This window comes from Hypanus sabinus, chromosome 7 (assembly GCF_030144855.1).
Source record: "Hypanus sabinus isolate sHypSab1 chromosome 7, sHypSab1.hap1, whole genome shotgun sequence".
NCBI lineage: Eukaryota > Metazoa > Chordata > Chondrichthyes > Myliobatiformes > Dasyatidae > Hypanus > Hypanus sabinus.
In genome coordinates, this window is record NC_082712.1 from 89,485,561 (window position 1) to 89,557,649 (window position 72,089).

Sequence of the window (72,089 nt, forward strand, 5' to 3'; positions counted from 1 at the left end):
TTACTCTCACCTAGTCCCACCAACCTGCACTCAGCCCATAACCTTCCATTCCTTTCCTGTCCATATACCTATCCAATTTTACCTTAAATGACAATATCGAACCTGCCTCTACCACTTCTACTGGAAGCTCGTTCCACACAGCAACCACTCCCTGAGTAAAGAAGTTTCCCCTCGTGTTACTCCTAAACTTTTGCCCCCTAACTCTCAACTCATGTTGTTTGAATCTCCCCTATTCTCAATGGAAAAAGCCTATTCATGTCAACACTATCTATCCCCTCATAATTTTAAATACCTCTATCAAGTCCCCCCTCAACCTTCTACGCTCCAAAGAAGAAAGACCCAACTTGTTCAACCTTTCTCTGTAACTTGAGTGCTGAAACCCAGGTAACATTCTAGTAAATCTTCTCTATACTCTCTCTACTTTTCCCCCACTGTACCCATGTGATGAGAATAAACTAATTACCGATCTTGTAGTTAAAGGTCAACACATCACTTACCTTCTTTAAACATTATCAAGTTCTCTATTTTTAATTCAGTTTTGCCTGCTCTTGATGCTGGGTGGAGCAGCAGTGACATCTGCTGGCAAGAGGTGGCATAGCTGCTGGAATACACTGGGAACGGGGCAAGCGAGTACCATCATACAAAGCCAACCAACCAATCAAAATCTGCCCTCTGCCATCTTGCCAAACCTAGGGAAGAGCCTCAGTGAGGTGGCTTGTCTCCCCACCCTCTGTGCAGCCTGACTGGCCTCTGAAAGGCCCACATTCCTGCCACTCTGCACTGTGCCTACCTCCACCGAAGAGGAAAGGGTTGGAATAGGGGTTCTAGATGTGGGGCTGGAGAGGGAGCCCTCATGCCTCTGGGTGTGAGAGACACGAGACGCTGACTGATGTGTCCTCCTCTAGCAGGGCTAGGAAGCTTTTTCGTGCTGACTGATTTGCAGCCCAAGGTATTTCTCTGCAGAAACTTTGCCAAAAGGACAGATAGCACAGGAAAATCCAAAGTAATGCAACATTACTCATAAATGAGACCAGACCCATCCATCCACACTCCCTTCTGTCCTCTCCCTTTGAGTAGAAGATGCAAACATTTGAAAACACATTCCAACAGGCTCAAGGACAGCTTCCACCCCAGTTGCAGATTCTTCAACTCACCTCCTGTGTTGCAACTCTTTCATCGTATTGTCTGCCTGCACTGTGCTTTTTTGTTCTGCATTTTGATCATTTTTCCCTTGAAGTACTTATGTTTTAGAACAATCTATCTGGTTAGAATGCAGAAACTTTTTGCAGCATCCGGATACACAGAGAGTGGCGGTTGTCTGGAATGCTCTACCTGGGGAGGTGGTTGTAGCAGATACATTAGGGACTTTCTAAGAGACGTTTTGATAGGCAAAGCAATGTGAGGGAAATTGAAAAATATGGACATGGTGCAGGCAGAAGGGATTAATTTTGTTGGCTATTTGATTACTAATTTGGCTCGGCATAATTGTGGGCCAGAAGGTCCTGTTCCCTTGCTGTCCCATTCTTCCAAGGATTCTTCATCTCATGTTCTTGATATTTATTGCTAATTTATTATTATTTCTTCCTTTTGCAGTTGCACAGTTTGTTGCCTTCAGCACTCTGGTTGAACACCTTATCTGGGTGTAGTTATTATCCTATAGATTTGCTGAGTATGCCCAAAGGAAAATGAATCTCAAGGTTGTATATCATAACACAAACATACTATGATAATAAAATTTACTTTACCTTGAACTATGTTCTACTTGACAATAATAAACCAATTCTATTCTCTGCACATCATGACCCTGAGTGCCAGTACATTTTGGTTCTGCAAGACACAGTGGTGGGCAACAGGATACGGGCAAATCATAAACACGTGAAGGTCAGGCGGCATCTATGGAAATGAATGAAGTCGACATTTTGGGCCAAGACCCTTCATCAGGACTGTTAAAGAAGGGGGAAGAATAAGGTGGTTAGGGGTGGGTGGGCATAAGGAGTACAATTTGATAGGAGAGTACAGTGGAGCATAGGAGAAATGGAAGGAGGGGACCCAGGGGAGGTGACAGGCAGTTGAGAAGAGGTAAAAGGCCAGAATGGCGAAATAGAAGAGGGGCGGGGTGGGAAATAGTCATGCCATCAGTTTGGAGGCTACCTAGACGGAATACGAGGTGCTGCTCCTTCACCCTGAGGGTGGCTTCATCTTGGCGCAATGTTGTAATGGGAATTAAAACATTTGGCCCCAGGAAGTTCCACTTTTGTTGGATGTTGCGGAAGTGTTCAACAAAAGCGGAACACTTGCGGAAGTGGACCCCCAATTTATGACAGGTCTTAACAAGGTAGAGGAGGCTGCATCAGGAGTACCGGACACAATAGACAACCCCAGCAGACTCACAGATAAAGTGTTGCCTCACCTGGAAGGACTGTTTGAGGCCCTGAATGGAAGTGGGGGAGGAGGTGAATGGCCAGGTGCAGCACTTTGATAAGGACAATGATGAGTATATACCTCTTCCTCTCCTACCACACTCCCTACTTTAATTTGAAATTAAATGTAGACTCAACTTCAGACCTGGCAAGAGAGACAGTGTCAGATCCAACTACAGGTGGCCCCCATTTTTTGAACAAAAATTTTTACGAAGAAAAAGACGCCCGCTTTATATGTATGTTTACCCTGAGAAAGACTACCATGACCATGAAGCCTTGTGTGGGCCGTTGTGTGCGCATGCATGTATGTGCTGATTTTTTCCCTCCAAATTGGCTCGCTCTTCCTGATTCTGATAAGTAAAACTACACCGTACATACAATATTTCTACTTAATATAGGCCGCATATTTATCATGTCATTCCTGCTTTTACTATATGTTCGTGTTATTTTAGGTTTTACACGCTATTTGGTTTGATTTGGTAGGTTATTTTTTGGGTCTGGGAACGCTCAAGAATTTTTCCCATATAAATTAATGGTAATTGCCTTTTCGTTTTACGACATTTCGGCTTACAAACAGTTTCATAGGAACATTCTACTGTCAGGTAGCGGGGGAAGCCAGTACCACAGGCAGAGCGCAGAGTTCAGACCAACATGGTTTTCACTTCAAAAGACCTTCACACTCACTCATTGCCTGGAGGTGCCTTCCCAAAATAAAGAACCTTGGTTTGGTAACAGTTCTACTGTGAAACACAGGCTGGGCAGAAAGTGGTAATGAATTGTACATTCTTTATTAATACATGCACTAGACTCAAGTTCAGGCACGTTAACAATTTATTTTTAAAAAGTCATAGAAAACACAGACATACACATACACATGTATTTTTGAGTTACCTTAGCCTTAATCCCTTGTACCCAGAGCAAGGCATCATGGTAGCAGTCCGGAGTATAACTAGACAGCCAGCTTACCCACCCCAGCCTATAACAAGCAGTGTTCCCACATCAACACGGCCAACCTGGGCTCCAAGTCTGTTTGCTGTGGTCGTCTCTGGTCCTCTGCACACCAGGACGCAATCAACTGCTTGATCCCGGGACCTCAGCCACATCCTCTTCATCCGGTGGACAGTCTATGAAGTCAGCTAACATGGCTGCCGTCTCGTCCTTGGGGGCCTGACAGATAGAAGCAGCAAGGGAAAACACACTGAGTAAGTGACCCAGTGGAGGAGGGTCGCGCTGGGGAGCTGTGCAGAGATGATAGGCTGCAACAGCGCCTGAGTAGAGCAGAACTGCCTCAGCACCTTGCAGAATGCTCTTTGTACGTACTGACACAGCCTGATCAGGCCTGGGAGTTATAGAAAACCTGGGCTAATCCAGTAAGACACAAGGGATGTCAGATGCTGAAGTTTGGAACAACACACAATCTGCTGGAGGAACTCAGCGAGTTGGGCAGCAACTGTAGGGAGGAAAGCACTTGCTGACATTTCAAGTCGAAACAATGAGCCTGAAGGCGATACTCAAATACTCTGATTTATGAAGGCAAATATGCCAAAAGCTCCCTTTACAATACTATCTATCTGTCACACCACTTTCAAGGAATTATGGATCTTCATTCCCAGATTCCTCTGTTCTACCAAACACCTCAGTGCCCTACCATATAAGCTTTGAAGCCATCCTGGTTCTTCCCACTAAGCAGTTATAAATCCACTGGTCACTTTATTAGGTACAACTTAGAAATGTGTGGTTCCAAGTTGTCAGCTGTTGTAGCCCATCTACTTCAAGGTTCAACATGCTGTGCGTTCAGAGACGTTCTTCTGCACATCACTGTTGGAACGTGTGGTTGTTTGAATTGCTGTCTCCTTCCTGTCAGTTTGCACCAGTCTGGCCATTCTCCCTTGACCTCTCTCATTAACAAGGTGCTTTTACCCTTAGAACTGTTGCACACTGGGTTTGTTTTTGTTTTTTTTGTACCATTCTCTGTAAACTCTACAGAGACTGTTGTGTGTGAAAATCCCAGATCATCAGCAGATTCTGAGATCCTCAAACCACCCCACCTGGCAACACAGTCTAAATCACTTAGGTCACATTCTGACACAACTGAACAACTGAACCTTCTGACCATGTCTGCATGCTTTTATGCATCAAGTTGCTGCCTCATGATTGATTAAATATTTGCATTAATGAGCAGGTGACCTAATAAAGTGGCCACTGAGTTACGTTCTATGTACCTAGCCATGAAGACAAGGATGTTGCGCATCTCAGTTGCCACTCTACCTATAGTTGCTGTAGCATGTGCTCTCTAATCCAGGAAGCATCCTGGTGAACCTCTTCTGCATCCTCTCCAAAACATCCACCTGGGAATACAGGTCCATAATTCACTGAAAGTGGCATCATCACAGGTTGATAGGGTCATTACATAAAGACAGCTTCTGGCACATTGGCCTTCATAAATCAAAGTACTGAGTACAGGAGTTGGGATGTTAGTTGAAGCTGTGTAAGACACTGGTGAGGCTTATTGCATCATCTACCTACAGGAAAGATGTAAATAAGGTTAAAAGAATACAGAAAAAATTTACAAGGATGTTGCCAGGTCTGGAGGACCTGAGTTATAAGGAAAGATTGGATAGGTTAGGACTTTAATCATTGGAAGATTGAGAACAGATCAATCTTTACCTAGAGTAAATGCAAGCAGGCATTTTTCTACTAAGGATGAGTGAGGCTACATGTAGAGATCATGGGTTAAGGGGGATCTATGAAAAGTTTAAGAGGAACATGAGAAGAAACTTCTTTACTCGAGGGTCATGAGAGTTTGGAACGAGTTGCCAGCTCAAGTGGTGCATGTAAGCTCAACTTCTATGTTGCAGAGAAGTTTGGATAGCTACATGGAGCGTAGGGATATGAAGTTATAGTCCTGGTGCAGGCTGATGAGAATAGGCAGTTTAAAAGGGCCTGTTTCTGTGCTGTATTTTTTAATGACTCCTTCCTGTAACAGTACAAGTGATTGTATCAAAGACTAGGTCTCACCTTGACTTCAGCAGGTTCTTCAGACATTTCCATCTCCTCTGGCTGGTCGCTGGTGCTCCCCTCCACAGCTGCTGTTGTAACTTCTGGGACTTCTGCTGGGGACCCACCCTCTGGTTTCCTCTCGGGCTCCTGGATGGGTCCTCCATCCTCTACGTCGGCTTCCTCCGGCTCTCCCTCCTCTCTGCTCTCAGTAACTGGCGTCTGCTTGCTCTCCTCATCTGGCACGGGCTCCTCCTTCGACTCTGCTGTATCATCCGGGGTAGTCTGGGCCTCAGCTGTTACCTCCTCTGTGGGCTGGGAGCTCTGCTCTGGTAGGGTGTCAGTCTTCCCCGTAGGACTTTGCTCCTCGGTCCCTGGCTCTGGGGGTGCCACCACCTCTGCCACCGGTTCCTCCTGCCCGCCATCCCTCTGGGAAGCGGCCTCTTGTGTCCCGTTCTCGGCTGGTGGAGTGGTTTCAGGCTCTGGCTGGCCTGCCTCTGTGAGCTGCATGCTCATTCCCGTTAGGAGCCCCTCATCCTCAGACACCGGACCTTGGCCCCGATTGAATATCTCCTCTTCCTCTTCCTCTAGCTCCTCGAACCCCTTGTAGTCCATCTCATCATCCTCCTCCTCCTCATCCTCCCCTTCCTCTTCCTCCTCTTCTTCCTCCTCCTCCAGCTCCCCCTCCTCAAAGTCCTCCTCATCCTCATAGTCCTCCTCGTCCTCTTCCTCCTCATAGTAATCCTCCTCATCCTCAGGGTATTCCCCTTCCTCGTCCTCGCTGCTGTTAATGTTGATGACAGTCAGGTCCTCATCCAGAGGTTGGGCCTCTGGCCTGGGTTCTTCCGCTATGGGAGGCTGAGCTGGGGGGGCAGCCAGGGGTGGGGCAGGTGCCTGGGGCTGATTGGGGGGTGGCGAGGCCACAACTATCTTTTCCACTTCCTCTGCCTCCTCCTTCTTGGCCTCGGGAGATGCCCGCTCGAGAGTGAGGCCGCCGGGCACAATGACCACACTGTCATCAGAGTCGCTCTCCAGTGAGATCTCAACATCAGACTCTTCCTCCTTGTCGTAGCGGATGAAAACTGGCCGTCGACCGCCGTCTCCCAGGAGGGCGTCTTCGTCCCCAGGGACTCCTGCTTCGGCCTCGCCCTCAGCCGCAGAGACCGGGGTTGGGCCCAGGCTAAGCTGCGGGGGGAAGCCCAAGACTGGTGGGGCAGGGGGGCCAGAGAAGCGGGACTGCAGGGAGGGGAGCCCAGAAGGCTGGAGGCGGGCAGCCGAGAAGGAGGGCGGTGGGGGCTGCTCGATGAGGGGCTGTGTGTCCGTTGGTTGTGGCTTGAAAGGGGTCCCTACTCCCGCCACTGCCCCCGGCCCTGTCCCGGCAAGAGACACCCTAAGCGGGGGCACCCGCGGGTGGATGACGCAGTTGCAGATCACCAGGGCCTCAGCGCAGAAAGCTGCCACCTACAGACACAAACGGAACGACAATTTTAGTTGGGGGGGGGCCACTGGAAGGATTCTATAGGCTTCGGTGACTATGTCCCCACTTCCCTCTAAAAACATGGATTTTGTTGGAAAAATCCAGGGAGAGTTGACAGGACTGTGGGATGGGCAGGGATAAGAGGAAGGGTTAAATCAGTCATACTGAACTCTTTCCCCCTTGACATAGTGGGTCTCAGTGGAAGATCTGGGGAGAACTAACAGGAATGATTAAGTTGGCCATAATGAACCCCCCCCACACCACCATCAACTCAAATGAGCTTCAACAGAAGAACTCTGGCAGCTGCAGGAATGCAGGAGTGGAGTGGGGAGAGTTTCAATTAACCAAACACCCGCATCACCCCAACCCCGACTTTTCGATGCATGTTGGTTTTGCTGGAAGATTCCAGGGAGGGCCGACAGAGATGCAGGGATTATATCAGCTTTTTAAGTTGAGGAAGGCTAGAGATTTGTCCTGGGTTTAGAGGACTGAGTGCGTGTATTAGGAGGGAAGGAGGAACGGAGGCCTGCTTTGCCTCTGTTGTTTTGTTGCTCGGGTGTGCCGTCTGCTGATGTAAATGCCCCATTTCACTGTTTTTATGTACATGTGATAAATAAATCTGAATCTGGGGAGAGCTGACAGGAATGCAGAGGGACAGGGAAGGGTGGGGAAGTGTTAAAATGGCCATAGTGAACACGAGTGGGTTTCGGTGGAAAATTCAGGTGGGTGGTAGCAGAAGAGTTAAACTTGCTGCAGCCCTCCCCACTTTGATGAGTGTGGGTTTCAGTGGAAAAGTCCGGGAAGAGCTGATGGGAATGCAGAACAGGGAGGGTCAGTGGGTGAGTAAAATGTCATTTCTGTAAATGAGTACACATGACCCACCCACCTACTCATTGTTACATGCCTGTCACAGGAGACTGTAGATGAGCCGGTATCTGAGGCAATGGGCAAACTACTGAGGAACTCAGCAGCGGTGGGGGCAATAGGCTATTGGGTCCATCAGGCAGCTTTTTACACCAATCTGCCTGTCTTTAATCTCTCCACAATCTCATCAATTCCTCCTAGATTCTAACCCTCACCCACACACTAGGGGAGGGGCTCCCAACATGGGGTCCACTGGACCCCTTGCTTAATGGTACTGGTCCATAGCATAAAAAATTTTGGAACCCTTGCACTAGGAGGTCAAAATACAGTGGCCAGTTAACCCCACAGGTTGCTGGGATGTGCAAAAGAACTGGAGCACATGGGGTAGCCCTACATGGTCACAGGGAGATTGTGCGTACTCTGCACAGCCTGAGACACAGTGGCAGAAGTCAGGGTTGAACCTGGGTCTCCAGAGTTGTGAAACAGCAGATCTATACCCTACGCCATGGAATCAATTAAGGCAAAGGCGATGGACGGAGGGAAAGCAAACACAAACTAGAGATGCAAAACACATGGTTAAGGGAATGCCCAGCCCCATTTTCACCTCAGTATTCCCGTCGTTCTGTCCCTGGCTGAAGGCTCGAACAGCGCAGTGCAAGGGGGGTGGCCACCTGGGGCTGGGCACCAGGAGCAGGAAGAGCAGCAGCCGGTAGAGTTCCTTGCGGCAGTCCGCCCGCAGATAGGGGCTGGGGGAGGTCGAGCCCTGATGCATGCGGAGGAGCAGGGGCAGCACCAGCTCGTGGAACTTCTGCAGCGGGAGAGAGGAAATACGTTAAATCAAATCATCAAGGTTAATGTCACTTGCACAGGTACAATGAAAAACTTACTTGCCTCAGCATCACAGGTACTGACACACAATACTCTGTTAAGTTATACATGAACAACGAAGTAAGAGAATCAAAGAAAGAAAGAAAGAAAGGCAAGACTCAATCAGAAACAAGAGATTCTGTAGATGCTGGAAATCCAGAGCAAAACTCACAAACTGCCGGAGGGACTCGGCAGGTCAGGTATTGAGGGGGGCTAAGACTCTTCATTGGGACTGAAAAGATCACAAGATCCAGGAGCAGCATTAGGCTATTTGGCCCCTTGAGTCTGCTCCACCATTTCATTATGACTGATCCATTTTCCATCTCCGGCCTTCTCCCTGTATCTATTCATGCCCTGACTAATCAAGAATGCCATAAATATACCCAATGACTTAGCCTCCAAAGCCACCTGCAACAACAAATTCCACCACTCCGTTCCAAAGGATGCTGCTCTATTGTGAGGCTGTGTCCTCCGGTCTTAGACCTACCCGCCACAGGAGACATCCTCTCCACATCCATTCTATCGAGACCTTCCAACATTCAATAGGTTTCAATATAGAAACCCCCTCATTAGCTTCTGGCTTCTTCTCCCCTTCCTTTCCAGACACAATCAGAGATGTTCATGGTAGTGCACGAGGTGGTCAGTATGTTCAGTTGCCAAGGTAGAGTTAGAGTTGTGCAGGTTGGTTCAAGAACTTGATGGCTGTAGGAAAGTAACTGTTCCTGGACATGGTGGTGTGAAACCTCAGGCTTCTGCACCTCCTGCCTGACAGTAGCAATGAGAAGGCTTGCCTGGATACATGATAGATGCTGCCTTTTGAAGCAACACCTCCTATGAATGCTGTCAGCGGTAGGGAGGGCTGTTACTGTGACAGACCAGGCTATTTCCACTACCCTGTGCAACTTATTACTTTCCTGTGCATTTGGAAGAATACTGATAATGGCTGGGGTCATCTACTTGTAAAGACACTGCCCAGAAGGCGGCAATGGCAAACCATTTCTGTAGACCATGACTGCCCACGTTATGCCACATAATGGTGATGATGATAATGAGGATGAGCATAAAGATCAGCATTGTTGTGTGAGGCAAAAGGCCCGTTCCTAAGCTGTGAGACTCTGTGGTACTTGACCAGTAACTTCCCATGCGTCAACAATGTAAGTACTTGGCTCGAATATTGAACACAAAGAGTGGTACAGCACAGAATGAAGCCCTTCAGCCCACTGCCTGTGATGAACATGATGCCAAATTAAATCAAATCTCTTCAGTCTGTACAGAATCCATTTCTTGACCTGCACATCTCCTTTAATCTTTTGCCCTCTTACCGTAGAGCATTATGTGTCATGTTGTATGACATGGATGATCACGGTCTTTCCATGAAAGAGGGCCTTACACTCCTTTAGCAGAGACATATCTCCACCCTACCACCTGCTATACCTTCTTAGAAATGGACAGTCCAGGTAGTTCTTAAATGCTGTGACTGCCCATGCCTCCTCCACCGGCAGTGCACTCCAGATTCCCTATCCCCAGTCGCCAGGCTCCTCACTGTTTTATAAACCCCTAACAGTACACTATCAGCTGTTATTTATTTACTGTTTTGAACTTAGAACATTACAGTACAGGCCCTCTGACCCATGACATTGTGCTGATCTCTTGGATCAATCTAACCTTTCCATCTCCATTCCCCTACCATCCATCTCAGAGCCTCTTAAATGCCCCTAATGCCTCTACAATCACACCTGGCAGTGCATTCCATGCACCCACCAGTATCTGTGTTAAAAAAAAGTTACCTCTGACATTCCCCACCATGCTTTCCTAAATCACTTTAAATTTACACTCCCTGGTATTAGTATTTCCACCCTGGAAAGTCTCTGGCTGTCCACTCGATCTGTGCCTCATCATCAAGTCATCTCCCATCCTCGTATGTTCCAAAGAGAAAAGGCCTAGCTTGCTCAACCTTTCCTCATTAGACAAGTCACACCTGAACTGGAGGGAGAATAACATCTTTTATTATAAGTTTGTTAGTGGTGCATTGGGGGGGGTGAGGGGGCTTAAACTAGAGTTACAGGGGGATGGGAACAAAAGTGCCAGAACAGACAGTAGAGTGGCTGTGGAGAAAGATGTTGTAAAGCCTACATACAAAGTCAGGATGGTGGAACTAATGTTCTGAGCTGCGTATATTTCACTGCAGACAAGCTTAGGGAATTATGAGGCTTGGTTGCAGGAGGGGAAGTTACCATTAAAGTTGATAAAGGCAAGGCAGTGAATATTGTCCATATGGACTTTAACAAGGTTTTTGACAAGGTCTGCATGGGAGGGTGGTCAAGAAGCTTCAGTTGCTGGGCATTCAAGATGAGGTAGTAAATTGGATTAGACATCAGATTCATGGAAGAAGCTAGAGATTGGTAGTAGATGGTTGCCTCTGACAGGAGGCCTGAGACTAGTGGAGTACTGCAGGGATCAGTGCTGGGTCCATTGTGGTTTGTCATCTATATGATCAATGACCTGGATAATAAAGTGGCAAACTCTATCAGCAAATATGTGGCTGACACCAAGACTATGGGTGCAGTGGACCACGGGGAAGACTATCAAAGCTTACTGCGGGATCTGGACCAACTGGAAAAAGCTGAAAAATGACAAGACGGAGACAATTGTGAGGTGTTGCACTTTAGGAGGGACAACCAGGGCAGGTCTAACAGTGAGCATTAGGGCACTGAAGAGTGAGGTAGAACAGAGGGATCTGGGAATATAGATCCATAATTCCTATGGCATCACAGGTATATAGGGTTGCAAAAAACTTGGCACACTGGACTTCATAAATCGATGTACTGAGTGCAGGAGTTGGGATGTTATATTGAAGTTGTAAAAGATGCTGGTGAGGTCTGATTTGGAGTATTGTGTTCAACATTGGTCACTTACCTACAAGAAAACCATAAGATTGAAAGAGTGCAAAGAAAATTTACAAGGATATTGCTGGGACTTGAGGACCTGAATATAGGGAATGTTTAAATAGGTTAGCACTTTATTCCCTAGAACATGGAAGGGTCTCAGCCCAAAATGTTGATTGTACTCTTTTCTATAGATGCTGCCTGGCCTGCTGAGTTGCTCCAACATTTTGTGTGTGTTGCTCAGATTTCCAGCACCTGCAGATTTTCTTCTTTGTGACGGGTTGGCTGAATGCCCATTTCTGTATTGTGGTGTTCTAGGACTCCATGGCATGCTTTCTAGACTAGGCAAAGCATGCCCAACAGAAAGGTCATGCTCAAGTCCCTCTCAAGTAAATGGAACAAACATTCCTGGCTCCTAGACAAGTCAACTGACAGCCTACTTGCCTCTCAAAGGGGTGGAGAATGTCCCAGGATCCTCACAAAGAGACCTGCAGCCCTGGGCACTGCTTAGTTGGAGGCTGGAGGACCATCCGTGGATATCAGTAGGTCGGTGAGTGAAATGGGGTGGGGGAGAAGGGGAGGGCATGGTTTAGTGCTATTGTTCTACTGCACAACGTGGGCATGCTATGCTGATGTCCTTAAGTCAAAGGAGCAGAATTAGGCCATTCAGTCCATTTATTCTTCACCACAATTCAATAATGGCTTATTTATTTCCCTTCTCAACACCATTCTTCTGCCTTCTTCCCATAACCTTTGACTCCCTTACTAATCAAGAACCTATCAACCTCCTCTTTAAATACATCTCGTGAATTGACCTCCATAGCCACCTGTGCAATATATTCCATAAATTCACCACCATCTGGCTAAAGAAATTCCTACTCAATTCTGTTCTAAAAGGATTCCTTCTATTCTGTGGCTGTGTCATTTGGTCCTGGGCTCTGCAACTATGAGTCATCCTCTCTACGTCTACCCTATCTAGGCTTACAATATTCTGTAGGTTTCAATGAGATCCCCCTCATTCTACTAAACTCCAATCTTACTGACCCAGAACCATATGCTCCCCAGTTTCATTCCCAGGATCATTCTTGTAAACCTCCTCTGGGGGGGGGGTGGTGTCTCCAGTGCCAACCCATCCTTATTTAGATATGGTCCCAAAACTACTCACAATACTCCAAGTGCAGTCTGACCAATGCCTTACAAAGCATCAGCAATACATACATGTTCTTATATTCTAGTCCTCTCAAAATGTATCCTTAACAGCAAATTTTCCTTTGTTACCAATGATTCAACTTGCAAGTTAACCTTTAGGGAATTCTGCACTAAGAGTCCAATGTCTCCTTGCACTGATTTCTGAACTTTCTCCCCATTTAGAAAATAGTCGATGTCTTTATTCTATCGACCAAAATGCATGACCATACACTGTATTCCATTTGCCACATCTTTGCCCACTCTCCTAATCTGTCCAAGTCTTTCTGCCTGCCCAGATATGTGGTGATGCTTACCAGCTGCTCCCAGCCCATCCTTGGGTTCTGTTGGTTGTTAACAAAAACAACACATTTCACTATATATTTCGATGTATGGGTGATAAATAAATGAATCTGAACTGACAGATGAAAAGAGCTAGCCGGGACCTGTCGTTTCCATTAAAAGGTTCCTCGAATGCTACAACTGAATCAGCCCAGTACACTAACCTGATCAGGCGCTTATCTCAAGGAGTGTGAAGTTGGTCTAATGGGATTTCCCTGCCACCCACCCCACCTTCAGCCCCTTTGACCAAGTGTCTGGTCACCTTCTCCAATAACTTCTCTAAAGTAAACTCCTTTTCAATATCTCAACCAACTCAGCCAAGGTCAGAACCCTGAAGGAACTAAAACTGCTCCTTTATTTGTTGTCACAAGTTGCTGAAGGAACTGGAAACAAAAATGGAAAGTAGAACACATGCCTGGCTGAATCAAACCCAGCAAAAGGAAAAGACCAAAAGAGTGATTCCTTCTAAGGATTCAATTTAATGAACTGTGTGATACTTCCTCCTTTGCACCCACTTTCTTTTCCATGCCAATTATCTATTTACCAGAGCAACATTGCCACTACCTCACTATTTTCCTCGATTTCTGCACTATTTATTTACATTAAATATATGTCAGTTATATTAAACTTGATTCATTAGTAGCCCCATTTGAAGGGACTCCAGTCAGCTAGAGGTCAGAATTAACACCAGTGCACTAACCTTGTCTGCAGGAGTGTGAAGTGTGTCTAATGCGATATCACAAAAAAAAGGTTTGTTGTTTCCTGTTCTCCAGTTCCTGCATGCCACCAGAGGCAGAAAGGAATTGCAATGCACCCCCCACCCCAGCCTCATACCCTCCCTCTTAAGAATGTAAATGAGAAAAGGAGTGGCAACCTTCACGCACCTTATGGGTCTCCTCCTTCAGGAAACTTCCGCTGGACAGGATCACACTGCTGCAGACTGTGGGAGAGGGTGGAAACACAGTGATGAACCAGGGGGTGACATAATTCTGTCGCCAAGCCGGCAGCGTGGGAGGGTGGGTGGGGTGCAGAGTCAGACCCCACTGGCTTCTGCCAAACTCCAGGTGGGGTCTACCTGCACAGTCGCTAGTGCAAGGCTACATGCTGCCCAGCGCGGCCACCGGGAGCCAGGGACACAGACGTTGTGGTCACTGGGATTGCAACATAGTCTCAGCAAAGCAACAAAACAAGCCAGGAGCTAAGAGTGGACCTTCCCCAGTCCAGTGACCAGGAGCGACAACCACCCTCACTCCATTGGGAGTGACTGAGGGGCTGCGTCTGATGAGAATGATGCCATAGAGCCCTGAACTCTGCACACACTCCCATACACTTTGACCTCATCAAGTAAGGGCAACAAAGCGGGTGGGGAACAGGTAAAACTCAGCAAGCCTCAATGCAGACTCGTCAGGCAGTCCTTCACCATGGTGAGGCGAGGGTTAACCTCTCAGGTACCTCTTAGTGCCGCCAAGCAGACATCACTATTGGCGCTCAGGTCCCTCTTCTTCTGCCCTTGCATGGTGGACCCCTCGCTCAGGTCCATCAGCTTCTGCTTCTTATGGGCGTGCTTGCCATAGCTCTGTGACTGGGTCCCATTGCCCACCGGTCTCTCCCCCTGCAGCTGGAAGGGCAAAGGTCAAAAGCCATCAGCACAACATCAGTCAGGGCAGCTGGAGTTGCAGCCAGAATTTGGGGGAGTTCAAACTTTCAGCTCCAGAGATCTAGGTTCAATCCCAATCTCTCCCACACCTCCCCTCTGCCTCGTCTCTTTCTTGCCCAGCCCACCATCACCGTGTCTCCCCCACCCCCTACCTCCAGTTCCTTCCCCACCCCTCTGACCCAGTCCCTCCTCCCCCACTCCATCCTGCTATCCGCCTCTCTCATATCTTTCAATCAACCCCTCTAACTCTTCCCCTTCCCCCTCCCTGCCCTCTCTGTGCCCACCTCCCTCTGTATGAATTTTGCACATTCTCCCTCTAGCCACATGGGTTTCCCCTTGGGTGCTCTAGTCCCCTCCCTCATCCCAAGGTCATGCGGGTTGGTAGATTAATTGGCCTCTGTGAATTACCCTTACTGTGTGAGTGAGGGCAAGAATTTGGGGGTGAGTTCATTGGAATGCGGGGAGAGGGGAGTGGGACTGATGGGAATGCTCCCCAAAGTAGCCTGTACTTGAAGGGCTCAATGGCATTCAGATGGTGGGTGGGTGTTGGAGAGGAAATACACCACACACATTCTCTGAGAGGTTTTAGTTTGATTTCAAGTCAACACTACACTCCTCAGGGTGCTCTACCATTTTGTAGAGGTGTACAGAATCATGAGGAGCATACAAAAGGTGAATGTCTTTTCTCCCCCCAAAACTGGGGAAATCAAGGGTATAGGTTTGGGTTCAGAGTGGAAAGATTTGATAGGAACTTGAAGGGGTAACTTTTTTTTTATAACCACAGGCACGGACCATTTGGGCTGATGGGCCTGTTTCTGTACTTCCTGATTCTATACTGTCTGGAGCCTCTCCCCCATTCACAATACAAGTTGTTGGTTTACCATGCTGAGCAAAGATACTCCTGCCACCTCTCCTACCCTCGCTCTGTGGATCTCCTCACCTTCAGTGTGTCCATCACGGGAGTGATATCGCTGAGTAGGTTAGCCAACAGGACATCAGAATGGTGGAACGTGCCCTGGAGAACGCCTGAGGAAGCCCCACAGACCTTCACCCAAGTTTCCAGCACCTCGTACACCTTCACTCTCACAGAGCTGCAAGAACAATTGAGTGATGTTAGTTTTCTCTCGTCCTGTCCACCCTCAGGACCCAAACCAAACCAGTACTTAGTACTCATCTGCAGTTAACAGAGGAAGATCGCAATCTTTTTCCCTCCAACTATGCTTTAACATTGCAATCATGTAGGAGCAGCTTGATCAAATACAATCCTTTCCAAGAACATGAATGATCAAGTTAAATAAATATTCCAGGTTTGACTCAGATTTGGCCAAAACCCAACCAGATCTGAGCACCAAGCTCTAAGCTGATTTTGCAGTATGGGACTGAAGTGAACACTGTCAGTAAACTAGGATCAATGAGGAGGTCACAACTCCAGAGACCCTAGTTCGATTTGGCGCTATATATATGCTTGTATGTCTGTGCGTGTCTGGAATTTGCACATTCCCCATGATGACTTGGGATTTTCACCAGGCGTTTGTCTTCCCTCCAACATCCCAACAGTGCATGGGTTTATAACTGGCCACTGCAAATTGCCCCCTAGCATGTGAGAGAGGTTGATTCTGGGGGGTAGCTTGTAGGGAAGTGCAAAGAATAAAACAGAATTAACGTAAATGTCTTGTTGATAGTACGGACTCGAGTGAGGAATCAGTCAGGAAAAGGAGGCAGTTAATGGGCGTGGAAGAGAGATAGGCTAATGGGACAGATAGGATAGCTCTGACCACTTGATGGGTGAAATTTGGGGCAGAATTTATTAAGTCTGTCCAGGAAGGATTCCTAGTCCACAATGTTGTATTCTCATTCTGTGGACTAGAGGAGAGGCCATACTGAGGGGACAAAAGGCATAGATTAAAGAACAGCCAGGGCCTTTATCCCAGGACAAAAATGGCTAATATGAAAAGACTTATTTTTAAAGTAATTGGAGGAAGATATAAGGGGGATTTCATAGGTATGCTTTATTTTTAAATAGAGTGTTAAGTGCACAGAATCCACTGTCAGACAGTAGGGACTGAATACCGAGCCTCTGGACTGCTCCTGCTATTTGGATCAATTTCGTTCAGAATGCTGTTGTTGCTGCTCACTGCTATTGTTTGCCAGATTTGGGTTTTTTTCCCCTCTTTCTCTACTCATTGGGGGTTGGTCTTTTTTTTAAAATTGGGTTCTTTCAGGTTTCTTGCTTTGCGGTTGCCTGTAAGCAGACAAATCTGAAGGTTTCAGATATGTCCATACATGCCTCCTCTACTGCAATGATGAGGCTAAACTCAGGTTGGAGCAGCAACACCTCATATACCGTCTGGGTAGTCTCCAACCCCTTGGCATGAACATTGAATTCTCCAACTTCCAGTAATTCCCGCCCTCTCCCTTCCACCATCCCACTTTCACTCTGCCTCCTCCTCCAGCTGCCTATCACCTCTCTCATTATTCTGCCTTCTTCTACTACCCATACTGCTTTCCCCTTACATTTCTTCTTCACCTTTCCTGCCCATCCCCTCCCCACCCCTTGATCTTTCCTCTGATTGGTTTTTCACCTGGCACCTCCCACCCTCCCCCCACCTTCTTTATGGGGCCCCTGCCCTCTCCTTCAGTCCTGACAAAGGATCTTGGCCCGAAACGTTGACTGCTCGTTTCCACGGATGCTGCCTGACCTGCTCAGTTCCTCCAACTTGTTTGCACATGTGTAATTTATACATTTTTTTTTATCATGAATGTACTTTAATTCATTAGAGACTCATATAAGTAGGCTATTGGATGAAAGAAAATGTAAGTTATGTAAGAGGGAAGGGTTAGATTGACCTTAAAGTAACATTTAAAGTTTGGTTCAACACCGTGGACCAATGGGTCTGTACTGTGCTGTAGTGCTCTGAACTCTAAATGGCCTCACTGGCAGAAAAACCGAACATGAGAAGGCTCAGCAGAACCTTATGGTGAGTGAAATTCAGAGCACAGCAGTTACATCAGCACTGACTCAGTGAGCTGAATGGTCTTCTTCTGTAGTCTCTATGACCCTGCAGTTTTCGCCAGGTATGGTTCTGTTCCTGGAAAATGCTCAAGCTGGAATTACAGTCATTAACTGAGTTCTTGGGCAGCAGACAATACTTGTAGCCCCACATTGGCTGAAAAATCCAACCTACCAGGCTCCCCAGTGCTTGTGTATATGAACTATACAAACAGCATCTGGGGAGGACATGTATTGTAGCACTTTTAGAGTAATATCCACAAAAGATATGCCTCTACCAAAGGAAGTGCAAAGAGCTCCTTCCCTTTACTAGCCTGCAGGTCACCCTTGGTCAAGATGTAGAAACTGCTTAGCCCCAGACCCCACAACACCTCCCCTCCCCACCACCGGATGAGGGTCACATGAAGCCATGGCAGCAGGTGGTGGATGGTTGTATGAACAGCTGGTGTATTTCCTAAGTCCTGGTGTGTGCCCACTGACACCAGGCAGACAATCTCTGTAGAGTATTGATAATGGCTGGGGGTCACCCGTCTTGTAAAGACACTGCCCGGAAGCAGGGTATGGCAAACCACTTCAATAGAAAAATTTGCCAAGAACAGTCACGGTTATGATCATCCACATCATAAGAGATAATGATTGACAAAAGATACGGGAGAAATGCAAGTTCTTTTTCCCCCACAGACTGATTGCCACTCGTCAGTTTCTTGCCGTTTGTCAAACTCTATGGCTCATTTTTCACAATCCCTCCCACTGGACATGGATATTTGTTTATTCATTTGGAGACGCAGCATGCTAACAGGCCCTTCTGGTCCAACGAGCCCGCACCATCTAATTACACCCATGTGACCAATTAGCCTACTAACCCGTACATCTTTGGAAGGTGGAGGAAACAGGGGCACCCAGAGGAAAACCTTGCGGACACGGGGAGAATGTGATCACGCTGTGTGCACTGTTACGCAGGGGAGCAGTCTAAGTTGTCCAAAGCTGACCTTCGGGGTAGTATAGTAGTGTAGTGATTAGCACACGCCTTACAGTACAGGTTACCCCGGTTCAATTCCCGCCTATGCCTGTAAGGACCTAGTACGCACTCCCCACGTGTGGGTTTCGTCCAGGTGCTCTGGCTTCCTCTCACAGCCCAAAGACGTACCAGTTAGGTTAATTGGTCATTGTAAATTGCCTCATGATTAGGCTAGATTTAAATCGGGAGTTGCAGGGCTGCATGGCTCGAAGGACCAGAAGGGCCTATTCCATGTGGTATCTCAATCATAAATAAAACCATGTTGAGCATTGCCCATCAACACCCACAACCCCTCTCCCCAACTCCCACAAACCAGTCTCTCAGCATGGAACCTAACCTGTACGCTTTCTCCTGGCCGGGCACGGCCGTGTCGCGGGGAGACCCCCATGCCGTCAGGACTTGAGGGAAGAGCCTACAGATGACATCAGCAAAACGCAGCAGACGCTTCTTGCACCTGATGGACAGAAAACAACAGATTCACATTCTGGTACGTCGCAGGAGGAGGGGAGGGAGAAAGACTGAAGAGCACTAAGTATACCCGGGGTGTTATCTACTATGAGAGCAATAACCAACTCGTCAAATGGGAAACATGGTATTTGAGGTTTAGTGTTGTACTGAAATAAAAGTGCCACTGCAGAGCTGGGGTTGGGGAGGGGGAGATGTAGAAGAAGTGAACAGGTGAAGGCGCTGTTAAACCGAGAAAGTCTGGAGATGCTGGAAATCTAAAGCAACACACACAGAGCGCTGGAGGAACTCAGCATGTCAGGCAACTTCTATGGACCGAGATCCTTCTTCAGGATTGAAAAGGAAGGGGGAAGACATCAGAATAAAAAGGCGGGAGGGATGCGGGGGAGGAAGGCTGGGCAGTGATAGGTGAAGCCAGGTGAGTGGGAAAGGTCAAGGGCAAGTGTCAGCCCAAAAAAAATGTTTACACTTTTCCATCGATGCTGAATGACCTGCTGAGTTTCTCCACCGTTCTGTGAGTGTTATTATGTACGTAATTTATTAAATAAATGAATGTAGTTCATCTTAAACTCTTCCCCTTGCCTTGTGATAAATTGGGCACGTCAAAATGATTTAAGTGTCGGGTATCTTGTCTCAAGAAAAGAGATGGGAAACAAAAGACTAATCTGTTGGAATTCATTGAGAAAATAAGATAAAACTTTATTTATCCCAAAGGAAAATATTGTTGCAAGGCTGCTCAGTCAGAAATATATACTTTAAAATACAAAATTTAAGCATTGAGGCATGAAAAAGAACACAAACTGTGCATTAAAAAGTAATAGTAGGACTTGTAGAGTCTTGTAGCCACATGGAGAAAGGATCTCCTGTGGCGTTCAGTGGTACACCTCGGTGGAATCAGTCTGTTACTAAAGGTCTCCTCTGTTTGTCCAGTATGTCATGGAGGGGATGAGAGGGATTGTCCATAATGCTCTGCAGCTTCTGCAGTATCCTCCTCAGACACAACCACTAGGGAATCCAGTTCCACCCCCAGAACAGAACCAGCCTTCCCGATGAGCTAATCGATCTTCTTGGCGTCATGCTGGTCACCACGGAGTCATAGAACATCTGCAGCATAGTACTGCAGACGTTGAATGACCGGAGCCTACTCAGGAAGTACAGTCGGCTCCGTCCCTTCTTGTACAGAGCCCCTGTAATTTTAGTCAAGTACAGTTTATTGTCCAGGTGAGCTTCCAGATATTTGGAGCCCCGGACAACTTCCACATCCGTTCGCTTGACGGAGATGGGAATGCAAGGTGTTTCCACCTTCATGAAGTCCACCACCAACTCCTTTGTCTTACTGATGTTGAGCTGCAGGTGATTCAGCCCACACCATTCAACAGAATTGTCCACCACACTTCTGTACTCAGACTCTTGAGCTCACCTATTCTAGCTCACAACTGCCGAATCGTCCAAAAACCTCTGCAGGTGGCATGACTTCGACTTGTATCTGAAGTCCGAGGTGTAGACAGTGAACAGGAAGGGGGACGGGACAGTCCTCTCCTTTGAGCTACCCCTGTGCTGCTAACCGCAGTATCTGATACACAGCTCTGTAATCTCACATACTGTAGCTGTCTGGACAAGTAATCTGTAATCCAGGACACTAATGGAGCCTCCAAATGCATCTCCATGAGCTTACTCCCTAATAAAGCAGGTCGCACGGTGTTAAAAGCTCTGGGAAATCAGAGAACATGGTTCTCACAGTGTGCCTGGCTCATCCAGATGGATGTAAGCCCATTGAAGCAGGATGATAATGGTGTCCTTGGCTCCAATGTGTGGTTGGAAAGCAAACCGCAAGGGGCCCAGTGATGGATTTACAATAGTCCAAAGGTGTGCCAAGACCAGTCTTACAGGCAAAATAGCCAAAGGAGAGTCAGTGGGCATTGTTTACTCGGATTTTTAGAAGGCCTTTGACAAGGCTGTGTAGCAGTATAAACATGCATCCCTTCCAAAGGAGATGCAAGGCACTCCTTCCCTCTGCTAGCGTACAAGTGAACCTTGGGCAAGCTGTAACACTTGATTAGCCACACCTCCCCCCCCCCACCCCCCACCCCCCACTGGATCAGGGTCACATGAAGCCATGGGAGCAGGTGGTGGATGGTCACATGAGCAACTGGTGCATATCACGAGTCCTGGTTATGTGACCATTGACACCAGGCAATCTCTGAGGAGTATTAATAATGTCTGAGGTCACCCGTCTTATAAAGACTCTACCCAGAAGAAGGCAATGGCAAACCACTTCTGTAGAGAAATTTGCCAAGAACAAATGTGGTCATGGAGACCATGATCGCCTACGTCATATGACACGGCACACGGCGATGACGACGATTTGACAAGGTGACACACATTAGGTTTCCTAACAAGAGCCCGTGGTATTAAAGGAAAGATACTAGCCTATGGCTGATTGGCAGGAGGCAAAGAGTGGGAATAGAGGGGACTTTTTAAGGTAGTCTGCAGGTGATTAATGGTGTTCCACAGGGGTTGGTGTTGGGACCATTTCTTTTCACCTTGTATGCCAATGATTTGGATGATGGAATTGATGGCTTTGTGGCCAAGTTTAAGGATGATACAACGATAGGTGGAGGGGAAGGTGGTGTGGAAGAAGCAGGGAGTCTGCAGAAGGACTTAGATTGGGAGAACCTAAACTAAGAATTAGCAGATGGAATACAGTGTTGGGAAGTGTACAGTCATGCACTTTGATAGAAAAAAAATAAACGCATAGTCTATTTTCTAAATGTGGAGAAAATTCAGATATCAGAGGTGCAGAAAGACTGGAGAGTCCTCGTACAGGATTCCCTACAGGTTGAGCTGGTGATAAGGAAGGCAAATGCCATGTTAGCATTCAAGAGAGCTGGACTATGAATACAAGGTCATAATGCTGAGGCTTTATAAGGAATTGGTCAGACCACACTTAAGAGAGGCACACACAGAGTTAATATTTTAAGTCATCAGAACCAGATTTTGGTTTTGACAACCTGTGATGCAAGCTGTTTCTCTCTTCACAACGCTGTGCAGCCTGCTAAATGTTTCCAATTTCCTACTTTTTTTTATATAAAATTCTCTTGTTTAGTTTTATCTGTGTCTCTCACCATGGAGGCTGCTAAACCTTTCCAATTTTTTAAAATTTCATATTTCCAGCACTGTGTGTGTTTTTTAAAAATTTTCAGTTATAAGCAAATTAGATTATAAAGGAGAAGTACTTGCAGGATTATTGGGAGGGAAGAAGTGCTCAGCAAGTGCTAGCGCTGATACAATGGCCAAATAGCCTTCAGCTACCTTGTGGGATGCTAAGGGACCAGTCTTAACAATTGTGCATAGTCAATGGCGGAGGCAGGGGTGGGGGTGGGGTTGAGGGAGAGGGAGTTGATACACAATCGACTGACTGGACAGGTAACATTATCAAGCACACTTACACAGAGATGAGAGCAGAGAGGATCTCAAGGGCGTCACAGTGGACTGTCGGCAGGACTAGCAGCTTCAGTGGTCCCTCGCCTATCCAGCTCTGCCAAGGAAGATGTCAAAAGCAAGAGGTCTGAGAGGACAAATGAGGACAAACCCAAAGACGGCGTCAAGCTCAGCAATACTTCCACCTTTGCAGTTGGTATCTTTATTCTCCACGTTCAAAATATCTAAATATAGCTGGTAGCTTGTTCCCAAGATGGATATATTTAACTAATTATCACGGCACAGATACTTTGCTTGACATAGGGCACTTCTCCAATATTTAACAAAATGGGGAGTAAATTATATAGGAATAGGAGAGTATAGCACTGGAGCAGATCCTTTGGACTATGATGTCTGTAACAATCTTGGTGCCAACCTAAACTAATCTTATCAATCTGTACTGTCCCTCCATTTCCTGTCTTGTATAGATGCCTGTCCCAATGCCTCTTAAACACTGTTATTATCTTTGGAGAACTGTGTGCAGTTTTGCGCACCCACTCACAGGAAAGATGTAAACAAGGTTGAAAGAACAGAGAAAATTTACAAGGTTGTTGCCAAGACTGGGGGCCTGAGTTATAAGGAAAAATAGGTTATAACTATTCCTTGGAATGTAAAAGATTGAGGGGAGATTTAATATATAAAGCTAGGGCACCTAAGACTTTTGCATAATATTGTAGTAATTTTAAGTTTCGTACTGTACTGCTGTCGCAAAACAGAAAGCATTACATGAGTTATGATAAACCTGATTCTGATATGGGTCTCTATTGTGGACTGAGAGTGGGAAGGGGGCAGGGAGAGGGGGATCACGGTTGGGAAATGGGTAAGGAAGAGGGGAGGGAGCGAGAAGCACTTTTGGGACATTAAACCAATTGTTTGGTATCAAGTTATCTTGCCTGGTGTGTCAGGGTTGTGAGTGTCTTCACCCACACCACCCCCCTGGCTCGGGGCATTCCTCCTCTGCCACCTGTCTATGACTCTACAACACTACATCTGCTTCCATCACCATCCCCGGTCATCTACACTCTTTGTGTAAAATACAGAACAAACATACCACCACATGCTTTCATTACCTGTCTACAGTGTTACCACTTAGGGAGCAATGCACAACATTCTAATATTCTTTGCCCATATTGGTTAAGAATGTGAAACTCTTTAGAAGAAGGGCTAGATGTGGTGAACATTACTGGTGCATACAAGGGAAAATTAGTTCTCCTGCTTCCCTGTAAGACATGTGGCCCATCAACTCGATACTAGCTCTCAAAAAATGATGTTGCCCACTTACTCCTATGCAACAGTCTCTCATGCACCCTTCAGCATCCCCAATTTTCCCACTTACCATACTGTACAAATCTTAGGATCACAAGACATAGGAGGTTTAGGCCATTCAGCCCATCGAGTCTGCTCTGTCATCCCATCATGGCTGATCCCAGATCCCACTCAACCCCATACACCTGCCTTCTTGCCATATCCTTTAATGCTCTGACCAATCAGGAAACTATCAACTTCCACTTTAAATATACCCATGGACATGGCCTCCACCACAGTCTGTGGCAGAGCATTTACAAATTCATCACTCTCTGGCTAAAATAATTCCTCCTTACCTCTGTTCTAAAAGGTCACCTGTCCATTTTGAGGCTGCACCCTCTAGTTCTGGATACTACTACCGTAGGAAACATCCTCTCCACATTTACCTCATCTAGTCCTTTCAACATTTGTTATATCCTTCCCAAGATATGGGGCCTAAGCTATAGCTAAGTGCCTAAGACTTTTGCACAGTTCTGCAGTAATTTTATGCATTGCACTGTAATACTGCCACAGAAATAAAAAAGACATATGTGACTGATGATAAACCTGATCCCGATATGGGTATCTATTGTGGACTGAGAGTGGGAAGGGAGCAGGAAGCACCAGAGCAACATTCTGTAATGATCAATATCTGCTATTTACGAAGGGTGGGAGGCAGCAGAAAGGAAACTATAAACTTGTTAGCCTAACATCAGTGGTTAGGAAGTTGTTGGAATCGATTGCTAGTGATGAGATTACGGAGAACCTGGAGGCACATGACACGATAGGCCAAAGCCAGCATGGTTTCCTGAAAGGAAGATCCTGCCTGACAAACCTACTGCAACTCTTTGAGGAAATTACAAGCAGGGTAGACAAAGGAGATGCAGTAGACGAGGTGCTCTTGGATTTTGAGAAGGCCTTCAACAAGGTGACGCACATGAGGCTGCTTAGCAAGATAAGAGTTACAGGGATGTTACTAGTGTGGGTGGAGCATTAGCTGGTTGGCAGAAAACAGAGAGTGGGAATAAAGAGATCCTATTCTGGCTGGCTGCCAGTTACCAGTGGAGTTCCACAGGGGATGGTATTGGGACCACTACAATGTATGTCAATGATGTGGACTACGGTATTAAGGGATCTGTGGCTAAATTTGCTGATGATACAAAGATAGATTGAGGAGCGGGTACTGTTGAGGAAACAGAGAGCCTGCGGAGAGACTTAGATAGTTTAGCAGAACAGGCAAAGTGGCAAATGAAATACAATGTTGGAAAGTGTATGGTCATGCACTTTGGTGGAAGAAATAAACAGGCAGACTATTATTTAGATGGAGAGAGAATTCAAAATGCAGAGATGCAAAGAGACTTGGGAGTCCTTGTGCAAGATACCCTAAAGGTTAACCTACAGGTTGAGTCGGTTGTGAACAAGGTGAATTCAATGCTGGCATTCATTTCTAGAGGTATAGAATATAAGGGCCAGGACGTGATGTTGAGGTTCTATATGGCACTTGTGAGACCACACGGAGTATTGTGTGCAGTTTTGGGCTCCTTATTTTAGAAAGGATATACTGACATTGGAGAAGGTTCAGAGAAGATTCACGAGAATGATGCCAGGAATGAGAGGGTTACCATATGAGGAACGTCTGGCAGCTCTTGGGCTGTATTCCCTGGAGTTCAGGAGAATGAGGGGGGATCTCATAGAAACATTCCAAATGTTAAAGGCCTGAACAGATTAGATATGGCAAAGTTATTTCCCATGGTAGGGGATTCTAGGACAAGAGGGCACGACTTCAGGATTGAAGGATGTCCTTTTAGAACTGAGATGAGGAGAAATTACTTTAGTCAGAGGGTGGTAAATCTGTGGAATTTGTTGCCATTAGCGGCTGTGGAGGCCAAGTCATGGGTGATTTAAGGCAGAGATAGACAGGTTCTTGATTAGCCAAGGCATCAAAGGGTACGGGGTGAAAGCAGGGGAGCAAGAATGACTGGATGAAGTAGATCAGCCCATGATTGAATGGCGGAGCAGACTCAATGGGCCGAATGGGCTACTTCTACTCTTGTATCTTATAGTCTTATAATAAATCAACTGTCTGGAACTAAATGAACCTTGCCTGACGTCTCAGAGCTGGGTGTGCCTGGACCGCCCCCCTCAGGCTGTCACTCCTCTATCACCTGACCCACAACCATTCTCCCCCAACAGCGCAATCCTTCACCACTCACAACATATCTTTGTTCCCATCAGATTTACAAACTCTCTCTCAGCTGCACGTGGACAAATACAGTACTGTGCAAAAGTCTTAGGCAACCTAGCTAGGGCCTAGAACTTCAGCATTGTACTGTACATTAAAAGTTATTTCCAGCGATTAATAACGAACCCAACAGCAGGTCTTTGGGTTGTGGGGTGGGAACCAGAGTACTCAGGGAAACCCATATGGTCACAAGGTGAATGTGCAAACTCCACAGTGTCTGACATCAGGATCAAACTCAGAATGCTGGAGCCGATAGGCAGGAAAGCCAATTGCTTCTTTGTTAGAGCAGGGTTAACACGATGAGATGTGGGAGAAGTTCATGTTCAGCGTTAACTCCAGCTCAGATGAGTTAAGCTGAAGGCCCTTTGTGTAATCAGTTCCAAACATTAGAGACACAGAATCAGAGTCATACAGTACCCTTTGGCCGAGCTCATCCATGTCAATTAAAGACCCTATCTGAGCTTAATGTATTTGCCCATTCTGGCCCATATTCCTTTAAACCAGGAATTCCCAACCTGGGGTCCTTGGACCTCTTGCTTGATGGTATTGGGTCAAAGGCAACTTCTTCACCACTCTATCTGTGTTTCTACTTCAGAGAACTACACTCTGTGGCCACTTTATTAGGCACACCTGCTCATTAATGTAAACATCTAATCAGCAGTAAGCAGTATCACATAGCAGTAACTCAATGCATAAAAGCATAGAAACATAGAAAATCTACTGCACAATACAGGCTCTTCAGCCCAGAATGCTGTGCTGAACATGTATTTACTTTAGAAATTACATTGTGTCACCCACAGCCCTCTATTTTTCTAAGCTCCATGTACCTACCAGGAGCCTCTTAAAAGACCCTATTGTATCTGCCTCCACCACAATCACCGGCAGCCTGTTCCACACACTCACCACTCTCTGCGCAAAAAACTTAGCCCTGACATCTCCTCTGTACCTACTTCCAAGCACCTTAAAGCCGTGTCCTCTCGTGTTAGCCATTTCAGAGCTGGGAAAAAGTCTCTGACTATCCACACGATCGGTGCCTTTCATCATCTTATACACCTCTATCAAGTCACCTCTCATCCTAAATCACTCCAAGGAGAAAAGGCGAAGTTCACTCAACCTATTCTCATGAGGCATGCTCGTCAATCCAGGCAACATCCTTGTAAATCTCCTCTGCACCCTTTCTATGGTTTCCACATCCTTCCTGTAGTGAGGTGACCAGAACTGAGCACAGTACTCCAAGTGGGGTCTGACCAGGGTCCAATAAAGCTCTCGGCTCTTAAACTCAATTCCACGATTGATGAAGGCCAATACACCATATACCTTCTTAACCACACAGTCAACCTGCACAGCAGCTTTAAGTGTCCTATGAATTTGGACCCCAAGATCCCTCTGATCCCACTACCAAGAGTCTTACCATTATATTCTGCTATCATATTTGACCTACCAAAATGAACCACTTCACACTTATCTGGGTTGAACTCCATCTGCCACTTCTCAGCCCAATTTTGCAACCTATCGATGCCCCGCTGTAACTCTGACAGCCCTCCATACTATCTACAACACCTCCAACCTTTGTGTCATCAGCAAATTTACTAACCCATCCCTCCACCTCCTCATCCAGCTCATTTATAAAAATCACGATGAGAAGTCCCAGAGCAGATCCCTGAGGCACACCACTGGTCACTGGTCTCCATGCAAAATTTGACCCGTCTACAACCACTCTTTGCTCAAGCCAGTTCTGGATCCAAAAAACAATGTCCCCTTGGATCCCATGCCTCCTTACTTTCTCAATAAGCCTTGCATGGGGTATCTATCAAATGTCTTGTTAAAATCCACATACTCTACATCTACTACTCTACCTTCATCAATGTGTTTAGTTACATCCTCAAAAAATTCAATCAGGCTTGTAAGACATGACCTTCCTTTCAAAAAGCCATGCTGACTATTCCTAATCATATTATGCCTTTCCAAATGTTCATAAATCCTGCCTCTCAGGACCTTCTCCATCGACTTAACAACCACTGAAGTAAGACTCACTGGTCTATAATTTCTTGGGCTAGCTCTACTCCCTTTCTTGAATAAAGGAACAATACCTGCAAGCCTCCAATCCTCCGCAACCTCTCCTGTCCCCATTGATGATGCAAAGATCACTGCCAGAGGCTCAGCAATCCCCTCCCTCGCTTCCCACAGTAGCCTGAGGTATATCTCATCCAATTTCAGTGACTTAGCCAACTTGATGCTTTCCAGAAGCTCCATCACACCCTCTTTCTTAATGTCTATATGCGCAAGTTTTTGAGTCTGCTGTAAGTCAACCCTACAATCACCAAGGTCATTTTCCATAGCGAATACTGAAGCAAAGTACTCATTAAGTACCTCTGCTAATTCCTCCGGTTCCATACACACTTTTCCACCGTCACACTTGATTGGTCCTTTTCTCTCATGTCTTATTCTCTTGCTCTTCACATACCTGCAGAATGCCTTGGGGTTTTTCTTAATCCTGCTTGACAAGGCCTTCTCATGTTCCCATCTGGCTCTCCTAATTTCATTCTTAAGCTCCTTACCGCTAACTTTATTATTTTCTAGATCTCTATCATTACCTAGTTTTTTGAAGCTTTTGCAAGCTTTTCTTTTCTTCTTGATTAGATTTTCAACTGCCTTTGTACACCAAGGTTCCTGCACCCTACCATCCTTTCCCTGTCTCATTAGAATGTAACTGTGCAGAACGCCACGCAACATTTGCCACATTTCTGCTGTACATTTTGCTGAAAACATCTGTTCCCAATTTACGCTTCAAAGTTCCTGCCTGATAGCCTCATATTTCCCCTTACTCCAATTAAACACTTTCCTAACTTGTCTGTTCCTATCCCTCTCCAATGCTTTGGTAAAGGAGATAGAATTATGATCACTATCTCCAAAATGCTCTCCCATTGAGAGACTTGAAACCAGACCAGGTTCAAGTCCCAATACCAGATCAAGTACAGCCTCTCCTCTTATGTCAGGAAACCTTCCCAAACACACCTAACAAACTTCACCCTATCTAAACCCCTCATTCTAGGGAGATGCCAATCAATATTGGGGAAATTAAAATCCCCCATCATGACAACCCTGTTTTTACTACACCGTTCCAGAATCCGTCTCCCTATCTGCTCCCCGATGTCCCTGTTATTATTGGGTGGTCTATAAAAAAAACACCAAGCAGAGTTACTGACTACTTCCTGTTTCTAACTTCCACCCACAGAGACTCAGTGGACAATCCCTCCATGACTTCCTCCTTTTCTGCAGACATGACACTATCCCTGACCAGCAGTGCCACACCCACCTCTTTTGCCACCCTCCCTGTCCTTTCTGAAACAATTAAAACCTGGCAGACGTTCCTGCCCTTGAGCCATCCAAGTTTCTGTAATGGCCACAATATCATAGCTCCAAGTACTGATCCACACTCTCTCATCCACTTTGTTCATGACGCATCTTGCATTAAAAGAGACACATCACAAATCACTGGGCAGAGCACATCCTTTCTTTATCACCTACCTATCCACCCTCTCACACTGCCTACAAGCTTTCTCTATCTGTGAGCCAACCACCCCTTCCTCCATCTCTTCAGTTTGGTTCCCACATCCCCCCCCCCCACCCAGCAATTCTAGTTTAAACTCTCCTCAATAGCATAAGTAAACCTCCCTGCCAGGATATTGGTTCGCCCTTTGTTTCACTGGCAACCAGTGCTTTTTTACAGGTCACACCTCCCCCAAAAGAGATCCCAATGATCCAGACATCTGAATCCCTGCCCCCTCTCCAATCCCTCAGCCACTCATTTATCCTCCACCTCACTCTATTCCTATACTCACTGTCGCATGGCACAGGCAGTAGTTCTGAGATTACTACCTTTGAGGTCCTGATTCTCAGCTTTTTTCCTAACTCCCTGTAGTCTGTTTTCAGGACCTCCTCCCTTTTCCTGCCTGTGTTGTTGGTACCAGTATGTACCACAACCTCTGGCTGTTCACCTTCCCACTTCAGGATATCATGGTGCAATCAGAAAATCCCGGACCCTGGCACCTGAGAGGCAAACTACTATCTGTGCTTCTTTCCTGTGTCCACAGAATAGCCTGTCTGACCTCCTAACTATAGCCTGTCTGCCCCCCTATCACTGCTGCCATCCTCTTCCTTTCCCTACCCTTCCGAGCCATAGGACCAGACTCTGTGCCAGAGGCACAGCCACTGTTGCTTCACCCAAGAAGGCTGAAGCCCCCCCCCCCCCCACCGACAGTATTCAAACAGGAGTACTTATTGTTAAGGGGGACAGTCTCTAGTACCTGATTCACCCTTCCCTCTCCATCTCCACTTATCTGTCTCCCGAGGCCCCAGTGTGACTATTTGCCTATAGCTCCTCTCTATCATCTCCTCACATTCCCTGACCAGACGAAATTCATTGAGCTGCATCCCCAGTTCCCTAACCTGGTCCCTAAGGAGCTGCAGCTCAACACACCCGACACAGATATGGCCATCCGGGAGGCTGGGAGTTTTCTGGGCTTCCCACATCTGACAGCCAGTAGAGAATACAAACATACTTCTTATTCTTCACCTCTACCCGTAATTGCTGAAGCCCCGTTGAGCCAAAGCCCTCCTACTCTGACTCCGTCTACTGTAACACACTATCTATAAAGATCTTCTTTCTAAATCCTTCCCGCCGCTCTAACCCGTTGACTTGCTTGCGCAGTTGTGCCTTGAGCATGCAGACATGCTCAAGAAGTTCAGCTGGTCAGACAAAACATCATAATAAGGAAGACATATGATCTAAGTGATGTTGACTAAGGAATCATTGTTGTCAGACAAGGTGGTTTGAGTACCTCAGAAACTGCTGATCTCCTGCGAGTTTTACTCACAACAGTCTCTAGACTTTACAGAAAATGATGCGAAAACAAAAAAAACTTCCTGTGAACAGCAGTTCTGTGGGCAAAAGTTCCTTATTAATGAGAGGGGTCAGAGGAGAATGGCCAAACTGGTTCAAGCTGACAGAAAGGTGTCAGTAACTCAAATAACCATGTGTTACTACAGTGGTGTGCAGAAGAGCACCTCTAAATGCACAACATGTCATACCTAGAAGTGGCTGGGCCACAACAGCAGAAGATCATGAACATGCACTCAGTGGTCACTTTACTAGGCACAGAAGATACCTAATAAAGTGGCCAATGAGCGTCTACGCTTGGACCCCTAGGTCTCTGCTCTTCATATATAGTACCGAAGTCCTGCTCTAGTTTCATTCACCAAAATGTAACACCTTGCACTTGTCCAAGTTAAATTCTATCTACTGTTCCTTGGGCCAATTCATTGACAGGCAATTCAGAAACAGTGGCAGTCCATGAACCCAGAGTCTAGCGATTCAACCAGCTACCAGCTGAAGGAGGAATGGGAAATGCCATGGAAGGAGCACTCGCTATGTGGAGTACTACAGCAGATGGAATAACATTAGTGCTGTAATCAGGAGTTAGGAAGGGATGAGAGGCATCACCTGTCATTCGCCAGCTCAGGTCGACCTTGGGCCAGCTCAGTGGCACAGTGGTTAGCACAATGCTTTACAATACAAGCTGCTCTCTTTCTGCCACAGCCTTAAGGAATTTGTATGTTCTTCTTGTGACTGTATGCATTTCCTCCGTTTCCCCCCAATGTCCAAAGACGTATTGGCTGGCAGGTTGATTGGTCATAGTAAATTGTCCTGTGATTAGGCTGGGGTTATATCAGGGGATAGCAGGGTGGCACAATTCAAAGGGCCTCTACCATGCTGTATCTTAATAAATAATAAATGAGACCAACCCTGGACCAGACTGGAGTATCTGTCTCCTTACCATGCTCCTGGGGGAGATGTTCAAGACTCGGCAGATGAAGCTGAGCACATCCTGGACCGGGATCTTCACGGGCACTGGGAAATCCGAACTAGGCCAGATGGGAGAAAGGTGAGTCAGTTGCATCTTGGAGAGAGGCTGGGGTAAAACGTCCAGAGAGCAGAGATGACTTACCAAGCAAAGCACACAAATTTCTGCGATGCTACTTCTTTAAGAGAGACCTGATTGTAGACTCCAGAGCTATTAATCACTGCCTTTTTCCACTTTCACCCTCAAATCTGTACACATCCCACCACCCCCTCAATTACACTCCACTCTATCCATTATTAACTGGGTCTTCCCCCACACATTCCTCACAGTTCCTCTAAACTTAACAGGTTTAGAATTCTGAACGGAACCTTCAAAAAAAAAGAAGCAAGTTTTGAAGTATGGCACGTAGTGGTTATCACAACGCTTTACAGAGCAGGTCTCCTAGGCTCAATTCCCATTGTTTGTAAGGAGCTTGCACGTTCTCCACATGATTGAGTGGGTTTCCTCCCACAGTCCAAAAATGGTACTGATTGGTCAGTGTAAATTGTCCTGTGATTAGGCTCAGATTTAATTGAGGGGTGCTAGTGGCTTGGCTTGAAGGCCCAGAAGGGCCTAGTCTGCAATGTATCTCAATAAAATAAAAAGATATTCTGCCTGGGCTGTGTACAACCTAACAGTAAGTTCACAAAAATTTTTGATTTCAGATAACCCTGACCTCTTGTGTTTCCCCCGCTCTTCTGATCCACCTCTGGTCCTCCTGCTTTGTTGTCTTTCCCATACATTCCCTCAGACCCCAATCGCCCATTTCCAAACCCCTCCTCCTCCTGAATCCAACACATTTCACTCACTGGATCTCCCTTCTTGCAACTGGCTCCATCTGTCCCTCACCTCTTCTCTAATGGTCCCCAATATCACCTTTTGTATGAATGAGTTTCCAGTACTAGTCATCAGGACACGCAAGAGAGAATACAGATGTTGGAACGCTGGAGCGACACAAAATGCTGGAGGAACTTAGAAGGTCAAATAGCACCCCTTTACAACTCACGTTGTCAGGATTATCATTTTGTATTTGCATAGTTTGTCATCTTTTGCATTTTCAAGGACTCTTCATCTCATGTTCTCAATATTATTTATTGTTATCATTTCTTTTTTTTAATTTGTACAGTTCACTGTCTTCTACAGTCTGAACACTCTGGTTGGTGCAGTCTTTCACTGATTCTGTTATGGTTATTATTCTATAGATTTGTTGAGTGTGCCCACAAGAAAATGAATCTCAGGGTTGTGTTTGGTGACATATACATACTTAGATAATAAAATTTACTTTGAACTTTGGTTACTTGTTCGTCCATATATAGAGTTGAATTGTCAGGGAGCACGTCAACACAGCAATAGGCCCTACGGTCCATCTAGTTTGTGCTGAGTTGTTATTCCACCCAGTCCCTTCAACCCCCACCTGGACCATGGACCTCCATACCCCTCATGTCCATCTTTTTATTCAAACTTCTCTTATCATAACTACTTTCTTTTCTGTAAATGCACACAAGGAAATGAATCTCAATATATGGTAACACATATGTACTCTGATAATAAATTTGCTTTGAACTTTTCTACTGAGGGAGAATGAGCGGTCAACATTTCAGTCAAGATCTGAAACTTCCACTGCCCATTTCCTCCCATAAATGCTCTTGACCTACCAAGATCTTCCAGCATGCATTGCTCCAGCATCGTTAACCTTTATGTTCCTACTCATTGCCCTCCAGTCTCTGTCTCCACCTTTACCTCACCCACCTGCCTCCATTTTCCCATCATCCTTCTCCTCCCCCTCCCCATTCCACCTGTCACTTGCTGACCTCTTTCTCGCCACCTCCCTCTCCACTCTCAGTCCTGATATGGACTCTCACCCCAAAACATTGACCATCCTCCACCAACACAGAGATGCTGCTCAACCTACTAAGTTCCTTCAGCAGTTTTTGTTTCGCTTTCAGAGTACGTTTGGCTTATTAAGAATATCCAGTCAGATAATCCAATATCAAAAGTCACAAGCGTTTTACTGTACCTGGTTATCAGATCACTGTCAGCAGATCATTCAGTGCACAGATTATTTCCGTTACTGGATGTGAACACTTTACAGGTGCCTAACGCTTGAGCAAGCCACCGCACACTGGCATACATACGATGGTGGCAGAGTGCAGCAACTCAATGCAAGCTGCTCTCAGCCAATCTATTCATTGTGCTTATTATAATTCCTACTCTTTTAAATTGCGATCAAAATATCAGTTACTAACAAGGTTATCAAATCTGCTTACAGTCTGGTAAGTGACTTCCTGACACAAATGCACCCACCTAGCAAGGCTTAGGACACTCCCAACCTCCTGAAGACTCACGAATTGCCAATCTACCTCACTATAGCTCTTCTTTTTTGTCCATCTGGACTGCACTTTTTTGTAGCTGTAACACTTAAATTTGCATTAATTTTTAGTTATCTTTCTTCCCTTCCCTTCCTCTGTCGATCAGTCTTCTATCGATAGAGTATGATACAATGCCCTTCTGGCCCAACAAGCCCACACCACCCAAATACACCTGTGTGATTAATTAACCTACTAACCCCTGCTTCTTTGGAATGTGGGAGGGAATTTGAGCACCCGGAGGAAAGCCACGTGGTCACGGGGAGAACATACCACTTCCTAGATAGCTGGTGCAGTTTATAGCATTAAGCATCCTTGATGCACTTACCAGTGCAAAGCTTAGCTTTGCATGCCATCCAAACTTATCAGGCATGTATTCCAGTGCATGTGACAATAATAAACCAATTATCAGTTCAATTCCAAACACAGACCCTGCTTACGCCACCACACGCTGGCATAAGGAGCGCAGAGACTTACCAGAGAAACAGAGAGAGGCACTTGCTCAGGGCCGAGAAGCGTTGTCTCACCCGCAGCACGTGGAAGGGGTCAGTGTCACAGAGCAGGGACAGGGGCAGGTCAACTCCAGGTCCCTCATAGCAAACAGGGTCTGCAGCAGAGGAGAGAATGCACCAGGGTCAGCGTCACCCAGTGACTAAAAAATCAAAGCAAAACCTGCAGATGCTGAAAGTCAGAGAGAGCTAGGAACATTCAGCCTTTGTGGAGAGAGACACCAAGTCTCAGACCAGAGACCTTCAGTAAAACTTCAAATGACCTGAAATATTGTGTTCCACCAGCATTTTGTGTGTGTTGCTGTTCGAAATATTAAGTGCTCTGTCTCCAAAGATGCTGCTTGACCTGCTGAATGTTTTTAGGATTTTCCCTTTTACCTCAACCCCTATGTGTCAATGTTGGCTCACAGTTCAATCCCATTCTCCCGTATATCTCCATAACCTATTATCTCTCCCACGTCCCTGCAATTCCAATTCCTGGGTCACCCATTCACAGTAGGGGCAATTTTGGCAGACAATTAACAAAGGGACCTGCACATCTTTGGGATGTGGGAGGAAACCCACACAATGACATGCAAACTTCTCAGCATTAGAGATCAGAATTGAACCGGATCTCAGGAGATGTGAGGTCATTAGGTGCATAGTCTAGAGGGGCTGAAATCCCCTAACCTGCTCTTAATCTCAATGCTCATATGATTTTAAATCTGAGTATTGTTATTTTATTTAGATACATCTCAATAACAGCCCTCTCCCAACGAGCCCACACCACCCAATTATACCCATGGGATCAAACTACTAACCCGCATGTCTTTGGGAGGTGGGAGGAAACCAGAGCACACTGAGGAAACTCACAGGTTACAGGAAGAACGTACAAACTTCTTAAAAGGACTGGTGGACATTGAACCTGGGTTGCTAGCAATATAATAGTGTTACGCTAACCACTATGCTTAATTAAATTTTCCATTAGCAGAGAGAAATCCCGAGGGAAAAGTAGTCCCCAAGGACTACATCGAGTTCAGTGTTGACGGGCAACTCCTGCAATGCTGCCAGTGCCAAACTGTATCGGTGTCTGCTGTTCCTTTGGGTTCATCAGATGTGTAGAGAGGGGTTTAGTTTGCTACATGGGCATCAGATTGCTCTCCATATTGTACTGCCCACACTTGTGTATCTAGAGAGCTAGGATGCAACATCTATGACCAACAGAAGCTCACATTGTCTTGCAAAAGTACATATACTGCTCTTACAAGAAAAAAAATTCAGTTCTACCACCCCTCCACAGAGCACAACTTTCCAGTTAAACTGTAACTGTGTGAAGGGACTTGGGTTGGGTGAACATATTTACCAACTACACCCAAACCAAGCTTTGACTGAAAGTCAAACTTATCTCTTAGCAATCCCTCAAGCAAAACCTGCTCTCATCAAGGCCGAGAATTTTAGCTTCCAGTTCAAGTTTAATTATCATTCAACCATACATGAATACAGCCAAATGAAACAGCATTCCTCCAGGATCAAGGTGGAGCAACAGTACCAACAAGCACACAGAAGACTGAACCTAATACATAGCACATATGGTTACAATTTCATTACAAAATAGTCACAAAGAGAAAAAAAGTATTTTAATAATACAGCCCAAGTCCCTTGGTCCTAGTTTTATTTCCACAGTTGGAATTACAGGTGTCCCCCGTTTTTCAAACGTTCATTTTATGACAGCTTGTTGTTACGAAAGACCTACATTAGTACCTGTTTTCGCAAACCCAAGAGGATTTTCGCTTTTACGATAAAAAGACGCCCGCTTTAAACAAAGTTTGTACGTATGTTTACCCTGAGAAAGACTACCATGACTGTGAAGCATTGTGCAGGCAGTTGTTTGCGCATGTGTGTACCTGCATATGCATGTGCGTATGTATGTGTATATGTGCCGATTTTTTCCTCCAAATCAATTTTGGCTTGCTGTCTTCCCAAGTTTGATAAGTGAAACTACACCGTACATACAATATTTCTACTTTATATAGGCTGTATATTTATCAAATCATTCCTGCTTTTACTGTATGTTACTGCTATTTTAGGTTTTATGTGTTATTTGGTTTGATTTGGTAGGTTTTTTTTGGGTCTGGGAACACTCAAATAATTTTCCCATATAAACTAATGGTAATTGCTGCTTCAACTTATGACATTTCAGCTTACAAGCAATTTCATAGGAACGCTCTACCTTCGGATAGCAGGGGAAACCTGTATATAGAACACTACATTGCAGAAACAGGCTCTTCAGCCCATCGTCCATGCAAAACTATCATTCTACCTCATTCCATCGATCTGCCCCTGAACCATAGCCCTCCATATCCTCCCCATCCAGATTTCTCTAAAATGCTAAAACTGAACCCACATCTACCACGTCCACTGGCAGCTTGCCACACAGGTACACCACCCTCTGAGTGAAGATGTTTCCCTCAGGTTCCCCTCAAAAATTTCACCTTTCATCCTTAACCCATGATCTCTAGTTCTCAATGAAATAAGCCTGCTTGCATTTACCCTACCTACTCCTCCTAGTTCTTTCTCTCTCCGCACACTGGGTATTAGTCTCTTTAATGGGTTCTTTTGGGGTTTGGGTTGTGGCTGTCAGGAGACGAATCTCAAGGCTGTGTAAAGTAGATGTACTTTGATAATAAATATACCTTGAACTTTACACTTTTATCAAATCTCCCCTCATTCTTTTAGGCTCCAGGGAATGAAGTCCTAACCCATTCATTCTTTCCCTATGATTCAGGTTCTCAAGTCCCGGCACTGCTCTTGTAAATTTTTTTGTATACTCTTTCAGTCTCATTGATACATTTCCTAAAGGTAGGCTTCATTTTCAGCCTTTGCTGCCATTGTCTTTCTTCCCTTCAGCATCATCAGCGTGCTGTAGCAACTGATCAATTCATGCATAGTCATACAGTGTGCAAACCGGCCTTCAGCTCACCTCACCGGATGTGATGCTCAAGGAACTAGCCCCACCTACCTGAGTTTGATCCACAGCCTCTACATGTCTTCAATTCATTTATGCATCTAGATGGCTTTTAAATATTGCTAATGTTCAAAGTAAATTTATTATCAAAGTACACAACCCTGAGATTCATTTTCCTGTGGGCATACTCAATAAATCCAATCACCATAATCAAATCAATGAAAGACCACACCAACTCGGGCATTCAACCAGTGTGCAAAAGAGAGCAATATGGAAAAGAAATAACAATAAATATTGAGAATATGAGACGAAGAGGCTGTAAAAGCTAGTCCATTATTTGTGGGAATATTTCAATGATGGGGCAAGTGAAGTTAACCTCACTGGTTCTAGAGCCTGATGGTTGAGTAGTAGTAACTGTTCCTGAACCTGGTGGTGTGGGTCCAAACTACCCCCTCCCCACCCCATTCTTTACCACCTGTCCCACACCACTCCTGTGGTACTCTACCCTCATCATTCCCAACAACCTTTGCTCCTGCCAGATTTACAAACTCACTCTCCACTCAACATTGGCAAGTACAGTACTGTGCGAAAAATAAATAAATGGGCCTAAGACATTGGGTAGTACTGTGGCGACCCATTTCCTGGCACATCCGAACCGACTCACAATTAGATAGCCTACGGGGGTTTGGAGCCTCTGCGCCATGGGGGGCAGGTTGAGGGAGGCTTAAAAGTGAGGCTGAAGATTTCGAATAAAGTTTTTTCCTTCGACTGCAGTTACCGACTCCGTGTAGTAATTTTAGCGCTGCGTGTAGCACACCGCTACAATTGGTGACCCCGACGGTCCAAACGATTTTTGGACCAGTAATGACCGACGCCGCCTCTGGCGGGTTTCTGGACACAGCGCCCGAACCTATGGTTCCAGCAAGCCGAAGCCCAATTCCACTTTCGCCAGATCACCTCAGAAGACACCCGCTACTACTACGTGGTGAGCTCCCTCGACCAGGACACAGCGGCCCAGGTCGCGGAGTTCGTACAGTCGCCCCCGGCAGACGGCAAGTACACGGAATTCAAAGCCCTGCTCCTCAGGACTTTCGGACTCTCACGGCGCGAGCGGGCTGCCCGTTTACTGCACCTGGATGGCTTGGGCGACAGACCTCCATCGGCTTTAATGAATGAGATGTTGTCTCTCGCCGACGGACACACATCCTGCCTCATGTTTGAGCAGGCATTCCTGGAGCAGCTGCCCGAGGACATACGCCTGCCACTGTCCGACGCGGATTTCAGTGATCCCCGGAAGGTGGCAGCCCGGGCGGACTTGCTGTGGAACGCCAAAAAGGTGAGCGGGGCGTCCATCGCACAGATCTCCCAGCCACGCTCCCGGCAGCAAACCAGTCCAGGCCTGGCCGCAGAGCCCGCCAACCCCCGGCCCAATGAACACTGGTGCTTCTACCACCAGCGGTGGGGCGCAGAAGCCCGCCGTTGTCGCCCGCCCTGCAAGTTCCCGGGAAACGCCAGGGCCAGCCGCCGCTGATGGCTACGGCGGCTGGCCATCGGGATAGCCTCCTGTATGTGTGGGATAGAAGGTCGGGACGCCAGTTTTTGGTCGATACTGGGGCTGAGATCAGCGTTTTACCTCCGACGAGTTACGACACCCGCAGCAGGGCACCGGGTCCCCCCCCTGAGGGCCGTGAATGGCAGCACAGTAAGGACCTATGGCACCCGTCAGGTGCAGCTACAGTTCGGCACCAGCCAGTTCACGTGGGACTTCACACTGGCCGCCGTAGCCCAACCGCTTCTGGGTGCGGATTTTTTGCGGGCTCACAGCCTACTGGTCGACCTGCCCAGGAAGAGACTGGTACACGCCGAGACCTTTCAGACGTTCTCCCTGGGTGCAGCCCAGTTGCCAGCCCCTCACCTCGGCTCCATCACGCTGTCCAACAACGACTTCACCAGGGTCCTGGCGGATTTCCCATCGGTTCTGGCACCGCAGTTCACAGCGGCCATGCCCAGGCACGGCGTACAGCACCACATCCCGACCCAGGCCCGCGCTCGGCGGCTTCCCCCGGACAAGCTCCGACTGGCGAAGGAGGAGTTCCAGAGAATGGAGGAATTGGGGATCATCCGGCGGTCCGACAGCCCATGGGCCTCCCCCCTGCACATGGTGCCCAAAGCGACGGGGGGCTGGAGACCGTGCGGCAACTACCGCAGGCTGAACAAGGCTACCACACCGGACCGCTACCCTGTGCCGCACATTCAGGACTTTGCAGCAAACCTGCACGGCGCACGGATCTTCTCCAAGGTAGACCTCGTCCGAGGGTACCATCAAATCCCGATGCATCCTGACGACGTCCCAAAACGGCTCTCATCACCCCGTTTGGCCTTTTCGAGTTCCTCCGCATGCCATTCGGCCTGAAGAATGCCGCACAGACGTTTCAGCGGTTAATGGACGCGGTGGGACGGGACCTGGACTTCGCGTTCATCTATTTGGATGATATCCTCATAGCCAGCAGCAGTCGTCAGGAGCATCTGTCCCACCTCCGTCAACTCTGCGCCCGACTGAGTGAGTACGGTCTTACAATCAACCCCGCCAAATGCCAGTTTGGACTCGATACCATTGACTTCCTGGGCCACAGGATTACTAAAGACAGGGCAACCCCTCTGCCCGCTAAGATAGATGCGGTCCGCCTCTTTCCCCGACCCACCACGATCAAAGGCCTTCAGGAATTCGTAGGTATGGTCAATTTCTACCGCCGCTTCCTCCCTTCAGCTGCCTGGATCATGCGCCCCCTGTTCGCCCTGATGTCGGGTCCGAGCAAGGACATTACCTGGGACGAGGAGTCCGCCGCCGCTTTCATTCAAACGAAGGAAGCTTTGGCGGACGCCGCAATGCTAGTACATCCCAGAATGGACGCCCCTACCGCCCTCACAGTGGACGCATCAAACACGGCAGTCGGTGGGGTGCTGGAGCAACTCATCGCAGGTCGCTGGCAACCCCTGGCGTTTTTCAGCAAACACCTGCGGCCACCTGAGCTCAAGTACAGTGCTTTCGACCGGGAACTGTTGGCGGTCTACCTGGCAATCCGGCATTTCCGGTACTTCCTAGAAGGTCGGCCCTTCACCGCGTTAACGGACCACAAACCGCTTACCTTTGCATTTACGGAAGCGTCCGACCCCTGGCCAGCAACGCCACCTGTCCTACATCTCTGAATACACGACGGATGTCCGGCACGTCTCGGGTAAGGACAATGTCGTGGCGGATGCACTCTTTCGCCCTACCGTTCATGCCCTTTCCCAAGGGGTAGACTTTGAGGCACTGGCAGAGGCGCAGCAGGCGGATGAGGAGATTCCGAGTTACAGAACCGCAGTCTCCGGTTTGCAGCTCCAGGACCTCCCCGTGGGCCCGGGTGAGAGGACCCTACTCTGTGACGTCGCCACCGGCCAGCCCCGTCCCGTCATCCCAACAGCCTGGTGGCGCCGCGTTTTCAAATCCATTCATAACTTGGCGCATCCCTCCATCCGGACAACTGTCCGAATGGTTTCCAGCAGGTTCGTTTGGCACGGACTCCGCAAACAGGTCAGTGAATGGGCCAAAACGTGCATGCACTGCCAGTTGGCCAAGGTGCAACGGCACACCAAAGCCCCACCGCAGCAGTTCCATCCCGCCCACCGGCGTTTCGACCACATTCATGTGGATATTGTGGGCCCCCTGCCAGTGTCGCGCAGAGCGCGGCACCTCCTGACTATTGTGGACCGGTTCACAAGATGGCCAGAGGCGGTCCCGCTCACCGACACCACCTCCGAATCTTGCGCCCGAGCCCTGATCGCCACCTGGATATCTCGCTTTGGTGTACCAGCCCACATTACCTCCGACAGAGGCGCCCAGTTCACCTCCAGCCTGTGGTCAGCTATGGCCAGCCTTTTGGGGACTCAGCTGCACCACACCACTGCCTACCACCCACAGTCGAACGGGCTAGTGGAGCGTTTCCACCGTCACCTGAAGTCGGCCCTCATGGCCCGCCTGCGAGGAGCCAACTGGGCGGACGAGCTTCCCTGGGTCCTACTCGGCATCCGCACAGCGCCCAAGGACGACCTGCACGCCTCGTCGGCCGAGTTGGTATACGGCGCGCCCCTGGTCGTCCCCGGGGAGTTCCTACCAGCCCCAAGGGGGCAAGAGGAAGATCCCGCAGCAGTCCTGGGCAGACTACGCGAGAAGCTCGGTAACCTGGCCCCCATACCCACTTCACAGCACGGGCGGCACCCGACCTGCGTACCCAAAGACCTACAGAACTGTAAATTTGTGTTTGTACGAAGGGGCGGGCATCGGCCACCGCTGCAGCGGCCATACGAGGGGCCGTTTATGGTGCTCCGGAACAACGGGTCCACGTTCGTGCTGGACGTTGGGGGGAAAGAGGAGGTTTTCACGGTGGACCGCCTCAAACCGGCCCATGTGGACCTGGCGCAACCGGCCGAGTTTCTGGCATCTCGGCGCAGAGGCCGACCTCCCAAGCAGGTTCTGGCCCAGACTGTGGACATTGGGGGGTGTATCGCCGGTTCTGGGGGGGGGGTTATGTGGCGACCCATTTCCTGGCACATCCGAACCGACTCACAATTAGATAGCCTACGGGGGTTTGCGAGCACAGAGCTTTGGAGCCTCTGCGCCATGGGGGGCAGGTTGAGGGAGGCTTAAAAGTGAGGCTGAAGATTTCGAATAAAGTTTTTTCCTTCGACTGCAGTTACCGACTCCGTGTCGTAATTTTAGCGCTGCGTGTAGCACACCGCTACAGTACCATTGGTTGGAACTTTTAGAGCATGAGAGAATGAGAGGAGATCTTACAGAGACATAACGATTATAAGGGGTATAAATAGGATAAATGCATGCAGGCTTTTTTCCTCCCTTGGTTGAGTGCGACTAGAACTAGAGATCAGAGGTGAAAGGTAAAATATTTAAGGGGAATCTGAGGGGGAGATACTTCACTCAGAGTGTGCCGCGAGTGTAGAACGAGATGCCAGCGGAAGTGGTGGATGCAGGTTCAAGTGCAACATTTAAAATAGGTAGGTAGATTGAAGGGTATGGGTAGATGGGACTAGGCAGAAAAACAGATAGGTGTTTCTAGATGGGCCGAAGAGCCTCTTTCTGCGCTCTAATGCTCTACGGCTAATTTCACAAGCCCACCACTCTCTGCGAGAAAATATGTATCTTCATTTTCACTGAGGGAAAATTTAATTTACTTCACCTATTATCTGTAATACAACCTTGCTGTTTGTCTACAATGCTAGTTTCTGGCCAACACAAATCCTTCCCAGTTTAAAAACACCTGATTGGTCTGATCTATATGCATAGAACAAGCATTTGGGTGACCAATGAGATGGCCAACCCAAGAATTGTCTACCTTGTGGGAACTCAGGTCGTGGATATATCTGAGCGGTCGAATCAAATGCCACGGTACTACATGCTGCCCTAGGCTGGACTCAATTTTTTATTTAAATATATTGCCGGGCAGATAGTTCTGATTTGCAGACTGCTTGGGTTATGAACGGTGTACAGGAATGGAGCAGTTGGATTTGGGTGTAGAATTGTTACTTTTCTTAACTTAATTTAAAATCAGACTTGCAGCATGGTAACAGGCCCATGCCGCTCAATTATACCCGTCACCAATTAACCTACTAACTGGTATGTCTTTGCAATGAGGGAGCACCTGGAGGAAACCCACATGGTTGTGGGGAAAGCGTACAAACTTCCTAGACAGTGGCAGGACTTGAACCCCAGTCGCTGGTGCTGCAAAGCAATGCACTAACTGCTATGCTACTGTGCTGTCGCTTGTAGACAAACAGCAGAAAGGAATCCTTACCGACTATCAAACATCCATCTGTATCAGCAACACATACAAAAAGCTGGAGGAACTCAGCAGGTCAGACACTCTTTAACACTCAATAAAATGATTGTGAGCAACAACTTTTATGCCTCATTCTTAACTCCGAAGAACCCTTAGAATCACAAAAGCAACAGGATCAAACAGAACCCTGGGCCAACCCAGGGAAGAGATGTAATAAGATATGACAATAATGATAACCTTAACCCCTTGCAAAGTCAGCAGGGATCATTCCCCTTACCAGCAAATGTTAGGTTCGCTTTCAAAGACGCAAGTGACGACGCAGTCCTTACCTGTTTCCATCTCCGCATACATCTCCCCCACCAGGCTATGTAGCGTGGCCAGAAGGCAGTGCAACTGCTGACTCCAGGACTCTGTGTACTTCATGCCCTGAGCGAAACCGGTGCCAAGACCCGGCAACAAAACATAACATTGGCAGGCCAGCTGGGGGGAGGAGGAGGAGGAGGAGGAGGAGGAAAGGAGGGGGGGAGAGAGAGAGAGAGAGAGAGAGAGAGAGAGACCAGTCAGAAATACTTGATTTGCCAAAGAGACCAGGGTTTAAGCAAATTATGCGGTGCGAAATACTGACAGTCAACCCAACCACCGTGGTTGTGCTTTGGTTCTGGAAGCATGGGGGCATTTGTGGGCTGCCCAGCACAACCCTCACTGACTTGATTGATTTGATGCAAAAAATTGCAGTTCACCATGTTTCAATACTTTGATGTACATGTGACAGATAAAGCTAATCCTATTTTCCCCTCCCACTGTGAGTTCCTCCAGTAAGACATTTATTTATTTAGAGATAAAGCACAGTAACAGGACCTTCTAGCTTTAACAAGCCAGCACCACCCAATTACACCCACGGGACAAACTAACTGGGTGACAGAATGGAGATATGTCTCTACCAAAGGAGGTGTAAGGAGCTCCTTCCCTACATTAGCCTGCAGGAGGTCACCCTTGGGCAAGGTGTAGCACCTGCTTAGTGGCCGCAACACCCCCCTCATCCCTCGATCAGGGTCACATGAAGCAGGCAGTGGATGGTCGTATGAGCAGTTGATATGTATCACAAGTCCTGGTTATGCAACCACTGAGGCCAGGTAGACAAACTCTGAAGAGTATTGATAATGGTTGGGATCAAGTGACTTGTAAAGACACTGACCAGAAGGCAGCAATGGCAAACCACCTCTGCAGAAAAATTTGCCAAAACAATCATGGTCAAAAGACCATGATCGCCCAACTTCATGGTCACTGAAAGATCACTGAGCATACATCTCAACAGAATTTCCCCACGGTGGGCTTGAAGGGGAAGCCTTTAATACTTGTACGTCGACTGCAGGCTGCTTAAGGATGATTATCAGCCAGCACCTCTTTAATAACAATACTGAGTTATTAATAACTCAGATAAGCAGAGGTGATCGGACCTCTAGAATTTCACACCTGTCCCACCAGCCATGCACCCCTCCCATGCCAAAGTACTGACTAGTTGGGGATCAATGAAAAGGAGTTTACAGAACACACAGAGGATACAAGCCAGCGAGTCACACATTGAAATATGGGGATTTGACACTGGACTAAAGTCATGCAGCATGGAAACAGGCCTTACAGCCAGGGCAAGTGTTCGGAATGCACCACCGGAGGTGGAAACAGAGGCTAGTACATTAAGGACATTCAAGAGACTCTTAGATAGGCACATGGAAAGAAAAATGGAGGATTGTGGGCTGTGTAGGAGGGAGAGGGCGAGATCGATTGTGACTTGAAGAAGGTCATAAGGTTGGCACATTGTGGGCTGTGTTGTGTTCTACATCGCCCATGCTGTGTTGCCCAGCAAGCTATCTTAGCTGCCTGCAAACCTCTCTTATGTTTTGTACCTTCAAAACATTAAACTAATCCAAAGGAAGACAGGGAGGTCTGTAATACAGGTCTAACTTTTGAGTTTACTTTAAGAGAAGTGTTCACATATCACGTGGTAATGTGATGACATAGGCCATATGCACACACACACACACACGCACATACATAAATAACAAGTAATGAATCATTTAAAGGAACAAGAATGCTTAATGAACCAATACACAAAAGATTACACAAATATTCTTGAAATATACACAACATTCCTCTGTTCACGTATTGATCTTGATAGCTTTTAAATGCCAATTACAATCACTATTTCTGGCAGCTCATTCCAAACACACATCACCCCTTGCATGAAGAAGCTGCCTCTGATGTCTCTTTTAAATCCATCACCGCTAATTTTAAACCTACGCTCTCTTGTTTTTACAACTGCTCCCTGGGAAGAACACTACATGTGAAAGGGAAGAACACCCTTCACAATCCTTTGCATCTCTAACAGGTCATTTCTGAATTTCGTGTCCCAGGGAATAAAAGTCCACACAACCTCCTCCTGTGCCTCTGGCCGCCTAAGTCCAGGCAATATCTGGGTGAACCTTTTCTGCACTCTTTCTGGTCTGATAACATCTTTCTAAAACCATATGCAATACTCAAAGTCCTACTGCATCTGGTTTCACTGGGAACTCTCTGCCTGTAAGTTAGCTGCTGCGTTTCCTATAGGACAAGTGACCACACCTTAATGCTTCAGTGGCAGTGAATGCTGACCCAGGACCGTGAATAAACGCAAGCCACTTTACTCTTCTTCCCAGCGGGATCGGAGCTGCAATCCCTTTCCCACACCAACATGCCTGTTCGTGGTCTCCTCTACTGCCGTGATGAAGCCAGTCTCAGGTTGGAGTAGCAACACCTCATATTCCATCAGGGTAGCTTCCCAATTAATGGCATGAACAGCAATTTTTCTAACTTCCTGTGATTGCTCCTCTTTTTAGTCTCTCCCCCATCCCGCTCTATTCCCCATCTCTCATCCTTTCTCTTTTCCTCCTGCTGGCCTTATGACCTGCCCAACAGCTTTTTTCCCTTTCCCACCTTAATTTATGTCCATGGTCCATTCTCCCCTGCTATCAGATTCCTTTTTCTTCAGTCCTTTATCTTTTCAGCCTATCACCTCATAGTTTCTCGCTTCATCCGCCCTCTCCCACCCATCTACCTTCCCCCTCATCTGGTCTCACCTATCAACTACCGGCTTGCACTCCCCCTCTTTGTTTCTTATTCTGGCTTCTGCCCCCTCCTTCACAGACCTGATCAAGGGTCTCAGCCCAAAACGTCAACTGAATATTTCTTTCCATAGATGAGGCCTGACTTGCTGAGTTCCTACAGCATTTTATGTGTGCTGCTCAAGATTCCCAGCATCTGCAGAATCTTGTTTCCAAACTAAATTAAACTGGTCAGCAGTTTAATGGAAGAAGTTATGCAGGGGCAGGCTGAAAAGAGCATGAGAAAATCATTCACTCACATCCATCCAGATAAATAATGTTTAGTACATCATTCCAGTGAAATGCAGGCCAAAACTCACTCAGAGATGTGCCCACTCACCTCTTGTACGTGTGGACTTGCAGAATCCAGCTTACTGAGAAAATAAGCAGCCAACTTGCCCTGTGAGAAAAGGGATGCACAGGGTTACAGACTGAACATCATTGTGTTAGTGACAGTCCTGTCCCTCTCGGTATTGTACCCCAGTGTTACAGTGACAGACTCATCCCTACCAGTACTGTACCCATATTACAGTCACAAACCCGTCCCCACTAGTACTACACTTACGTTACAATGTCAGACCAGCATCCTGCAGTACTATACCCCAGTATTATAATAATAGACCTGTCCCTACCAGTACTGTACCGACGTTGGTTACAAACTCGTCCCCACCAGTACTATACCATCAAGTTACAGTGATAGACCAGACACCAGCAGTACTCTACCCCAGCCCAGTGTTAAACAGTGATAAACCCATCCCTAATGGTACTGTGCCCCAGTGTTATACAGTGACAGACCCATCCTCACCAGTACTGTACCCCAGTGTTACGCATTGACAAATCTGTCCCCAGCGGTAAGGTACCCCAGTATTAGTGACAGACCCGTCCCCACCAGTACAGTACCCCAGTATTAGTAACAGACCCATTCCCACCAGTCCTGCACCAGTGTTATTAACTGACAGACCAATCGCTACCACTACTGTATCCGGTGTTATGCAGTGACGCGCAACCTCACCAGTTCTGTAACCCAGTATCATACTGTGACCATTTTAAACATCACGTGTCCTGTACCCATACGTCATACTACTCAAAACTTCTCCATTCAGCCTGTGGGGAAAATTTCAACTTTGTACAGAGATTTAAACCCAAATACCTCCCAAGAGACACTACCCAAGGGAATGAAGTTATAAATGTGCTGTTAATTTTTTTTTGTTTTGAATATTCATTCAAACTTTACAGGCGGAGCCAAGGTTTTATTGCCTACTCTTAGCTGCCTTTGAGAAGGTGGTGGCAAGCTGCAACCTTGAACTGCTACAGTCTTTGTGGTGTGGGTACACCCGAAAAAAGCGTTAGATGGGAAGAGTTCAAAGATTCTGACCCAGCGAAGACCTTGTAAAACTAAATAGAGATGCATTTCACCTTCAAACAAAACCATCTGACAACCGACTCCAGCACCAACAGATCAGGATGTTCCTTACCCTCAGCGATCCACAGGCCCGAGAGTAGAAGGTCATGCAGGTCTTTATCCCGTCCATGGCAGCAACATGGCACTAGCGAGGACACAGAGGGTTAGGCACAAACAGAACAGTCACACTTAACAGAGGCACAAACAGATATCACACTTACAGCATCCTGGCCACTTACAAAAGGTCAGGACACTTATGGCGTGGTTAAACAATTCCCACTGGATGGCAGAGCGGATAACGTCCAAAAACTGGAGCTGGAGTTCACAAAACGTTTCCAACAGACATAGAATCCGGAACACCACCATGCACCAACACAGCTAAAATACATCTTCCGCAACCTGAGGAGAATGTAAATGAGTCTGTGATGGAAAGCTTGTGCACTTCATGATTTGACAGCTCAACTATGGGACTTGTTATACAGTGTCTTCTGCTGTTATGAAATATAGCAAATAGTAATTTCAACAGCAACCAGTCCTCAGATCAGAACTCAGACTGCAGATTTAATTTAAAATGCAGCTCAGAACAATGTAGCTACAGGCTGGGGTTGACTGCAAAACAGGAACATCCCATTAATCCGTGATGTCTGCATATGCATGAATGTAGCTCAGAGGCAGGGGAGATTAAGGCTACATCCACAGTAGACTGGATAATTTTGAAAATGCCGGTTTCGCATAAAAACGATAGGCGTCCACACTGAGCATTTTTGAAAATATCTCTATCCACAGTGAAACGGATATTTCAGCAAATCTCCTCCTACTGCGCATGCGCAGGACACATCTACCGAAAACAAGCAACATGTTTGGTGCCGAATCTCGCCGTGAAAAAGTTGGTGCGCGTTTGTCCAGTTACAGACTAGAAAAACTTAAATGACAAACAACTGTTGGCTTTCACGCAGGAGGACTTGAAACTAAAAAAAAACAAATGCTGGAGCGTGTGGAGGCAACCGACAGGGAGTCCAAGGACAGTATGACCCAGCTGACAACGAACATTGAAAAACTGACAAACTCTGTTGCATTGATAAAGCCCCTTGTTAAATGTATAAAACATGTCTCCATCAGTATTATTTTGTATTTCCATACAATGTTACAATAGGCTGTTACACATCTATTGTCAGAGAAGTACTTGCATAAATAGGTAAACCACCTTCATACGAGCAAGGACAGAAAACAGGGCAAAGTGAGTATACTTATTCATTCAGTAAGTTATGGGTCAAAGTATTTGGTGAGTACATTTCTAACTCTTCCAGCTTCAGTCTCGTTACCGTCTGTTCTGAAATTGTTAGGTTGCATTCAAGAAAACAATGAAATGGTGCGTTGCCGTCAACATCTGTTCTGGCATGTCATGACAGCGTTTTTAGATTTCCCCGGTTACCCCGTTCACACTGCTCTAGCCAATCCAGCATTTTCAAATTTACACACTCTGGAGGGCGTTTCTGAAAAGCTCCATTTTCGGGGGATGAAAACGCCGTTTTAGTGTGGACGGAGGGTAAAAACGAAGAGAAAAAGCTTTGGTTGCTGATTTATCAGGCGTAGTGTGGACGTAGCCTAAAATTCATTTTGGGTGCCTGGACTGTTGGTGTGAAATCTAGGTACTTGAAATGGATTCAGGGCCTTCAGCTACCAGCAGCACTGCAGGCTGGAGTCGGTGCTGACCCCCAGTGTTCGCTCAGCAGAAGGCAAGCTGTTTTGTGGTTGGCTGTAGATTTCTGTGCCATTGGATGGATGGCTTGAGTTTGGACTCTTGAGTGTCTGTATCTTTCATCTATGTATGCTTTGTGCTGTGTGCTTTGCACATTGGTCCCAGAGTAATGCTATCTCCTTTGGCTGCATTCATGTATTGAACATTATATGTAATTGAAAGGAAGCATTGTGGATACATTGTAACTATAGAATTGTCCTGCCACTATCCTTGATTTTTAGCATGTAAAATGTAATATTTTGTTAGGAGGCCTCTTCTTCCAACAGTGTCTCCAGTACGATGCCTGCTTGCTTTGCTGAATAAAGATTGTATCTCCACCAGCTTCAATGTCTCTCTGGTGACTTTGTTCTGTCACAACAGGACTCTGGAACACTTCCTGAAAGTGGGGGTGAAAGGAGCTCCCAGTGCATTTAAAATCTGCTCGGTATGGGCTGACCTTAAGAGCGGCATTCGTTTATACAGTTCTTTCAAAGAGCACTTTCTGATGGGCTGAGTGGCTTCCGATGCAACTTATGTTTCTGCAATCCAAGCCACCTCTGGTTGTATGACCACCCCCCCCCCACCCCCTGACCAATTTGCAGTGACAGTACTGCACTTGCGCATTTCAGACGTTAAACCCATCATTGGTTTCCTGGAATGAAACTGGAAAGCTGATATCTGCAAGTCTAAGAATCCAAGACTGGAGGTGGCCTAACCAAGGGGTCAAGGCAATGGAGGCCTGTCTGGGTGATGGGGGGGGAGAGGAGGGCCGGAAAAGGGACTTGCTGTGCTGTCAACACTCACAAAATGCTGGTGGAACACAGCAGGCCAGGCAGCATCTATAGGGAGAAGCACTGTCCACGTTTCGGGCCGAGACCCTTCATCAGGACTAACTGAAAGGAGAGATATTAAGAGATTTGAAAGTAGTGGGGGTAGGGGGAAATGCGAAATAATGGGAGAAGACCGGAGCGGGTGGGATGAAGCTAAGAGCTGGAAAGGTGATTGGCGAAAGTGATACAGAGGTGGAGAAGGGAAAGGATCATGGGACAGGAGGCCTCGGGAGAAAGAATGGGGGGGGGGGGGGGGGAAGCACCAGAGGGAGATGGAAAACAGGCAGAGTGATGGGCAGAGAGAGAAAAAAAAACTAAATATGTCAGGGATAGGGTAAGAAGGGGAATTAACAGAAATTAGAGAAGTCAATGTTCATGCCATCAGGTTGGAGGCTACCCAGCCGGTATATAAGGTGTTGTTCACAATCCTGAGTTTGGATTCATTTTGACGGTAGAGGAGGCCATGGATAGACATATCAGAATGGGAATGGGACGTGGAATTAGAATGTGTGGCCACTGGGAGATCCTGCTTTCTCTAGCGGACCGAGCATAGGTGTTCAGTGAAACGGTCTCCCAGTTTGCATCGGGTCTCACCAATACATAAAAGGCCACACTGGGAGCACCGGACACAGTATACCACACCAGCCGACTCACAGGTGAAGTGTCGCCTCACCTGGAAGGACTGTCTGGGGCCCTGAATGGTGGTGAAGGAGGAAGTGTAAGGGCAGGTGTAGCACTTATTCCGTTTACAAGGATAAGTGCCAGGAGGGAGATCGGTGGGAAGGGATGTGGGGGACGAGTGGACAAGGGAATTGTGCACGGAGTGATCCCTGCGGAAAGCAGAAAGGTGGGGGAGAGGGAAAGATGTACTGGGTAGTGGGATCCCGTTGGATCCTTTCCAGCTCTTAGCTTCATCCCATCCCCTCCGGTCTTCTCCTATCATTTTGCATTTCCCCCTACCCCCACTACTTTCAAATTTCTTAGTATCTCTCCTTCCAGTTAGTCCTAACGAAGGGTCTCAGCCCGAAACATCGACAGTGCTTCTTCTTATAGATGCTGCCTGGCCTGCTGTGCTCCACCAGCATTTTGTGCGTGTTGCTTGAATTTCCAGCATCTGCAGATTTCTTCATGTTTGTTGTGCTGTCACTGACTTGCTTATGTTGTTTTTGTTGTTGCTGCTTATGTTGTTTTGCTGAATACTGTGGCACCAGAATATCTAGTGTCTTTTGCGGGCTGCCCTCGCACATCCTTCGGTCATGTTGGATGTTAACACAAACGGCGTATATCACTGTGGGTTTTGATGTACATGTGATAAATAAATCTAAGTAAATAAATGCTCAGAATGTAGGAGTTCTACTTCATTGCTATAAACTATGGTTTTCTTTGGACCGTACTGCAGCCACAGGACAACAAATTTCACATCCTATGGCGTGGCAGTATACCAGTTAGAGCAACACTTTACAGCAGTCCGGGATTCAACTCCTGCGCCGGACTCAAACTCCTCTTCAAGGAATTTATACATTCTCCCCATGATCATGTAGGTTTCCTCACACACTCCACAGACATATAGCTAGGGCTAGTGAATTGTGGGCATGCTATGTTGGCACCAAAAGCATGACAACCCAGCAAAATCTTTGCTGATTTCATTTGACGCAAAATGACATATTTCACTGGATGTTTTGATGTATGCTAATCTTTATAGATAATAAATCTGATTCCAACACGAAACCAACTTCAGTGGGCACCTTGGCTGGCATCAACAAGTTGGACCAAAAGGCCCGTTTCCGTGCTATGTGATGCAATGACGCTGTTACTCACCTCGGGCTTCAGCGCCAGCAGTGAGGTTACCAGGCTGGGGATGTGGTTCATGGACACCTCCCGGGCCAGCTCGGGAAGCTGGGATGAATACCTCAGCAGGTCGTGCAGTACCCAGACCGCCAGCTCCACTGTTGTCTGAGGATCCTGGGACTGCAAGAGAAGCAGAGGTTAATAGAAAGCTAGTAACTGGACTTTATTCTCACGCTCCCCCCCCCACCCCATCTGGGGGCAGGCAGATGTAAATGAGTAGAATGCAGTCCACTGCTTACTTGGATGATGTGCTGCACTGCCCGAAGCCAGGAGATGCATTGGTCCTGGAATACGTCAGTGGGGCTGTCAGCCACCAACAGTGCCAGCAGGCAAACACCTTCAAACCTGTGAGGATGAAAGACATAGAAAATAATCAGCACCGACTGAAAACAGGACGTCTTGCGGGACCGGCCTCTAGGGAGAGGTCCATTTCAACCAAGATGCGCATCTAAGCTAGTCCCATTGGCCCACATTTGTTACATATCCCGTAACTGGATAACTTACCAGCAAAGATAGAGAGGTCCGTTGAAGTCTGATGTCACTATTTTCAAACGTTTTTATTTATAAAGGGGCACAAAAGTAAGGTTAATACAAACATTCAGATATGCATGTCGTCAATACTCAATCTAAAGCGCGGGCATAGTAATAATCATCATTAAGAAGTGAGCTCTACTGTTGTCTAGGAGTTAATAGATTGTCCGTTGGAAATATAAAAGTCACTCAGAAGTCTGCAGGCTTCAGCCTTTTGGGAATCGCTGGGTTTCACGTGGAGTGACCGAGAGAGAGAGATTGGGGGAGAAGAGAAAAAAAACTTGCCGGGTCTTGATGAATCTTCCGTGAAAACGGGGGAGTGTTGGTTCCCTCTCCCCGATGTTTGTTAAAAGTGGTTTTCCGTGATTCCAGCCACAAATTCCAATCCCGGAATCTAACACACGTGGCTTCCTTCAGAATGGCTTCCCGCTGCTGCGGGATCACTCTTGTGTCTTCTTAGTGCGTCTGAGGGCTGTCCCCCTGAGACTCTCCTTTATACTTCCTCATGGGGTCGCAGGTGTCAATCAGGTTGTGATGATGCAGTCTCTCTCTCAACCAGCCCACCTTGCCCGAGGGCTTTTCACGTGGTCTCCATGAGACAATAGTCACTGTCGCCTTATTTTGCATCCCGGGTGGAACGTGCTCTTCGGCACATTTCTCTCTCTCCCACTTTCTGAGTCTATTCAGCATCTCTCTCTCTCTCCCACTTCCTGGGTCTACTGACACCCCCTCAATGGGTGCTCTTGCAATTCTCACAAAGGAGGGCCACATTTATTCCAGCTTCTTTGTAAAATGCAATCCTTCTCCAGAACATACTGATGCAATTCTACACTGCCATCAGCCAATTCAGGGGAGTTACAGACTATCGTTTGGGATGATCAAACAAAGTATTTAGTTGCTTTCCTTGTTTCATCGGCCAGAAGTCACTGAGATTCACCACTGCCATCTTAATAGAAGTAAATGGCAAATAAAGTTGGGCCTTGATTTAACCATACCTTTCCTGTTCATCTGTACTTGTCCAAGCGTCTTTTAATGTACCTGCCTCACCAACTTCTTCTGATGGCTCATTCTATATGGATGACTCTCTAAGGGTAAAACTTTCCTCTCATATTCCTATTAAACTTATGTTCTCAGTCTCTTGCTTTCACCATACACCCATGACCTCTAGTTTCTGGTTTCCCTGAATGCTGGGAAAAATACAATGCACATTACTCTACCTAAGCCAGTCATAAATTTATGTACAGTGGTGCTAGAAAGTTTGTGAACCCTGTAAAATTTTCTCTATTTCTGCATTAACATGACCTAAAATGTGATCACATCTTCACGCAAGTTCTAAAACTAAATAAGGAGAACCTAATTAAATACGTAACACATAAAACATTAGACTTGTTCATTTATTTATTGAGAAAAATGATCCAATATTACATGTATTTGTTGGAAAAAGTAAGTGAACATATGCTCTCAGTAACTGGTGTGACCTTGTGCAGCAATAACTTCAACCAAACGTTTCTGGTAACTGTCGATCAGTCCTGCACATCGGCTCGGAGGAATTTCAGGCCATTCCTCCTTACAAAACTGCTTCAGCTCTGGGATGTTGGTGGGCTTCATAGCATGAACTGCTAGCTTCAGGTCCTTCCACAACATTTCGATAAGATTAAGGTCAGGACTTTGACTTGGCCATTCCAAAATATAAAGTTTCTTCTTTTTAAGCCATTCTGTTGATTTACTCATCTTTCGGATCATTGTCTTTTTACATTATCCAACTTCTATTAAGCTTCAGATGTCAGACTGCTAGCGTGACATTCTCTTGTAAAATATCTTGATACAATTTTGAATTCATTGTTACCTCAACGATTGCAAGATATCCAGGCCTTGAGGCAGTAAAGCAGCCTCAAACCATGATGCTCCTTCGACCATGCTTCACAATTGGGATGAGGTTTTAGTGCTGGTGTGCAGTGCCCTTTTTCCTCCAAACATAGCAGTGTGCACTTCTGCCAAAAAGTTCAATTTTCATCTCATCTGTTCACAGAGCATTGCCCCAGAAGCACTGTGGAACATCCAAGTGGCATTTTGCAAATTTACAATGTGCAGCAATGTGTTTTTGGAGAATAGTGGTTTCCTCTGTGGTGTCCCTCCATGAACACCATTCTTATTCAACGTTTTTCTTATAGCGGACACATAAACAGAGATTTTAGCAAGTTCTATAGATTTATGCAGGTCTCTTGCTGTTACCCTTGGATTCTTTTTCACCTCCTTTAGCATTGCATTGCATTAGCATTGCATTGCATTGTGTGATTGTACTGAATTGCCTCCATTTGTAGACAATTACTCTTACTGTGGACTGATGCACGCTCAGGTCTTTAGAAATGCTTCTGTAGTCTTTTCCCGCTTCATGCATCTCTACAATTCTTCTTGATCGAGGCATAATGCACAATGCACATAAATAGATATTTCTCGAGAAGAGCAGGCTCTGTCAGTAACCTGACAACCTACACCTCCAATCTCATCTCAATGACTGGAACACCTCACTCCAAAATAGCTTTTGCAGAAGGCATTACCCCAAAAATCACATACTTTTTCCAACAAATGCATGCAAAATTGGATCTTTTACCTCAATGAATAAATGGCATGTTTTTGTGTTATTTATTTAATTGGGTTCTCTTTATCTAGTTTTAGGCCTTTGTGAAGTTCTGATCACATTTTAGGTCATATTTATGTAGAAACAGAGAAGGTTCTACAAGGTTCACAAACTTTCTAGCACCACCGTGTCTCTATAACATCACTGCTCAGTCTCTTAGACTCCAATAAATAAAGTCCCAACCTGCTTGGGGTGACAGGGTGGAGATACATCTCTACCAAAGGAGGTGTAAAGCACTCCTCCCCTCCGCTAGCCAGCAGGTCACCCTTGGGCAAGGTGTAGCACCTGCTTAGTGCCCCTTCCCACCCGATCATGGTCACGTGAAGCCATGGGTGCAGGAGGTGGATGGTTGTATGAGGAGCTGGTGTATATCACAAGTCCTGGTTATGTGACCACTGACACCAGACAATCTCTGAGGAGTATTGATAATGGCTGGGGTCACCCATCTTGTAGACACTGCCAAGAAGGCAGCAATGGCACAGCACTTCCATAGAACAATTTGTCAAGAACAATCAAGGTCACGGAAAGACCACGATCGCCTATGTATACAACACGGCACGTAATGATGAAGAACCTGCTCAACTTCTCTCCATAGCTCAATTCCTTAATTCTAAGCAACACTTCACCTGCAAATCTGCCAAGGTCATGGCCTGATGTGGCCTCCTCTACAATGGTGAGACCTGCCGTAAACCACTAGTTGAGCACCCCGATCTACCCAAAGTGACTGGTTTGGACAAAGTGACCTGTTGTTTCCCCTTCTCCTGTTGGTAGAAACGGTTCTGCTGGGCTTTGTAGCTAAGCCACACATGGAGACCAGGAGCTATGTGGTTATCAGAGGCTATTTGAGACGCACACCATTGGGAGCATGTGGGAGCTTGTTCCCATTACCACCCCCCCCCCCCCCCCGGGTATAACAACCATAAGGAACCAGATCAGTACACTGAGAATACAATGAAAATATCAAACAGGAGGACACAGCTCAGAAGAGCCTCCCAATTAAAACAAAATGAGAAGCCATTTCTTTCCTGAGGGTTTGGAAATAGCATCTGAAATTGCTTTTCAATAGAAGGAAACAAAATCAGAGTGCTCAAAAGGGAAATGGATAAACACTTGAAAGGAAACAAATTCTAGGGTTATGGAATTACTTTGCTGGAATGAGTGCAGAGGACGTTTACAAGGATGTTAAAAAGTTAAATTTTCTTGCAAACATTTGCAGTGATAGCATCGACTGTTTCAAATGACAATAGAAATAGCAGCAGTGGGGTGACCTCTCCAGGGCACACCTAGGCAGAAGGTATGGAGAGCTAGGGATACCCAGTCATTAAGGACATGGAATGACCCCCCTTGGCCTCACCAGTGTAGTCCAAAGGAAAGCGAAGCGAAATGTTTGGCACCAGCTTGGCTGCAGGAGCTGCCAGCAGGGTGTTCAGTGACATCCAGCTGCCGAAGGAGCTCCACTCCAGATTTTTTGTCTGGATTTACTCCCGTAGCCTTCATCTCTCCCATGGCTGCCCACAAGGCAGTGGGGCTATTTACCCTAGGTGGGGTTTTGGTTCACAAGCACCAGGACACACACTGGTGGGCATGTGTGCTACCTGTGCAGGGGCCAGACCTCCTCCCCATCCTCTGTAGGTCAGCCTGAGTCCGAAAGGAGTTCCCTTTCCATGTGTCACCAGTGAGCAGGCCTCGATAGAGTGGATGTGGAGACAATGTTTCCTAAGGTGGGGGTGTCCAAAACCAGAAGACACAGTTTCAGAATAGAGGTGAACAGAGATCCCTTTTAGAACAGAGATGAGGAATTTCTTTAGCCAGAGCGTGGTGAAACTGGCATTTGTTGCCACAGGAGGCTGTGGAGGCCAAGTCTGTGTGTATATTTAAGGCAGAGGTTGACAGATTCTTGATTAGTCAGGGAATGAAGAAATAAGGGAAGAAGGCAGGAGATGGGGGCTGAGAGGAAAAATGGATCAGCCATGATGAAATGGTGGAGCAGACTCAATAGATCAAATGACCCAATTCTGCTGCTATATCTTATGGTATGGTCTTTTATTCTCATATTTAAAAGCCCTGGAACAGTCTAGCCTGCTCCTCTCAAGCACTGCCTGGCTTGCTGAGGATCCCGAGGATAGTGACTTCGAGCCTGCCTCTCACCTGGTCCTGATGGAGGCGAGCCGGGTGTTGCTGATGCCAATCAGAGCTCCCACATCAGACAGGTTCTGCGGGTTAAAACAAAGGTTAAACAAACGGGTTCGGGGGTGGACGCATGCGCGGGGCTGGGTTGGGGTTTGCGGGACGGTGGGGAGGGTATGCAGGCATGTCGACAGAACGAGTACACTACTGAGGTTCAGCGTCACATGGAAGCACAAGTAAGTGTGGGTATGCCTATCAGAAAGATCGTTTCAGTGTGGAAAGCATGGGGCAAGCATGGCACTGGCACAGTGATAGGGGGAGTTGAGCAAGTTTACCCCCTCTCCTGAAGGATGTATATGACACTTTCTGGTTGAGGGGGGGCAAGCACAGCCTGAGTAGGAGGCACAGGGGTGATTGAACACACCCTAAGGGGCAGTGGCGAGGGGAAAGAGTGCATCTGCCCGGGGTAATGGCACGGTTGGGGGGGGGGGGGGGGGAGTCCCTCCCCGGGGGTACTGAGCGTGCCCTTGAGAGAGTGTCGGGAGGGGGAGTACAAAGGTGGAATAAGGGGTACAAGCGCGCCCCCGAGAGGAGACGAGCACGGGTTGGGGAAGGGGGCGTGCAGAGCTTGTTGAGGAAGGGGGAAGGGGACACATGCACATCAACACCTCGGTCTGTAGCAGCCGCTGCCCCTTCAGCTGCCGGACGATGTCGGCCAAGTGCTGCCCCTCGAGCACCGCCTCTTCCCCGCTCTCCGAACTGCTGCCGCGCCGCAGCAACACACACACGCGGTCCAACAGCCGCCAACCTCGCCCGGGTGCTACCGCCGCCGCCATCTCCCTCACTACGGACCCCCCTGCTTCACACCTCATCTGTCCGCGCCACCGGCGTCAGCGTCATCAGCTCCGCGACCGCGGACCATCACCACGGCAACGAGGCCTAGCGCCGAGCAAAAATAATCAGAGTGCGGGCAATAATGAAATGCAAGTTGCATATTATAACAGAGATTAAAGGTATACTGGATCGAACAAGGAGCTCGCCTTCCCATTGACTGCCACCCTTCATAGACTCAGAGCTCTTTAAATTCAATGGCATCACTTAAATACATTAAAACACGAGAAATAAGTATGCATAAAAGACAAAATGCTGGCAGAACTCAGCAGGCTCAGCATCTATGAGAGGAGGTAGTGATGACGTTACGGGCCGAAACCCCTCGTCAGGAGTATGCATTAATGATTTGGATCTCCATGCAGTTTGCAGATGACAGGAAAATTGGTGGATGGCAAGTACCGATTATCATAATGCTATTAGAGCGTCAGCGTTGGGGATTCAATTCCCACCGCTGTCTGAAAAGGATGTTGGGAATGGCGAGGGTGGGGCACCGCTGGAGGGGTGTGGGACAGGTGGCAGAGAAGTTGTGCCAGAGTTGGGTGGCACGAGTGCAGACCCAGCCCTTATTGAGAAATATACCTGAGATAATCACTATATGTACCTGAAATATAATCACTATGTAATAGCTATTTACTATACTATGTAATCACTCCTATGTACTGAATATTACTATGTATTATTTTACTAGACACATTTTGCTATGTGTTGTTTTACTAGATACTTTGTATTCTCTTAGCTATATACTATGGCAGTTAAAGAACATCTGTTTATCCTTAGCAGCACTAATTAGCTGAAATGTACTCCATATATTATACAATAGAATGGCCTATGAAGAGAAAATGGTGGCAGACAGGATGGTATGAACAGTAACTGTAATATAAGGGAGGTTAAAGGAGGCTGACTGAGAAACAACCGTGGCCAGGAATGAGGCCCAAGATGTGAACTGGAAAGAAATACTGGTGGTGCACCGGGAGCTAGGCATGAGCGTTTGATTAGTTAATGTATAGATGATATGCAACTAAAAATTGATTGGGTATGCTGATAAAACCAAAATGTAATCAAGATAAGAAATTACTATAAAGAATGCTGTACACCGGAGCTTGGTGGGCTTTCGGTGACGTTCATTGATTGCCTCAGCCTTTGTTTGCAAATAAAGGTTTAAACTTCTCGAAGAATTGTCTGTGTCTCCTGGTCATTTCAAGTAACCACGACACCCTCAGACAGCAGGCGATTCCAAACAATTGGTTTATTGATCAATATAGTATGTCTCTCTGAATCACAATGGGTATCAGAATCAGGTTTATTATCACTGGCATGTGTCGTGAAATTTGTTAATTCTGTGGTGATATCACATGTCATGCATAAGAACGTGATTGGACTGAGTTCGGAGCATGCGCAGAAATGACAGAATCATCAAAAAGCATGGCGCTATAAGACACACATGCAGTTGTTCCAGAATATGTTTTGTTATTAGAAACCCATGGCATGTATAAAGAACACAACATGGTGTCAGAAGTCGGTCTGGAAGAATAATATGTTCGCTAAACACGGGAGAAGGAAAGATATTTGAAAAAAACGAGAGCATGAACTTTTTTAGTGTATGCTAACAGCTTTGCAAATGGAGGTCTTTGCAAGAGGTTGCAACCTCTGAAAACACTTCAGCTGACTGGAAACGAAGGTGAAAATTGGAAGAAATTTAAACAGCGTTTTGACTTTTATTTATCAGCGATCAGAGCAGAAAGTAAATGGGAAAAAATGAAAGCAGCGATCCTACTCCATGTAACAGGGGCGACACAATTGAGGTATATAACCATTTAGAGAATGGAGATAGTTTGAATCCAAAGCAATAATCGACAAGTTTGAAGCATTTTGTATGCTGAAGCGCAATGTGATGTATGAACGGTACGAATTCTTTACATGCAAGCAGAAAGCTGGTCAAAGGATTGATCGATTTGTTACCAAGTTGAGAATCTGCAGTAAAACTTGCGAGTTTGCAGAGCTAACGGACTCTCTTATTAAAGACAATTGCTTGCAGCATTCTGGATAATGGTCTGAGAGAAAGACTCTTAATTGAATTGATTGAATTGAATGATTGTTATCATCATTATACATAGGTACAATGAAATTCTATTTGGCTTCCTCTCAGGCAATCAAACAAAGTGGTAGATAAAAACAAGACTGCATTAGAAAAACAGTATTAAATAGATAAGTAGCAGAAAATAAGTTGCAGCAGCACCAGAATATCACAGTAAAGCACAAAGTGCCGTTAGTGCAAGTATTTGAGTCCTTGTGTGAGTTCACAGTTTCAGTCATTGTTCTGTGGGAGTGGTGTGATGAACGCCACAGCTCTGGGGTAGAAGCTGTTCCCCAGTCTATTTATTCTGGCTTTTAGTGTCCTGAACCTTTTGCTGGATGGTAGCGGGTCAAACAGGGAGTGGTCATTGAGTGTGGTGTCTCTGGTTATGCTGATTGCTTTCCTCCTGAGTCTGCTGGAATAGATGTGTCCAGTCCTGGGAGCTCTATCCTGACAATTCACTGGGCCGCCTTCACCACGCGATGCAGGTCTTGTTGTTCAGTGGCTGTGCAGCTGGGTGCTGTTGGTCAGGATGGTTTCAATTGTGCTTCTGTAGAGGTTAAGCAACAGTTTTTGTGGGTGTGTTGCCCTTAAGGCATTCATTTAGTTTATTATATTTTCACTTTAGTAATTCATTTGTAATTGTTTTCTAGTTAAAGTTAAGGTTGTTGAAAGTAAATTCGTTGTCTGTGATATATCGCGGCATGCAATGACATCACACCCGGTTTCACTGTGTCCTGTGGGAAAGTACCGGTTTGGAGAAACGGGAAGGAGGGGGCTTGTGTGTGCAGGATCAGCGCGAGAAAAGTTTTCTTTTTACGCACTAGAAACATCATAGAAGCAACGCCATAAGTTCATAAGATAATCGATATGTTGAAGTAAAAATGTTAACGCTGATTCTGTTAAAAGTAATGATGGTTGATAAAGTTTATGTTCTTTGTTATTTAAAGAGTTGTGGATAGTTTGTGTTGCAGTATTTAAAGCCAGTTGATGGCGTAGGTAGATTCTGACTGTATGTTGTATTTTAATGTAATATAGTTTGTTGTAGTTTTATTTTTGCAAGTATTTATGATGTAAATGTGATGCCAAGAAGGAAACAAATACTGTATATATTTTGTATTGTTTTATCAACTGTTTTCATCATACATTAACGTGGAAGAGTGAACAGTAATCGGTTAATCTTACTGGGATCGCGCCTCATTGACCGGTTTATACTTGGTGTTTAGTTCAGAGTTTTTACACCTGTGCGAGAACACTACAGTGAAAAGGCGGCATTACCAGGTGTTTCAAGTGCTACAATGGCATCGTGATCCAGCATCAAGTCGTTGCCATCCAGCGCCAGGAGCAGTAGGGCATCAACAAATAAGACTGCCCACGCAAGAGCTAAAGCAGAAACCGCTAAGGTGCGAGCGTCATATGCTGAACAAGAAGCAAAATTGAAAATGGAAAAGGCTGCCAGAGAAGCCAAAAACCAATGGAAAAGTCTGCCAGAGAAGCCGAAAACCAAATGGAAAAGGCTGCCAGGGAAGCTGAAAACCAAAAGAAAGCAGCTGCCAGAGAAGCCAAAAACCAGTTGGAAAGGGTAAGGATAGAAGCATAGTTAGAAGTGCTGACGCTACACCGAGAAGCTGAAGCTGCCAGGGTTGAAGCAGAGATAATAGAAAATGCTGAAGAAATGCATGTTCTGGATGACGTAAAATCTACTTCAGAAAGGACCAGATTGGAACTCACAAGCAACTACTTCTGATCTCAAATGGACTTGAAGAGTCGTTCTTCCTCTCCATACTTATACGCTAACATCCCATTTCACGAGGAGTCAAAGAGAAGTCCAATTGCATCACATTCATCTGAGGAAGACAATTTACTCTTGCAACTTCGCGACGAATTCAGGAATGAAAGGGCTGATGACAAATACTTCTCGACACCAAACTTACCGGATTTGGCGAGAGGAGAGGCAAAGGCTGAATTCAGAACAGCAAATCCCATAACAAATGTACACCCTCAGTCATATACCCACCGATATATTCCCCCAGCCAGGATGCCACTTGCAGTTGAACCTATGGCACAGTATTTAGCACGACAAGATCTCGTCACTTCAGGACTATACCAGTTTGATGATAAACCTGAAAATTACCATGCATGGTATTCCTCATTCACCAACGTTATCCATGGAGTCCAGCTCGGAGCAACCCAAGAGTTGGACCTTATGATGAAATGGCTGGGAAAAGAATCATGCAAACAGGTAAGACGCATACGTTCAGTGTACATCAACAACCCCAAGCTAGCCTTACGCAAAGCATGGGAGAGACTTTGGGAGTGCTATACGGCCCCTGAAGTTATTGAACCAGCACTATTTCGATGCCTGGAAAATTTTCCTAAGGTGTCAGCCAAAGACCACACTAAGCTAAGAGAGCTCAGAGATCTACTCATGGAGATTGAAGGCGCTAAAGAAGATGGCTATTTAACTGGCCTGTCATATTTAGATACTTCATACAGAATTAGACCAATCATGGACAAACTTCCATTTGGGCTGCAGGAAAGGTGGGTGTCTGTTGGCTCAGAGTACAAGGAAGAGAACGGTGGTTGATTTCCTCCCTTTAAGTATTTCTCTAGGTTTGTGCGCAAGGAGGCGAAGAAGCAAAATGACCCTAGCTTCATGAGTCAAGGTAGCAATACAATTCATACCAAGCCAGTCAAATCCACTTCGAATAATTTTAACATCAATAAACCTGTCTCAGTGCTTAAAACTGAAGTCTCTACAACTAACAATGACCCTAGTAAGAATTGTCCATTACACAACAAACCCCATCCCTCAAAAAATGCAGAACATTTAGAAAAAAACCCTTTGACAAGAGAATGGCCCTTCTCAAGGAGAAAAGAATATGTTTTAAATGCTGTTCCTCTACCTCTCACCTCGCTAGAGAGTGTATGATCCCCGTAAAGTGCTCGGAATGCAACAGCGCTAATCATGAAGGGGCCATGCATCCCAGCCCATTACCGCAAACTGACAAAGCTCCTTCACCCTCACAAGAGGACGGCGGGGAGGGAAAGGATCACCCCAAGCCAACTGTAGTCAGCTCGAGCTGCACAGAAGTTTGCGGTCAAGGTCAGTCAAACTGTTCTTGCTCAAAGATCTGCCTCACCAAGGTATACACTAAGGGAGCCAAAGACAAGGCCATCAAAGCCTATGTAATTCTGGACGACCAGAGCAATCGCTCACTAGTCGGACCAGAGTTCTTTGACTTGTTCAATGTAGAGAGTATTCAGTTCCCATACTACCTTAGAACTTGCTCAGGCAGCATAGAAACATATGGCAGGAAGGCAGAAGACTTCCAGCTTGAGTCGCTGGTTGGTAAAGTTGTCATCTGTCTCCCTCCGCTCTTAGAGTGCAATGAAATTTTGAATAACCGCACCAAGATCCCAATGCCAAGCACTGTGCGACACCAGCCGCATCTCCACCACATTGCCAAGCACATCCCAGAACTGGACCCAAAAGTAGAAATACTTCTGCTACTAGGAAGAGACATTCTGCAGGTGCACAAGGTCAGGCAGCACGTCAATGGACCACACGACACCCCCTTTGCCCAACGCCTGGATCTGGGCTGGGTGGTGATAGGAGAAGTGTGCCTTGGCAAAGTACACAAACCGACAGTTAACAGAATCAAGACCAATGTGCTAGAGAGTGGCCGCCATTCAATTTTTCAACCCTGCACAAGCTACATGTATATCAAAGAAGCACGACAGGGCTTTAACAAGTGTACTAAAGTAACTGACAACAGTCAGTCTTCGCTCAAACTGAGCATGATAATAAACTTGCTCCATCAGCACAAGATGCCATCTTCTTAAAAATAATGGACACCAAGGTCTTCAGAGACGAAGCAAATAACTGGGTCGCCCCACTACCTTTCAGAGGACCACACCAGCACTTGCCAAACAACAAAGAGCAGGCAGTCAAGCAGTTCAAGTCTTTGCAAAAAAACCCTGAAAAGGAAATCTGAGATGCAGCAACAATACGTAGCATTCATGGAGAAGATCCTCGCTAATGGACATGCCGAAGTAGCACCGCCACTGAAAGAAGGTGGGGAGTGCTGGTACCTCCCAATGTTTGGGGTTTACCACCCACAAAAGCCCAATCAGATCAGGGTGGTCTTCGACTCCAGTGCTCAGTGTGCTGGTATCTCCCTTAATGACGTGCTCCTCACAGGCCCCGACCTCAACAATACCCTTCTCAGGGTCCTGCTGCACTTCCGGAAGGAGAAGGTTGCAATCCTAGCGGACATCCAGCAGATGTTCCATTGCTTCTTAGTACAGGAAGACCATCGCAATTTCCTCCATTTCTTATGGCACAGGGACAATGACATTAACAAGGAAGTCATTGAGTACCGGATGAAAGTCCACGTTTTCGGCAATAGTCCATCATCTGCTGTGGCCATCTATGGGCTGCGAAGAGCCATCAGAGAGGGCGCACAGGAGCACGGCGATGACACCATTAAGTTTGTAGAAAGGCACTTCTATGTCAATGATGGCTTGATATCGCTACAGAAAGAAGACGAAGCAATCGATCTGCTCCGACGAACACAAGCCTCACTCGCTGAGTCAAACCTCCGCCTGCACAAGTTCGCATCAAACTGTCAGGCAGTAATGGAGGCCTTTCCACACGATGACTGTGCTCCGGCAATCAAAGACCTAGATCTAGATGGAGAAACCATACCCACACAAAGGAGTTTGGGCCTCCTTTGGGTGATTACAACTGACACATTCACATTCTCCGTGCTGACCGTGATCAAGCCATTCACCTGCCGTGGAGTTCTCTCCACTGTCAACAGTGTTTTTGATCCCTTGGGTCTACTGGTGCTAGTTACAATCCAAGGAAGAGCCCTCCTCAGGGAACTTACCTCTGAGCTCTCCGACTGGGATACTTCCCTACCAGAAGACAAGCTAAACAGACGGGAGGCTTGGAGAGATTCACTTCAAGATCTAAAACAGCTTCATATCTCACGTAGGAAGATGGAAGCTCAATGTATGGCGGACCTCCCACCAGAATGCCTTGAAGCCTGCCCTCCTTTTACGTATGTGGGGCTGGATGTATTTGGTCCGTGGACTATCACCACTAGGCGCACCAGAGGAGGACAAGCAGAGAGCAAGCGGTGGGCCATCATGTTCAGCTGCATGAGTTCGAGAGCGGTACACATTGAAGTCATCGAATCTTTGGATACATCCAGCTGCATTAATGCTCTCAGGCGCTTCTTTGCACTAAGAGGCCCTGCAAAACAGTTAAGGTCTGATTGCGGCAAGAACTTTGTTGGAGTGTCCAAGGAGCTCGGGATGGACAAGACGGTGCAAAGGTACCTCAGTGAGCAGGGATGCAACTGGGAGTTCAACACACCACACGCCTCTCACGTGGGAGGCTCATGGGAGCGGATGATTGGTATTGCCAGAAGGATCCTTGATTCAATGTTCCTGCAGCAACGCACCCGACTGACCCACAAAGTACTGTGCACACTAATGGCAGAGGTCACATCCATTATAAATGCAGGACCACTACTACCTATCTCTTCTGACCCGGAAAACCCCTTCATACTCTTGCCATCAATGCTCCTTATGTAGAGGACAGGAGCTCCCCCTCCACCTGGGGACTTCTCAGATAAGGATTTGTACACAAAGCAATGGAGACAGGTTCAGGCTCTCACAAATCAGTTCTGGTCTCGTTGGAGACATGAATATCTATCTTTGTTGCAACATAGAAAAAAGTGGACAGAGCCTCACAGGAATCTTCAAGTTGGAGATTTAGTCCTGCTCAGGGACAAGCAGATTGCCCGCAACTGCTGGCCAATGGCCAGAATCACTGCCACATTCCCGAGTAGGGATGGACATGTCAGGAAGGTTGAGTTGAAAACTTCTGACTAAGATGATGTGAAAACTTACCAAAACCCAGTTGTAGAAGTCATTCTACTTTTACCTAAGGACTGATTTAGAGACTGAAGTTTGTATTATGTTCATAGTGACCTTACAAAGGTCAGGCAGGGAGTGTGTTGCCCTTAAGGCATTCATTTAGTTTATTATATTTTCGCTTTAGTAATTCGTTTGTAATCATTTTCTAGTTAAAGTTAAGGTTGTTGAAAGTAAATTTGTTGTCTGTGATATATCGCGGCATGCGATGACATCACACCCGGTTTCACTGCGTCCTGTGGGAAAATACCAGTTTGGAGAAAAGGGAAGGAGGGGGTTTGTGTGTGCAGGATCAGCGCGAGAAAAGTTTTCTTTCTACAAACTAGAAACGTCATAGAAGCAACGCCATAAGTTCATAAGATAATCGATATGTTGAAGTAAAAATGTTAACGCTGATTCTGTTAAAAGTAATGACGGTTGATAAAGTTTATGTTCTTTGTTATTTAAAGAGTTGCGGATAGTTTGTGTTGAAGTGTATTTAAAATAGTTGATGGCGTAGGTAGATTCTGACTGTATGTTGTACCTTAATGTAATGTACAATGTCCTGTGTATGTTACTCAAAATGGCTTCTTTGGTTTGTTACGAGCAGGAATGCTTCTTTGTTGGTGATGCACCATCAATAACTCACACTGAGACGTAGGCGAGATATCGGCTTTTATTGACTGGAAGAAGGAACCAGGAGTGAGTGTCTATCATACAAGGTCTTGGAGACTGAGGCCGAGCGTCAGGCCGCAGGTCTCCTTTATACAGGGGCATGTGGGAGGAGCCACAGGAGCAGTCAGCAGGGGCGTGTCCCGACAGGCACATAGTTCACCACAGTTGGATAAGTGTTTCTCTCGCCGTTTCGCTTTAGAATGGCTGATATGGTAATTGTATTCATTTGTTAATCAATGGGGAATGTTATTGTGTCTTGTGATGCTGGGAACTTGGGGGAGGGGTTTTCACGGGTTTTTGGAGTGAGGGAGAGGCCGAGGAAGGTGGACATGTGCTGGACTGCTCGTAAGACCACCGGGGTGGTCCCAGGTGCGACGGCGTGGTGGTCGGATGGGTCGATTGGTTCGTTGATTGAACTCCAACGAGTGCACTAAACAGACTGAACTTTGATAAGTTGGCGCCTTTCGTTTTTTTCCATATATATATATATTGTATTGCCTACTACTCTTTTAATTTTAGTAAACTCTTTAAAGTGTATTTCATAACGGTATTTGTTGTGGGTTTGATACTGTTGGCGGGCGCGAGGCATAAACTCGATTCTCACAGCACCTGCGTGTACGGGAGGTGGGTTGGTGAGTTGCTGGAACTCCGTTTCCCCTAGACATATACCAGCCTTTTGGCTGTTACATTTGTGGGGTGCTCGTCCCGGATTGGATTGTCTGGGGCTGTGGAATCGCGCAGGCAGCAGAGAGGAATGGACAGAGATAAGATTTTTTGTTGGTGCCAGTTTGAAGGTGTACCGGTGCAGTACGCATGCGTAGTGAGCGGAGTGGATTTTCGAGTTTCGGGAGATGTGATAGTGCGGGGCTTAAGTTCGGTGAAGGGTATTGGGCAGGTAGAATTGGTAGCTAGACGATGTGGGTAAGAGGTGGAGTCTAGCTGGGTGTTGGTTCGTACGAGTGCTGAAGTCAGGACGATGGAACTGCCGGCGACGGTCAGTGTACCGGGGGAGGAGGGGCTGTGGGGGCTCCACTCCTTCTACAAGGATGAGGCTGAGGAGACATCGGAGGAGGAGCTACAGCTAGAGGTGGACCCCAGAGAGATGCCTGGCACTAGTAAAGGGAGGTGGGAGGAGGGAGGCGTGACTAAGCCCCGCTCCCCAGGTAGGGTGGAAGCCTCGGAGCTGGCAGCCGCACTTAACTCCCTGGTGCAGGTGGCCGAGAGGCCACGGCTGAAGCTGGGGGGTGTTCTCCGGAGCCAAGCCTACTCCAGACGTGGAGGTGGACTAAGAGACCTGGATCGAGCATACGTCCTTGATGTTAGAGGAGTGGCCAGGCTCGGAGGAGGAGAAGAGGCAGCGATTGGTGGGAAGTTTGAGGGGTTTAGCAGCCAAAACCGTCCGGGAGTTGAAAGCTGAGAAGCCTGGGGCCTCAGTGGAGGAATATATAGAAGTTTTGGAGGGAGCGTTTGGGTTGTCAGGCTGCTTTTAGCAGAGTTCCAACGCCTGGAACAATGGAGAGGGGAAAAGCTCTCCGAGTACATATTTAGGATGGAGGGGATGCTCTCGGGGCTGCGGTGCCGGGGGGTAGTGAAGGCGACTGACGTGGCTAGCGTGAGGATGAGTCAGCTATTCAGTGGCTCTCTGGAGGAGGACAAGGTGGCGTGGACTATCCGGCAGGCTTATAGGAAAGGTCCCCCTCCATCGTTCGGGCAACTGATTAGAGAGGTACGAAAGGAAGAGGCGGAAAAGGGGCGCGGGCCTACGGGAGCGATCCTCAGCGATACAGGAAGTGGTGGCTGGGTGGAGGAATGACAGCCCCCCCCCCCCCGGGAGTAGGGAACCCCCCTTTGGAGGCAAGGGACAGGGGAGGTACCTACTCTCAGGGGCGATCAGTGCAGCAGTGCAGGGATTGGGAGCGGGAGCCGACCTGGGAGAGGAGGGGCGGCAGGCGGCGTGTGCTTTAACTGTGGGAAAGAGGGGCATTTCAGGCGGGACTGTGGAAGGCCGAGGGTGTGCTATAGCTGTGGAGAGGAGGGACACTTTAGGTGGGATTCTGAGAGACAAGGAGTCCCGAGGAGGACAAGCCCCCCTACGACTAAAAAGGGAGAGGTGTCGGGAAACAGGAGAGGCTCAGTGAGGGAATGGACTGGAGCCTCTGGAGGAACACGTTCCCAGAGATCAGCCGGAAGACCACCGGGTGCCCACGCCTCTGTTCTGGATGGGCTGGTAGGACCCCGTGCCAGTGTGGGTCTACGGATAGAGGGAGTTTACGCAAAAGCCGTTCTTGATACGGGATTGCAGGTGACCTTATTGTACCGGTCTTTCTACAATCAATATCTAAAGCATTTGCCCGTAACCCCATTTGACGCCCTGCAGATTTGGGGTGTGAGCGAGGGTGACTACCCGTACGATGGGTACCTATCGGTGAGATTGGAGTTCTCGGAGGGCGATGTGGGAGTGTCGGAAGCTATTGAAACGTTGGTGTTGGTGTGTCCTGACCTGGTGGAAACCGGTGGTGCTGCCCTCCTGGTGGGGATTAACTCCCCCGCTGTGCGACGGCTCCTGGGAGCTTGTAAGGAGAAAGGGGGGGAAGATTTTCTGGAGACCCTCTCGGTGCATCCAGGGTTTCGAGCAGTGTTCGAAGAAGGGGTTGCCTCCCAAGGGCTGGACCCGGAGTGTAAACGAGGGACGGTGTGGTGCACGCAGGCGAGGCCCAAGGTGATCCGACCCGGGGAGGTAGCACTAGTGATGAGGACCCCCAGATTCCCCGGAATGCCGACGGGCAAAGCCCTGTTAGTAGACTCCCCAGACGATCTTGAAGGGGAGACACAATTTCCGGCGGGGCGCTGGTGAGGCCCGAAGTGCAGAGACCAGGGGTGCTACATGGGAGGCGTATAGCTATAAGTGTCAGGAACACCACGGCAAGAGAAATCACCTTTAAGAGGGGAATGCCGCTGGCACATCTGTTCCCGGTGACTGTAATGTCCAGCGCACCAGTGCGGACCCCTAACGGGGAGGGATCGGAGCATCGAAGGGAGCTGACCGCTGAAGCCTTTAACTTCGGGGATTCCCCTGTATCGCAGGAGTGGAAACACCGGCTAGTGGAGAAGATGCTGAAGATGGAAGCTGTTTTTTTCTCGGGGCGAGTTTGATGTTGGCTGCTCCAAAAGCACTCGCCACACCATCCGGGTGACGGAGGACACCCCGTTCCGAGAGAGATCCCGGCGGCTGGCTCCGGCAGATGTTGAGGACGTGCAACAGCACTTGTGCAAGTTGAAGGAAGCCGGAATCATAGCTGAGTCCCGAAGTCCTTATGCGTCCCCAATAGTGGTGGCACGGAAGAAGAATGGGAGGGTGCGCATGTGTGTTGACTACAGGACGTTGAATCGGTGAACTGTCCCTGATCAATATACTGTCCCAAGAGTCGAGGATGCGCTGGCCTGCCTGAGCGGTGCGAAGTGGTTCAGTGTGCTGGATTTAAGAAGTGGGTATTACCAGATCCCGATGAGTGCGGGCAATAAAGAGAAGACGGCCTTTATCTGCCCACTGGGGTTCTTTCAGTTCAAACGAATGCCCCAAGGCATATCGGGAGCCCCAGCCACCTTCCAGAGGCTCATGGAGAGAACTGTGGGGGATATGAATCTGTTAGAGGTGCTGGTGTACCTGGACGATTTGATAGTGTTTGGATCGACTTTGGAGGAACATGAGGAGAGGCTGTTGAAGGTGTTGGGCCGGCTTAATGAAGAAGGGTTGAAGCTTTCCCTGGACAAATGCCAGTTCTGCAAGTTGTCGGTTAACTACATTGGCCATATCATTTCACGAGAGGGAGTGGCTACTGATCCAAACAAGATAGAGGCCGTGACCACCTGGCCGAGACCCCAGAAAGTGGGCGCTCTGCGCTCATTTTTGGGGTTCTGTGGGTAGTACCGGGGATTTGTGAAAGGATACGCCAAAGTGTGTCACCCGTTGACTCAGCTGTTGTGTGGCTATCCCCCGGTGGGGAAGAAGAGGACGGGGAACCAGAGGCAGGACGCTGGAGGATACTGGAACCCGGCGGAACCTTTTGGCTCAAGATGGGATGATCAATGTGAAGAGGCGTTCCGATCTTTGAAAAGGGCACTGACCCAGGCCCTGGTGTTGGCTTTTGCCGATCCCCAGAAGCCATATGTGCTGCACATGGATGCCAGCCGAGAGGGTCTTGGGGCTGTTCTGTACCAGGAGCATGGCAAAGCATTGAGGCAGGTAGCCTTTGTCAGCCGAAGCTTTTCGCCATCTGAGAGAAACTATCCCACTCACAAGTTGGAGTTCCTGGCACTGAAGTGGGCTGTGGTGGACAAGCTGGGCGATTACCTGTACGGAGCCAAGTTTGAGGTGAGAACGGATAACAATCCTCTCACTTATATTTTGACTTCGGTGAAGCTGGATGCCACAGGACATCGATGGCTGGCGGCCTTGTTAGTATATGATTTCAGCCTGAGGTACCGCCCCGGAAGCAAGAATGTCGATGCGGATGCGTTGTC

The 72,089-nt window shown here is 47.2% G+C and overlaps 1 protein-coding gene across 1 annotated transcript; it reads right to left on the minus strand.

The window, feature by feature from the left end:
- Positions 1 to 3,192: 3,192 nt before the first annotated feature.
- Positions 3,193 to 58,877, minus strand: pelp1 (proline, glutamate and leucine rich protein 1). The gene is made up of 17 exons (XM_059975132.1): positions 58,669 to 58,877; positions 58,022 to 58,086; positions 52,944 to 53,049; positions 52,675 to 52,824; positions 48,362 to 48,433; positions 47,227 to 47,286; positions 44,079 to 44,229; positions 34,940 to 35,069; positions 32,031 to 32,118; positions 22,637 to 22,725; positions 19,060 to 19,176; positions 15,635 to 15,785; positions 14,490 to 14,655; positions 13,922 to 13,977; positions 8,363 to 8,566; positions 5,439 to 6,878; positions 3,193 to 3,587 (listed from the first exon to the last, which is right to left on the minus strand). The coding sequence occupies exons 1-17, from the start codon at positions 58,870 to 58,872 to the stop codon at positions 3,492 to 3,494; spliced, it is 3,345 nt and encodes a 1,114-aa protein (XP_059831115.1). The 5' UTR covers positions 58,873 to 58,877; the 3' UTR covers positions 3,193 to 3,491.
- Between the last annotated feature and the right edge of the window lie 13,212 nt (positions 58,878 to 72,089).

Excerpts from the sequence above, each read along its gene's own strand:
- pelp1 (XM_059975132.1), bottom strand. The coding sequence starts at position 58,872 with ATGAGGTGTGAAGCAGGGGGGTCCGTAGTGAGGGAGATGGCGGCGGCG. Across the intron at positions 58,087-58,668 it reads AGCGGCTGCTACAGACCGAG|AACCTGTCTGATGTGGGAGC; the intron begins GTGTTGATGTGC and ends TTTAACCCGCAG. Across the intron at positions 3,588-5,438 it reads AAGAACCTGCTGAAGTCAAG|GCCCCCAAGGACGAGACGGC; the intron begins GTGAGACCTAGT and ends TCTATCTGTCAG.